Genomic DNA, 53,276 nt, shown 5'->3' on the forward strand with positions numbered 1-53,276 from the left:
ATAGATAGATAGATAGATAGATAGATAGATAGATAGATAGATAGATAAATAGATATGAACTTGCTGCTATGGAGGATAGGAAATCCTTTTAAAGAATTTGGAATTCAAGCTGTCTAGAAGATAGTTAGGAAAGCTAAGAGATAGGGCAGAAAAGGGCAAAAAGTCCATATGTGAAGGACCACCACCGTAAAGAACCAGAATTAAGAGATGGAATAGCATGATGGTATGTTTGAAAAACAACAAGGAGAGCATAATAAGTGATTAGTAAAGTGAATGGAAGGGATTAAATCATGGAAAGGTAAGATCAAGATTGTTAAAGAATTTAAATGTTAAATGGAAGAATTTATATTTGATCTTAGTGGGGAGAATGAGAATTTCTTGCATATGAATCTGTGTGTAGGTGAATGGGGAGTAGGGAAGGGGCTATTTTATCTGATTAGAGGAGCAATTTGGGAAGATTAATTGGGCAACAGAGTGGAGCATGTAGAGCAGTAGGGTCAGATTTCAGACAGGGAAATTAATCAGTAGGCTGTTGTAGTACACCAGGGGAGAAGTAATAAGGACCTGTAGGAAGGTGATGGCTATGGGGGTTTAAAGAAGGAAAAGTATCTGAAAGTGGTCATGAAGGTAGAAGATAAGATATAATAATTGGCAAATTATGTGAAGTAAATTGCAGTGATGAATTCAGGGTGGAAAAAAGGTTGAGAGTTTAGGTGACTGAGGGAATGGGGGGGGGCATCCCTAGAGAGTAACAAGAAAATTGAGATGAGTGGAACATTTCCAAATAAAAAGTAATGTTTTCAGTTTAGTCATGTGGAATAATGAAATTCATAGATGTACCTTTGAAAGTTTCCATTTTTTCATCACCCTGATGGACTTAGCATCAGACAACCTGAATGTGAATCCCAAATTAGGGCTAGCTACTTGTATGATCTTGGGTGAAACTAGTGTCTCTGATCACTTCAGTTTTCTCATCTGTCAAATAATAGGGCTGACCAAGATGACTTGTAAGGGTCGTTTGGTTCCAAATCAAGGATTTTATGCTAAAATGAGCACTGATGCTCTATGACTTCTGGTTAAATAACTATCATATATAGGCAAGGCATCAAAGAAAGAAATAAAGAGAAAAAGAAAGAACTAATGAGGCCATGGAATTATCAGGAAGTTAGAAGAAGACTGACCAAAATGGAGAATAAAAACAATGTAACTGAATTCATCTTGCTAGGTCTTACACAAAGTCCAGAGCTTTGAAAAATTTTCTTTGTCATTTTTTTAATCATATATATTATCACAATTGTGGGAAACATACTCATTGTCATAACCTTGACTGCCAGTCAAACTTTGAGATCACCCATGTACTTTTTTCTAACCTTCTTATCCATCATGGATACTATCTTATCTTCAGTCATTGCTCCTAAGTTGGTTGTGGATTTTCTCTATGAGGAGACAATTATCTCCTTAGAAGGCTGTCTGACTCAGCTCTTTGCAGAGCATTTTTTTGGTGGTGTTGAAATCATCCTCCTTGTGGTCATGGCTTATGATCGCTATGTGGCCATCTTCAAACCCCTGCACTACACAATCATCATGAATCCTGGTGTGTGCTACCTGCTGGTGGCAGCAGCCTGGATGGGGGGCTCCATACCACCATACCACCATGCCACCATACAACTACTCTTCATGACCAATCTTCCCTTCTGTGGCTCTAATGTTATTGATCACTTCATGTGTGATTTATTTCCATTGATAAAACTTGCCTGCATGGACACCCAAGTTCTTGGCCTTTTAGTCATTGCTAACAGTGGAGTAATGTGCCTGTCAATCTTTCTCATGCTAATTGTCTCCTATGTTGTCATACTCTTTTCCCTGAAGGGTGGGAGCTCAGAAGGAAGGAGAAAGTTCCTTTCCACTTGCAGCTCTCACTTCAAAGTGGTGGTCTTGTTTTTTGTTCCCTGTATTTTCTTGTATGTGAGGCCAGTAACCACTTTTCCTATAGATAAAGCTGTATCTGTATGTGCTTCTATGATTACTCCTATTTTAAACCCCTTGATCTATACCCTTAGGAATACAGAGGTTAAAAATGCCATGAAGAAACTCTAAATCAAATGAATGCCTTTGACTCTTCAGGAAAAGTCAACACACTAATTGAAAAGCATTCAAATGGAGCAGAATGATAGAAATGATTTTTTTCTTTAATTTGTATTTTTTTTAAATTTTAAACTGAAATTCAAAATGAAAAATGGAAAAAAAAGAAACAGCCTTAAATATTAAAACAAAAATAACACAAAATAAGAGAAGAAAAAAAAAACATTGCCGTGTGCTCAGCAGAATGTGAGTGAGGATTCAAAATACACAGCAATAAATTTCTATTTCAAGAAAACCTATATGATAAATACTGCAGTTGTGTTGAGAGCTTATTATCTTTTCTTTGCTTCTGTATGAGTTTTCTTTTTTTCTCTGCTATGCACTTTTTGGTTTGTTCATTTTCCCAGTTCCCCACCTCCCCCAGAAGATAAAAATTAATCATGGAGATACATACACACACACACACACACACACACACACACACACACACACATATATATATAGACACACACATATATATACACATATAGACATGTGCACTCTGTTATATATGTGTATATGTATATACATATAGACATACATACACACACATACCTATATATACACACACATACCTATACATATACACACTTATAGATACATATACTTGGATATCAATAATCATAGTCATATACAGACATATAATTCATATACATCAATGTAAGACCATACTATAATTGTTTGTCCTCTATTTATCTGAGGGTGGATAACCTCTTCCTTCATAAGTAAGAGTCTTTCCATATTTTTCTAAGTCCACCAACTCGTCCTTTCCTACACCACAGTAATATCCCCACCTTATTGTGTCTAGTTGTTTTAAATAGTCTAAAACAACACTGATAAGTATGGCTGACAGTGTAATTTCCCCATTTTTTTCTTTTGTTTAAATCTATTTAAGCCTTAACTTTGTCAGAGATCATGATTACCACTTCTTCTTTATTTCTAACAAATTCTACTCCTGATCTTTCTTTTATGTTTGTGCATAAGTCTTGTTTCCTACCCCTCCTGTCTTCTCTACTTTATTTCTACCCACTTCCTTGCCCTTCTATTACCTTCACCTTCCCCCTTCCACAAAGATCCTCCCTTATCTTCACATTAATTTAAACAGTCTTTTAAACCCTCTTTTAACCTAGTTCCTCACCCTCTTCTCTTAAGATCCCTCACTTTTTCTCTCTCACCTCCCTATTTCCTGAGCATTTTATTTCCTTCTGAATTTAGAAGACTTTTATACTCTTCTAGATACATACGGATTGTTCCCTCTGGAACCCATTCCTGACAAAAGTAGGTTTCCAGAACTACCTCCTCCCCCAAATGATTCTTCTGTGTTGGTACAATCTTTCTTACCAAATACCCAATTGCTAATAACAATCTTAGACATATATTTTACATTTTACATACATAAAAGGTAAACAATCTGCCCTTATTGTGTCCCTTGTAGTTAGTCTTTGGTATGTACCTTATATTTCTCTTGGCCATTGTATGTCAAATCTTCTGTTAAGTTCAACTTTTCTTAACAAAATCCTGAAAGTTTGAAAATTCATTAAATGTCCATTTTTTTTACATTCAGGATTATGCTTAGTTTTGCTGGGTATGCTAGAACCCCAGTTCTTTTTCTCTTCAATAGATATAATGTTCTAAGACCTACAGTGTTTTAGTGTCATCATAGCTAGGTCTTGTGTCATTTAATTGTGGTATCACCATATTTTTTTTCTTGTTTATAGTATTTTATCCTGGAGCTGGGGATTTCAGAATTTTACTATGATATTCATGTTTGTTTTCCTTGTAGGATCTCTTTCAGGTGGTGATTGGTGGATTTTTTTTTCCATTTCTACTTTCCCTTCTTGTTCTAATGCTTCAGGACAATTTTCTTTTAATTATTTTTTGTATAATTGTATGAAGGTTATATATTTTTTGATCATAGCTTTCAGGTAGTCCAATTATTCTATTGTTTTCTCTTCTTGATTTGTTCTACAGATCAGTTGTTTTTCTTATGAGATCTTTCATATTCTCTTCTATTTTTGTTATATAAATTCTAAAATAAAAATTATTATTATTATTATTATTAATCTCTTATAATTTTGCTAGCTACCCCTGGCCCAGTTTTGATTTTTAAGGAGTCATTTTCTTCCTTAAGGTTCTGGATCTCCTTTTCTAATTGGTTGACTTTCTTTTCATAATCTTCTTGATTTTCTTGGATTGTACTTTTTTTCAGTTCTTCCATAATCTCTCTCATTTTCTTATTTAATATTTAAAGTGGTTTTTTTTAAGTTCTTCTATGAATTCTTTTTAGGCAAGTGACAATTTGATGTTACTTTTAGGGATAGAAGAGGGTTTCCTTGCTTCAGTATCCTCCTCTGAAGATGAACCCCAGTCTTCTCTATCCCCATAGTAATGCTCTATATTTAGATTGTTTCTCTTTTGTATGTTTTTGTTTTTTTTTTGGTAGTAGCTTACTTTTTGCAATCATTTTTAACCCTGAGGTAAAGGGAATGGTGACTCTGACCTCAGATCCTTCTTTTGTTCTCCTCTCTGGCCTGGAACTGATACCAAGCCCTCCAGCCTCTTAAAAGCACCCACATCAAGTGGCATCCCTGCCCCATTGCTTCTGTACTTATCTGGCATGTGCTGGTTCCTTCTCACCCCCAGATGAGTCTCTGCAGAACACCTGGGTCTATCATACCCAGACAGCAGAAGTTACCTCAATCTTCCCCACCTCAGATGACCACCTCCCCTCACTGTCCAGGGGTAAAGTTCCTGCAGCTGGGGCCAAGAAGCCTCCCAACCCAGCTAACCCCAGGGCCTGCTGCTTGGTGTTTAAGCAGACCTAGCCTGGAGGCCTTTGCTCATTACAGGGACAAAACCTCAAGCTGGGATTTTTTTTTTTTTTTTACAACTTTCTCCAATTGTCCCAGGAGGACAACTGTTCTACCCTTACTCTTAATTACTTTTACTGCTCTATGTTCATCTGAGATGCTATTATTATCTCTTTTGTGGGAGAAATCCAAAGTTAAGGCAGATGTGGTTTGGGACAAAATTTAGATGGTGCTGATAGCACTTACTTTTTTTACATCTGTGTAGAATGCACTCACCTATTTAGCACAAATAATTGGTTAAAGCAGGAAGCTACCAAATTGATAAATTATTTCACCACTCAATCATATTCCCATGGAGCTCCTCCTAAATGGCCACACCAAACCTATATCCCATATCTTAATTCACTTTCGCATAGCATGTATTCACCATACAGCCTTTCTAGAAGTTGCTTGTTGATAATTGTGGACTCTGTCATACTCATCCCTCTCCAGGCTGCTCTGTTATCTACCTCATCTCCATAAGACTTTGTCTGTCATACTCTCTTGCCCAGGTACCTGCCCTCCACTTTTCAGCTCCCTTTTATGTGTCACTTTCTCACATTAGAAGGTAAGATCCTTAATAGTAGGGATTACAATTTTTTTCTCCTTCTATTTGTATTCAGAGAATAGTGACTGGAACAAAAGCTTAATACATGCTTTATGACTGATAGGCTGTTGTGCATGCTGGTATTTTTAGATCTTTGTCACAGACAGTCTAAGTTTAAAGTTTGTATGTAGTCTCTGAAATGTGCTTGGGCCTGATAAATACTTGCCAAGTTATGGTGTGATGTGTCCCCTACTTTAGCAAGCTCAACACATAATGAGAAAGCTTTTATTTCAAACGGTAAGGGAATAGAGGGATGTGTCACCCTTGAACCATTCCATTTACCTATGAGAAAGCTGTAATGGTGAGAATCTGTTGCTCTTGCATTTTCCTGACATAAAACCTACAGTTGTCTACTTGTGACTTCCACCAATTCCTCTGAGAGCAGTCTTCTGGGGCAAAATGAAAAGAAGAAATTGAACCCCTCTTATCTCTCTTCCACTTGACATCCCTTCTAATATTTAAAAAAAGATAATTGTTTCCAATGCTCCCCACTCCACAATACACAGAATCATCAGGTTATTCTCACCTATATTTTATGGAGGCTGTCCCAAATCCTGCTAGGTATTTTAATATTCAGAGAGCAGATAGACATTAGAGCTCTTTTAGATCCACCTCATTCCTGTATTTCTTGGATGATACATTTTTATGGGGTTAATTTTATACATACCTTTTTTTTATAATTTGCTTCCAGCCACTCACAATCTTTGTATTATTTTTCAATTTACTTTGAGTGACTCAACAAGTTTAATTCTTCTGCAGTCAAAATGATCAACTATTTTATTAATGAATATCATCACCAAGAGCACATTTATGTTTATAAGTTGAACTTAGGTCCAGCTGAAGAATTTAAAATCACTGAAATTTCCACATGATATCTAGATCCAAGGACATAATTTGCTTAAGTCAGTGTTCCAAGATATCCATAGTGATTAAACCTGACACTATAATTTACTTAAGGTTTCCTAAGAAGCTCAGCTAAAATTGCAATGCTTTACAATTCCAAATCTTATAGATAGTTCATCCTATGAGTTTGCAATTAAGTCAAAGTTATTTCCTTACAAAAATTCTTTAAATTATTTCTGTAGGTATTTTATACCTGATGCCTTGGATAGTCAGAGATTTGAATTGGTTTGCCAGAAACTCACACAGATTGTAGGGACCCAACATATTGAGACATTCACTTTTATTATTTTTTAATTAAGTCAATATATTAAGATTTAATTGGAGGAGCTAAAAATTTTGATAGAGCACCAAGACTGGAGTCCAGAAGACTTGAGGTCAAATAGATCCTCAAATGCTTCCTAGCTGTGTAACCTTGGGGAATTCATTTAATCTCTTGGTTTCTTTACCAGTAAAATGGGAATAATAACTGTTCCTAAAATCCCCCATGAAGAGTTGTGAGAATCAAATTAGGTGATATTTGTAAAGTACTTTGCACAATGCCTGGAAGGTTGTATATGCTATTTTAATATTGCTATTTTAAATATTAATGATGATGATGATGATGGTGGTGGTGGTGATACAGCACCAACTACTATAGTGAATTCAGTCAGTCTCTATGGTTTTGTATAATATGTTGGAGATGTTCCATTGGGAGAGGAGATGTTTAATGCCCCAACAGAATCTCATCCCTACTAGCAAGTTTATTTGAAACCAAGGAACCACAGATACTGAAGTCCATAGAGATGGTTCTAAAGTTTCCTTTGGTTAATGTGTTCATAACATTATTATCATTATTAATAATTGTTATTATAATTCATAATAATAATAGTAACATTTACTAGGAGGAGTTACAGCCTTTGTGATATGTGGTTGTAGCAGTTGTGTAGGGGTTACAAGGTCTTTTATACCTTTCAATTTAGTCAACAACTCTACCTTCAAGTAAGACTAGTTGAATTGAAAGACAAAGTGCAAAGCTTCTGGTAGCCTAACATTCTAACTACTGATTTAGGAAAAAAGTGATGGAATTTCGTGGAATTTAGACCTACAAGCAGCCTTAGAGATCATCCATCCATTTTAAGCCTTTTCTCTTATTTTATAAGTGAGAATAGTTGAGCCCACAGAGATCAGATGACCAAAGAAAAGTTACAGAGGCTATAAACAGAAGAATTTGGTTTTGTCCCTAGTTTCTCTGACTCTAAATCCGGAAGTATTTGTGATACATTATTGCAAAAGTGAGAAATCTTTAGGGATTGTTATCTGGGTGTTATGAACACAATAACAAAATGTAACTTTAAAATCATCTCTATGGATTTCAGTGTTTGGGGTTCCTTGGTGGCAAACAGACTTCTCCAATGGGGATCAGATTCTGCTAGAGCAGCAAGAATCTCCTCTGCCTTTGGGATGTCTTTAGCATTATGTTCTCCAAAGCCAGTAGGGATTAACTGATTTCATAATTATTTCACGAGTGCCACTACATTTTATTCAACCGTTTTCTTTTTGTTATAACCACCAATTAACTGGTGGAAATTATGAGCTGATTTTTCTCTTACCATTACCAACTTTAACTGACTCAGCTGATGTTCTTCCCTCACCTTACACAGTAAAAAATTAAACTCACTATCATGCTGATTAACTCATCAATCACTGAAGGCTCATCTTCAATGGGATATCATTGCAATAATGAAACGGTATTTAATGCTATTGTTATCCAGAGGTAACTGTTGGATGACCCTGACATTCTACCTTCATCACAAGATCAACATTGTTTTAACTACTTGTCTTTCTGGAAAGAGGTTCCTTATGAAGTTAAACTGTGATTTATTAAGAACTCCACTGAACACTTTCTAATTTTTTAATTGAAACTCTTGGTTTTTTTTCTCTTTTCTTTCCCATCTCAAGTGGTGTATCATAGTTCAAATCCTACTTCACAGAACAAGGTGGTTTTTTACATCAGGTATTTGGGTCTCTATAGCAGCCACTTCAATTATCATTCTTTATCTGGAACAGTGCCAGTTTTATCCAGTCCTACAAAAGGCAAGCTTGTCAGAAGATCATGAGGGGAAAGAAATCTTCCAATTGACTATCCTCTTAGTTAAGAAACTGAAGTTCTGGGACTTCAAGTGTATTGTCCAAAGTCAAAATAATAGGAAGCATAATATGTGGTATTCTGACTTCCAATCCAGTGCAAAACATAATGGCTGATCTTATCCAGAGAGAGGATCTGCAAGCTCTAGAAAGTAACTGCTGCACACTTTCTGGTAGGTTATGTTAAAAAAGAAACAATACTTCTGCATCTGGAAGGAGATGAATTCCTACCTGAGTCTGTAAGTCAAGAGAACTCAATGCTGACCTCTTGGGTACAGAGAGATTAATAACCAAGACTCATGACTATCATGCAATTGACTAGTTCCCTAAATGCAGTGACCCAATCTTTTATTTTATTGATTTTTCTTTATGTTTGTTATTTATAAAAGATTCCTTCCCAATTAAAAATAAAATAATATTTAACAAAGGAAAAACCCCTAATACAAAGGAATTGCTAAGGTGTTGTATTAAAAAACAAACAAACAAGCAAACATGGATCATGGATCTTTCAATGCCTGATTGAAAGTAGCATTTCTTTCCAGATGATATTTCATAGGATTATCAATTTTGTGATGGAAATGTACATAGAGGGCATATTGTGTATATATTACACATGAAAATGTTAAAGCCTAAAGTTACTAAGTGGCTTTATTCAAATACGTAGATTTACTATTTTTAACTTGAAAACAAAGAGTAAAACTTTTGATTACAAATTTGCTTATATACATATGTATGTATATATATGTGTGTGTGTGTATATATATATGTTATATATATATATATATATATATATAGTTCAGAGACTGTCAGAGATGCAAGGCAAGTCAGGCATTCTGTAGTTTAACTTCATGAAAATATGGGGAAAAGTATATTTTCTTACAAGCTGAAAGGAAGCTTAAAGATATAGTTTATTTAGTTCATCTAGATTTTAGCAAAGTTTTAGATAAATTATTTTATATTATCATTGTGGAGAAGATAAATAATTATACAATCAGATGGGCCCATAAATGTTTGGGAGGTGGTAATCAAGACATTTGGTTAATTGCTCAATGTCAACATGGTAGTAGAAACCCAGTGGGCTTCTCCAGGGATCTGTGTTTGGATCTATGCTATTTAGCAGTGTTATCATGATTCAAATAAGATATACATGGTAAGTATATCAAATTTTCAGATTAAATAATGTTCAGAGGAATAGTTAGGACAGTGAGTGGATTACAGAGTTGGGACTCAAAATTATCTAGAGCATCAGGCTGAATTTAAGATCAAATTCAATAGGACAAAATGTAAAGTCATGTCTTAGGGTGATATTAAAGTAAATTCAACTTTAAAAATCTATAAAGAAAAATGTAGGGATTTTAATAAACCGCAAGCTCAAAAAGACAACCATATAACACAGCGATAGCTACAAAAAAGCCAATGGAATGTTGGGATGACTCAAGAGAAATGTGGCTTCCAAGAAGAGGCAAATGATAACTATACTATATTCTGACCTTCTCAGAACTCAGAATTCAGAACTCAGAACTCTGCAGTGTTGTGTTTTATTCTAGACACTATGATTTAAAAATAACTTTCATAAATTGTAATATAATCATAGAAAAGGAGCCAGAATAGTGTTGGGTGGGTGATTAAGGGGGTAGTAGTTGTGGTATGGGAGTAATAGTTAACATAGGCATAGTAGTCATTGTCACTGTCATGGCAATAGCAATGGTGGTCGTGGAGCTGGTGGAAGAAAAGGAAAGGGAGGTGTAAGAGGAGCAGGAGGAAAAAGAGAAGGAAGAAGAGAAGTAGTTCTCATAGTTCTACATGTAGAGATTAGGTATTCCTTTGTCAGGTATGTAATAGTGAGCATTCTTTAAGGATATAGGTTTGACTGCTATTATGTTGAGGTATTTCCTATTCTGAAATTCTGAGATTCTGTGGGTCTGTTGGTGCTTTCCCTCCTTCACCTCTGCCTCTAGGATTCCCTAGTTTTCTTCAAAGCACAGGATAATATATAATCTCCTATATGCTGCCATAGGGCCAGATGGATTTACAAGTGAATTCTATCAAATATTTAAAAAACAACTAATTTTAATACTATATAAACTATTTGGGAAAATAGATGAAGGAGTACTACCAAATTCTTTTTAGGGTACAAATATGGTGCTGATACCTAAACTAGGAAGAGCCAAAACAGAGAAAGAAAATTATAGACCAATTTCCCTAATGAATACAGATGTGAAAATTTTAAATAAAATATTAGAAAGAGATTACAGCAATTTACCTCAAGGATAATGCACTATGACCAGGTAGGATTTGTACCAGGAATGTGTGGCTGGTTCAATATTAGAAAAACCATCAGCATAATTGACCATATCAACAACAAAACTAACAGAAATCATATGATTATCTCAATAGATGCAGGAAAAGTGTTCGACAAAATACAACATCCATTCTTATTAAAAACACTAGAGACCTTGGAATAAATGGAACCTTCCTCAAAATGATAAATAGTATGTATCTAAAACCAAAAGCAAACATTATATGCAATGGGGATAAGCTAGAAGCATTTCCAATAAGATCGGGGGTGAAACAAGGATGTCCATTATTACCACTGTTAGTCAATATGGTACTAGAAATGTTTGTTTTAGCAATAAAAGAAAAAGAAATTGAAGGAATTAGAATAGGAAAAGGAAAAAAAAAACAAAGCTATGACTCTTGGCAGATGATATGATGGTATACTTAGAAAATCCCAGAGAATCAAGTAAAAAAAAAATACTTGAAATAATAAATTTAGCAAAGTTGTGGGATATAAAATAAACCCATACAAATCATTGGCATTTTTATATATTACTAACAATGCCCAACAGCAAGAGGTAGAAAGAGAAATTCCATTTAAAGTCACTACAGACATTAAAAATGTTGGGGAGTCTACTTTCTTTTTTATGGTAATTTTTATTTTTTTTTGTTTTCAACATTTACTTCCACAAGATTTTGATTTCCAAATTTTCACCCTATCTTGCCCCTTCCCCCACCCCAAGATGGCACGCATTCTGAATACTCCTTCCCCTAGTCTTGTCTTCCCTTATATCTCTCCCTCCCTCTTCTCTTATCCCCTTCCTTTTTATTTTCCTGTAGGGCAGGATGGATTTCTGTACTCCATTTCCTGTATTTGTTATGTCCCAGTCGCATGTGAAAACATTTTTTTTAAACTTTGGGTTCCAAATTTTCTCCCTTCCTTCCTCCCCCCCCACCTTCATTGAAAGGGCAAGCAACTAAATATAGGTTATATATGGGCAGTTATACAAAACACTTCCATAGTAGACATGCTGTGAAAAACTAACTCTATTTCCCTTAATCCTACCCCCCCATTTATTCTATTCTTTCTTTTGACCCTGACCCTCCTCAGAAGTACTTGCTCCTGATGACCCCCTTTCCCAATCTGCCGTCCTCTCTATCATCCCCCTGCTCTCTTGTTCCCTTCCACCCCCCATTTTCCTGTAGGGTAAGGCAGATTTCCATACCCAATTGAGTGTGTATGTTTTCCCTCCTTAAATCAAATTCTATGAGAATAAGATTCACTCATTCCCTCTCACCTTCCCCCATTTCCTCTCCACGCTAAGAGCCTTTTCTTTTCTGTTTTTTTTGTGAGAGAATTTACCCTGTTCTCCCTCTCCCTTTCTCCTTCTCCTAGTATAATCCTCTCTCACCCCTTCATTTTATTCTACAGATATGACCCCTTCATTTTCAACTCACCCTGTGCCCTCTATTTATCTATCTATCTATATCTATGTATACGTACATATAATTTTTTCCCCTCCAACTACCCTAATCCTGACAAATGTCTCACGAGTTACAAATATCATCTTTCCATGCAGGAATATAAACAGTTCAACCTTAATAAGTCTCTTATGATTTTCTCTTTCCTGTTTATCTCTTCATATTCCACTTGAGTCTTGTGTTTGAAAATCAAATTTTCTATTCAGCTCTGTTCTTTTCATCAAGAATGCTTGAAAGTCCTCTATTTCACTGAATGACCATTTTTTCCCTTGTAGGATTATACTCAGTTTTGCTGGGTAGGTGATTCTTGGTTGCAATCCTCTCTCTTTTGCCCTCCAGAATATTATATTCCATGCCCTGTGGTCCCTTAATGTAGAAGCTGCTAAATCTTGTGTTATCCTGATTGTGTTTCCACAATACTTGAATTGTTTCTTTCTGGCTGCTTGTAATATTTTCTTCTTGACCTGGGAACTCTGGAATTTGGCTACAATATTCCTAGGAGTTTTCCTTTGGGGATCTCTTTCAGTCGGTGATTGGTCGATTCTTTCAATTTCTATTATGTCCTCTGGTTCTAAAATTTCAGGGCAGTTTTCCTTGATAATTTCTTAAAAGATGATGTTTAGGCTCTTTTTTTGATCATGGCTTTCAGATAGTCCAATAATTTTTAAATTCTGTCTCCTGAATCTATTTTCCAGGTCAGTCGTTTTTCCAATGAGATATTTCACATTGTTTTCTAATTTTTCATTCTTTTGGATTTGTTTTACAGTGTCTTGATTTCTCATAAAGTCACTAGCTTCCAATTGCTCTATACTAATTTTTAAGGAAGTATTTTCTTCAGTAATCTTTTGGACTTCCTTTCCCATTTGTCAAATTTTGCTTTTTAGGGCATTCTTCTCCTCATTGACTTTTTGGACCTCTTTTGCCATTTGGGTTAGGCTATTTTTTAAGGTGTTATTTTCTTCAGTATTTTTTTGGGTCTCCTTTAGCAAGCTGTTGACTTGTTTTTCATGATTTTCTTACATCACTCTCAGTTTTTCCTCTACTTCTTTTACTTGTTTCTCAAAATCCCTTTTGACCTCTTCCAAGGCCTGGGACCAATTCATATTTTTCTTGGAGGCTTTGGATGTAGGAGCTTTGGCTTCATTGTCTTCTTCTGGTTGTATGTTTTGATCTTCTTTGTCACCAAAGTAAGATAATAAAGTCTGACTCTTTTTGTGCTGCTTATTCATGATCTTGGCCAGTTACTTGAGTTTTAAACTCTTTGTTAAGGTAAAAGTCTGCTTCCAATGTGGAGAATGTACTGCCCCAAGCTTCAGAGTTTGTAAAGCTGTTTTCAGAGATACTTCTAGGGAACTGAAAATTTTTAGTTGTTCCAAGGTGCTATGATAAGGGGCGAAGTGTTTTCTCTCCACTGCCACAAGCTCCACCACACCAGAGATCCTCCTCACCCTAGGACCGCCCCTCAGAACTGTGACCCAGATCCAAGCACGGGCAAAGCAAGAGATTCCTGCCTCAGTGCTGCCAAAGAGATCCCTGCAATTCCCCTCTGATCAGCCACTTGATCCCCCCTCCATCTGTGGGCAGCTCTCGCCTTGGGGCTACACTTTGACTGGGGCCAGACAAAGCTCCTCTCTCACTGAGGTCTGACAGACCTTTCCTACTGACCTACTAAGTTGTCTTTGGTGTTTGTGGGTTGAGAAGTTTGGAAACCACCACAGCTTCCCTTGATTCAGTTCCCTGAGGCCTGCTTCAGGTTCACTGAGGCCTGGTCTTTGCCTGCCAGGACCATGCTGAACTGTGCTCCTCTCCCAGCCTGGCCTAACAGACCTTTCCCCATCAACCATCCAGGTTGTCTTGGGCTGGAAATTTGTTTCACTCAGTATTTTTGTAGGTTCTGCTGCTCTAGAATTTGTTTGGAGCCATTTTTATAGGTATTTGGAGGAGTTTGGAGGAGAGCTCAATCAAGTCACTGCTTCTACTATGCCATCGCGGCTCCACCCCTCTATCCTCAATCACTAATGATTAAAGAAATGTGAATTAAAACAACTCCCATCAATGTCCAAGTCTTTGCCACCATAAAAAGAGTTTATATTATATGTATCAACTCTTTTTATGGTGGCAAAGAATATATATATATATATATATGTATATGTATATATATATATATATGTATATGTATATATATATATATGTATATGTATATATATATAGAGAGAGAGAGAGAGAGAGAGAGAGAACATATGGGTACTTTTCCCTTTTCTTTAATCTTTTTGGGATATCAACCTAGTTTTAGTATTGCTGGGTCAAAGAATGTACAATTTTATAACCCTCTGGGCATAATTCCAAATTGTTATCCAAAGTGGTTGAACTATTTACAATCCCACCAATAATGCTTTAGTATCCCTGCTTCTCTATTTTCCTTCCTGCACTTCTCATTTTCTTTTTCTGACATGTTAGCCAATCTGATAGGTGTGATATGGTACCTCAGAGTTACTTTAAATTGCATTTTTCTGGTTAATAATGATTTAGATCATTTTTACATTTATGATAGCTTTAATTTGGTGTTCTGAGAACTGCCTCTTCATGTCCTTTGACCATTTATCAATTAGAGAATAGCTCTTATTTTTTTTTGTTATAAATGATTCAATTCCCTATATATTTGAGAAATTAGACCTTTTACAGAGGAACTAGTTACAAATATTTTCCAGTTACCTGTTTTTCTTCAAAATTTGTATGCATTGGTTTTGTTAGTGCAAAAATATTTTTTTAATTTAATATAATCAAAATTATCTGTTTTATTTCCTGTGATTCTCTATATCTATCGAATAGTCATAAACTCTTCCCTCATCCATAGATCTGACAGCTAATTTTTCAAGCTCCCCCCCCCAGTTTAATTAAGATACTACCTTTTATGTCAAGCTCATGTTCCCCATTCTTACCTTATTTTGGTATTTGATGTGAGATGTTAATCTATACTTTGTTTCTGCCAAACTGATTTCCAGTTTTCCCAGCAGTTTTTGTCAAATGGTGAATTCTTGTCCCCAAAACATGAATCGTTGGATTTATCAAATACCAGATTACTGTGGTAATTTACTATTATCTATTGTGTACTTAATTTATTCCACTGATCCACCACTCTATTTCTTAGATATTACCAGATTGTTTTCATAATTGTCACTTTATAACATAGTTTGAAATCTGGTTACACTAGGCTGCCTTCCTTCACATTGTTCCCTTTGACTTTTTACACACACACACACACACACACACACAGAGTTAATTATTTGTGAATCTTCCTTTTCTTCAGTTGCTCATTCCTGTTTGACTCTAAGTGATTTCATGGACTATACCACTCCATGCCCTTCTATCCTCCACTATCTCTCAAAGCCTGTCCAATTTCATATTCATTGTTTCCATGACAGTATCTATAAATCTCATCCTCTGCTGTCTCCTTTTCCTTTTGCCTTCAAACTTTCCCAACATCAAAGTCTTTCCCAATGAGTCCTGTCTTCTCCTTCTGTGACCAAAGTATTTAGGTTTCATTTCAGTATTTGTCCTTCCAATGAGCAGTTTGAATTAATTTCTTTTAATTACTGACTGATTTAATATACTTGCTGTCCAAAGGAATCTCAAAAGTCTTCTCTAGCACCATAATTTGAAAGTGTTGATTCTGTGGTATTCAGTTTTTCTTATAGTCCAACTCTCACAACCATGCATTGCTACTGGAAAAAACATAGCTTTGGTTATATAGACCTTTGCTGGAAAGGTAATATCTCTGCTTTTTAGTATGCTGTCCAGATTTGCCATAGTTTTTCTTCTAAAGAACAATAGTCTTTTTTTTTTTAATTTCCTGGCTACAGTTAGAAAAAATAATGAAAAAGTTCATCTGGAAGAATAAAAGGGAAATATATGGGTGGGTGTGTGTATGTGTATAAAGAGTCAATGGGGAAAATATGCATTTCTCTGTATTCTCTTCCTCTTTTATTCTCATTCTCTCTGTCTGTCTGTCTGTCTCTCTCTCTCTGCTTTCCACCAAAAATCACTTTGTAAGCTTGACAAATATGCTTGAACTTTTCTCCTTCATTTGGATTCTTATCTGGGTGATATTTTAAAGTTAGTTTTCTCTCTGCCTTTTTTAGTTCTTCCTAGGAGGCATTGGGTTTTACCCCCAAAACATCATAATAAGTAGTTTCCTTCACCATTTTTTTATAGCAATGCTAGTGGTATGCCCAGTGTCAAAATGCCCACTTCTGGGGTGGGGGATTAGAGGGGACTACGTAAGAGTCAGTTGGGACATTAGGGGATCCAGTGGAAGAAAGAGAAATTGGAGGAGGGAGGAGACCATGAGTTCTTGTTCGCAGAGCTCCAGCAGCCCAGCCCACAGCTGCTACTCATCACTCTTACTGAGTTTTCTGCAAAGTTCTACCCATCCATTTTTTTTGAACATCCGAACAAAAAGGACTTACTTCTGTGTCTTCTACCTATGTAGAGTCCTTCTAACTGCCCTAATGATAATATAGTTATTAGGAGTTACATGTGTCATCATCTCATTTAAGTATATAATATCAACAGGCAACCCTAACTTCACAAAACTTACATGAAAACTAGGTTTATTACAAGAGAAATGAACATGCACATGGAACTCCAAATTTGTCAAAGAGTTCACAATCCAAACAGAAGCTTGCATATTTATGAAACGGAGACACAGAAAGGAAGAGAAAGAGAAATTTCTACCTCAATGGGAGTGTCAGGGGAGGAGAAATCATGAATAATTTAGATGGCAAAAGCAACATTCTTTTACCTTGGGAACTCTTAGACTATGAAGATATGATGGTCTATTCATCTATAGCTGCACAAGCACTTTCCCAGTCTAGTGCAATGGACTGAAATCTGTCTTGACTCCCAAGGACAAACAAGGAGTCCAGCTTGGTGGGCAAACAAGTGTCTCTTGCATACTCTAGGCCCAGTGTATCTGGAAATATGACAATTCAAAGGGACAAGCACAGTGTACCCCTTAATAGTAAACAGCTTAATCTTTTTGAATCCTTTATGATTCCTCTTTCACAGTTTACACACACATGAACACACACACACACACACATATGACTCAAGAGAAGTATATATATACTTCTCTTGAGTCTTATATTTGAAAGACACATTTTCTAATCATCTCTGGTCTTCTTGTTCATGTTGCCAATTCTACTTTTTAAGGTATTTTCATCAGTCAAGTTTTGTACCTCTTTTACGATTTGTCCAATTCTATTTTTGAGGTATTCGGTATTTTTTTTTTCTGCATCTCTACCACATTGAATCCCTGTAATCTCTTTCTGACAAATTGTCTGTCTCCCTAATCATCTCTGGGCTGAAACTTCCTGAAATTGCTGCTGCTGCTGTCACTGCCTCCAAGGTCCAGAGCCAGTGTTTCTGCTACATCAACTCTGAACTGGCCCCTACCCCAGAGTCACTGAACTCTCCTTCTGACTTCCTAAGTTGTTCTGGGCTCAATAAAAAAAAAGGACCATAATCTGACCTTTTGTTGACTCTGTCATTCCAGAATTTGAGTTGATTTGTTGCTTTAAAATTGCTCCTAGGGGAATGGTGGGAGAGCTTTGCTATAGTGCTTCCTCTATTCTGTCATCTTGGCTCTGCCTTGTTTATGGATATTTTCATAACTTTGAATAATTGCAAAATGGTTATATTAATCATAGTTTCACCCACAATATCTCAGTGTACCAATCATCTCAAAACCCCATCTACATTGATTATTGCCATTTGTGAGCATATTTCTCAATTTGTAGGGCATGAGATAACACAACAGATTTGTTTTTATTCATATTTTTTTTCTTCCTGTGAGTGGACACATTCTTCTAGTGGTTAATACTTTGGAATTCTTCTTTTAAAAACTTCATATGTTTTAAACACATTTATTGGAGAATGGCAATTACTCAATTGCTCATATGTATGTTTTTATATATATATAAATGTTTGTTTATATATATATATACACATATATATATATGTTTATATATCTTGTATGCCCAACTCTAATTGATATATTTGATAGATTATTTTCCCATTCAATCACTTCCCTTCTTATTCTAAGTGCATTAATTTTGTCTGTGCAGAAGCTTTTCAATTTCATGTCATTAAATTTGTATGTTTTATATTTTGTAATTGCCTCTATGCCTTGTCTAGTTAAAAATACATGTGTTACCCATAGCTTTGTGAGGTACATGAACATTCTTCTTTTGCATTTTTTTTAGTAGCATGATATTTAGTCTTAGGACCTGGTATCCATTTAGAATATATTGTAGAATGTGATGTATGGTGTTGGACTAAGCTCAATTTTTAAAAGACTTTTTTCCAGTTCCTCTAGACGTCTAAATTAGGAAGTTCTTTCCTAGTTTTTTTTTCTTTATTTAGTACTGAGTTATTTGTTTCTATTATTTCTAATTCTCTATCGTCTATTCCTGTTAATTTTTTTTAGTCAAATAATATCATTTTGATGACTGATGCTTTATAATATAGTTTGAGGTCCAGAAGTGTTATTTCCCCTTCATTCTTAACCTTTTCCTTAGTTCCCTTAATATTCTAGATCATTCATTATTCCAAACTAATTTTGTTATTTTATCAAATTTTACAAAATATCCCCCTGGGAGTTAAATTGATATAGCATTAAAAGTATAAATTAACTTTGGTAGTATTGTCATATATATTTTATTGGCATGGCCCAGCCATGAATACTAAATATTCCTCTAACTATTTAAGTTTTTTTTTGAGGAACACTTTGTAATTGAATCTATATTGTGTGTGTGTGTGTGTGTGTCTGTGTGTGTGTTTAATGAAAGATAAGTTTATAGAAGTATGTTATTGGGAGGATGAGATGGAAAACCTTCAAATGGCTACATTATATAAGAAATTCATGTAATGTATAATATGTCTTCCAAAATTTTCTGTCAAGCAGGCTTGAATGAAAATCAGCATATTCAAATGTGGAAAAATGCAAAGTGAATTGAAGAAGTGAATTTTGGTAGTGTAGTTATGAGTGGTAAAATGTTGATTATTGAAATTAGCGAGGGAGATTCTAATTCTTAGATTTAATTTATCTCAGTTTGATACTGTACCTCTTTCTTTCTCAAACCACATTTTTTTTCATCTAGGCTCACTTTTTTCTATCCTACATTCACAAGGCAACAAATGTAGAGATCTAAAAGACTTGAGGCAGGGCAGGCAAGTTCCAGCCTCAAAGCCACATGGGATCCTCCAGGTCCTCAAGTGTGGCTCTTTGATTGAATCCAAACTTCACAGTACAAATCCTCTTAATAAAAGGATTTATTCTATAAAGTTTGGACTCAGTCAAAAATCCATACCCAAGGACTTGTAAGGCCACATGTGGCCTCGAGGCCCCATGTTCTCCATCCCTGTCCTTTAGATTCTATAGTCCAAATCATTTATTTCATTGTTGACAAAACAAACATTCAGAAAATTCGTTCTTCCCCCAAGCCATACAAGAAATTAAAAAGAATGACCAGATTTCATATCCAGCATTCTCTCCACTACACTACAAAAGTTCCCCTCTTTTTATGACTTAATTATCTTTTGTTCACTTGGAAACAAAATAAAGTCCTCATATTAACATTTGTTTTTACTATTTGAAATAATGATAAAACCAAAGTAAATGTCATATTTTAAATTTTTCATGTTAAAATGAGTAACATTTTCAAAAACATAAAGTAAAATACATTGAATTGCAAGGTAAATGAAAATTCTATGGAAATATAGTTATCAAGTACTGTTAAAAGTCCATGGACCCAAGGTTAAGAACTCCCAAATGTTGTCTTTATTATTATTATATAACAATTTTAATTCTTCCAGTTTGAACCAAACATCCTTGAAAAAATAGAAATAAATAATATGTTTGAGCACATTATTTGTCACCTGAAGTCACTTGGGTGCTCCATAGCTTCTTCATGGCATTTTTTACTTCTGCATTCCTTAGGGTATAGATTAAAGGATTGAGAAAGGGAGTTATAATGGTATAGAAGACAGACACCAACTTATCAAGAGGGAATGTGGTTGGGGGACGAGTGTACATGAATATGCAGGGACCCAAGAATATTATGACAACAATGATGTGAGAGCTGCAGGTGGAGAGGGCTTTGAACTTCCCCTCTGCACTATGATTTCTCAGGGAGTGCAGTATAATTGTGTAAGATATCATCAGTAAAACAAAGCTTACTGAGCATATGACTCCACTATTGGAAACTACTAAGAGGTTTAGTACATATGTGTCCATGCATCCAAGCCTCAGCAATGGTTGTAAGTCACAGAAATAGTGGTCAATCACATTGGGACCACAGAAGGGTACACTCATGATGAGGATTATCTGGGCAGTAGAATGCAGAAATGACCCTACCCATGCCAATAGAATCAGGATCCTACACACTCTCTGGTTCATGATGACTGAGTAGTGTAGAGGTTTACAGATGGCCACAAAGCGGTCATAGGCCATTAAAATGAGAACCAATATCTCCATGCAACCAAAGAAATGCATGGCAAATAGCTGGGTCATGCACTCATCAAAGGAAATGGTATTCTTGTGAGAGAGGTTGTCCACAATCAGTTTGGGAGCTGTGGTAGTAGAGAAACAAGAATCTGCAATGGCTAGGTAGGTTAAGAAAAAGTACATAGGGGAACCAAGTGTGGGACTGGTCTTGATTGTCACAATGATTAATAGGTTCCCCAATACAGTGGCAGTGTAGAACACCAAGAAAATGGCAAATACAATTTTCTGCTTCTCTGGGTCCTGAGTCAGTCCAAGCAGAATGAATTCAGTCACATTGTTTCTCATCTCTAGGACTCAAGTGGGAAGGACACAGGTGAAAACTAATTAATATGACAAAGGAATAAAGAAGAATTAATAGAGCAGAATTTAAGAGATCTCCATCAAAGAAACACTGCTTGATTCTTGCTTGAGGTAAACTTCTGTTAGTCCTATTTTCAGTCTTAGATAGGAAAACTTTAAATACAAATTACCCCCATAATCTGCTCCAATTCATCTAACACATTTCTTGCTCATGAGATGTGTATGTGTGAGAGAGAAATTGTTGAACTATCCTCTGTGCAGACATATATATATATATAGATATAGATATATAGATATATACATAGATAGATATATGTACATATATCTATCTATCTATATATAATTATTTATTTATTTTATTTTGCCATTTTACACTCTCTCTGTCTCTCTCTGTCTCTCTCTCTCTTTCTCCCCCTGTCTCTCTCTCTCTCTCTCTCTCTCTCTCTCTCTCTCTCTCTGTCTTTGTGTGTGTGTGTTTGTGTTATTCAAAAACTCAGACTCTAACCATGCCTAGCTTTCCAGGGTTAACATCTTAGGGAGTAATTACTGTAATCTCCCACCATGCACACTAATATGCTGGAAATAATAAGGACCTAGATTGTTCTGATTTGGTAATTCCTTTCCTAGAATCTCAAATTTTGAACAGAACTCATAAGATGTCTTTGTCTACTCTTAACTAAAAAGGAACATGTTTTAGACCTTCCCTGATAAATAATCTTCCAGCCTCCAATTGAATACAACCAATAAAGAACAAAACGTCTTTGCATTTCTATTATACTTTAGAGCAGTTCAAAGTGTTTAAAAGATTATTCCCTGTTTTGAGGTTTATATTTATTTCTCAGTAATATACAAAAATTGTCACTAGTGTTATCCCATGAGATCAAATATTAAAATTTCTGATATTTCTGTCTTTTTTTCCTCTCATGTGACTAATAGCCCTACTAATAATTGATAATGACTCATATTCCATATAAGCTTTCTATTTTCTATAACATGATTTTCAAAAGCTTACCTTCCTGGTTGCTCCTCTCTGAATATGCTAGAGATCATAAACGTCCTTCTCTAAATGTTACCCAAACTTAGCACAGATCAATATGTTAGTCAACAAGGGAAGAATTTATTGGAATCATCACCTTTCTAATTCTGAACACTAGGACTCAAACACAGCCCAAGGTCCCATTAAAATGTTAGGTGCCAGCAGAAGTCACAAAAAGACAGAGTGAAACCAATTTCCAGCCCAAGATAACCTAGATGGTTGATCAGGAATGTGTATCACGCTGGGCAGGGAGAGGAGCGCAGTTCGGTGCGGGCTCACAGGCCGCAGCGAAACTGGAGGAAGCTTCAGAGGACTAAGTTGTCAGCAGCTGTGGCAGATGCCAGACTTCTCAACCCAGGAATGCCAAAGACAACTTGGAAGGTCACTGGGAAAATTCTGTGACTGTGGTGAGAAAGGAGCTAGGCCTCAGCAGCAAGTCTTGGAATATAATAATCCGGAGAGTAAAGGAGATAGGATTACAACCAAGAATCACCTACCCAGCAAAACTTAGTATAATCCTTCAGGGGAAAAAATTGGTCATTCAGTGAAATAGAGGACTTTCAAGCATTCTTGTTGAAAAGACCAGAGCTGAATAGAAAATTTGATTTTCAAATACAAGACTCAAGTGGAACATGAAGAGATAAATAAGAAAGAGAAAATCATAAGAGACTTATTAAGGTTGAACTGTTTACATTCCTGCATGGAAAGATGATATCTGTAACTCATGAGACCTTTGTCAGTATTAGGGTAGTTGGAGGGGAAAAAATTAGATGTGTGTATATATAGATATAGATAGACAGATAAATAGAGAGCACAGGTTGAGTTGAAGATGAAGGGATCATATCTGGAGAATAAAATGAAGGGGTGAGAGAGGATTATACTAGGAGAAGGAGAAAGGGAGAGGTAGAAAGGGGTAAATTATCTCACAAAAAAACAAAAAAAAGTTTCTTACACTGGAGGGGAAATGGGAGAAGGTGAGAGGGAATGAGTGAATTTTATTCTCATAGGATTTGATTTAAGGAGGGAAAACATACACACTCAATTGGGTATGGAAAGCTGTCTTACCCTACAGGAAAGTAGGGGGGAAGGGGCCAAGAGAGTAGGGGGATGATAGAGAGGAGGGCAGATAGAAAGGGGGTAATCAGAAGCAAATACTTCTGAGGAGGGACAGGATCAAAAGAAAGAATAGAATAAATGGGAGGGGGCAGGATAGGATTAAGGGAAATAGAGTTAGTTTTTCACAGCCTGTCTACCATGGAATTGTTTTGCATAACTGCACATATATAACCTACATTTAGTTGCTTGCATTATCAATGAGGGTGGGTGGGGAGGGAGGAAGGGAGAAAATTTGGAACCCAAAGTTTTAAAAACACATGTTTAAAAAAATGTTTTCACATGCAACTGGGAAATAAGAAATATGGGAAATGGGGTACAGAAATCTATCCTGACCTACAGAAAAATTGAGGGGAATGGGGATAAAAGAAGGTGGGGAGAGATAGAAGGGAACGCAGACTAGAGGAAGGGGTATTCAGAATGCATGCTATCTTGGGGTGGGGAGTGGGGCGAGATGGGGTGAAAATTTGGAACTCAAAATCTTGTGGAAATAAATGTTGAAAACAAAAAAAAATTAAAAAAAGAAAAGAATAAAAGAAAAGAAAAAATTAAAAAAAAATGTTTAGTGCCATGTCAGATTGTTGACTTCTGTAAAGCACATAGTTTAATATATCATGGATTAAGTTCTTGTCGAGACATTAAAGGTTATCAAGGCCAATAACCTTATTTTGCAGAGAAGGAAATTGATATCCAGGGAGGCAAATTCACTTGTCCAAAATCATCCAGATTAGATTTGGCCGCTAGATCAGTTTCACATTTTTTTATTGTCTGGCTATGACTCCTTTATCTTCTATTGGTGCTGACAAATGGTTCAAACAAAATATAAGATTTTGTATTCATCCCCATTAAATGATGTGTTATCAAGACCAATGATGATACCCTGTCAAAGTTGATTGGTATACTGACAGTCATCCAATATGTTAGTTATCTCATCCATTTACAAATATGATAAGTCTAACATCTATGGCTTTATCCAAGTCACTCATAAAAAAATGTTGAATATGGAAAAATTATAACATTTCACTAATGATTCAACATTGTTATATGACCCTTAAAATTGTGTGGAGTAGCCTTTCCAGGTTAGATAATTGCCATTTTATTGTTGAGGCAGGGAAAGTTAAAAGAGGTTACATGACTCATTGAAGGTTACAAATATAATAGATATCAGAGGAATGAATGCATGAATGCTATTTCCTCCTCACTCTATGACAACTACTTAATCCACCCCACTGAAATGCCTCTAGGGACTAGGACAGATTCTACTTACTGCAATGTACTCATTAATTATTTTTACTTTCATCCAACATCCCACATTTTTCCCTTTTTCATTTTAAAACAACAAGAGAATACTAGTGTTTCTCTTCCATTATTCTTGCTTATCTTTGAAAATCTCATTTTTATTTCCCCAAAGGACAATATCAAATGTATGTTTAATATTTCATTCAATAATCCTTGGAATGAAAAGTTCTTAAAGAACACTGGCAATATCAATATGATTTTGAAAGGAAAGGGGAAAGATAAGGACAGGAAAGGGAAGGATAGGGGAGGGTGGGAGAGCAGAAGAGAAGAGAGGAGAGGAGATAAAGGGAGAATATAGACACAAACACACATCTATAGACACATACATATAAATGAGACATACCTACATACATAAATATAATGATGTCTCTAGTGTCTACTTTATAGCATTGTTATGAGATTGAAATTAAATAATGCATTTAAATCACTTTGAAAATCATGTTAATATGAATTTAAACTCTTTCCAGTCCAAACATTTCTGGACGCAGGGGTAACAGCAATTGACAAGTAAGTTTACCAAATTGGGAACAGAAATAAGTGTGAGGAGAAGATTTTGGTCTAGAAAATTTTCCTCTTTACTTTATTACAAGATGGCAAAACTTGAGTTTGAGTCAGATGATCATAAATTAAGAATCAGACAATAACTTAGAGTTCACCTAATCCAAACCAATCATTTTATGAATGAAAAAAAAAATAGTACAAGAAAAGAAGACTTACAGTCCCAAGTTTACTCAAGTAGCTAAGCTGGGGTTCCAACTCACATTGCCTAACACCAAGGTCAGCACTTCATCAGCACCGGAAATTCCAGCATGCCAACTGCCCTTTAAATGATTCAGTTTCTTGTCCTATAAATTAAAGAGAAAAAAGAAAATAAACATCCGTTAGCCACCAGAAATTTAAATTATTGTCTCATTTGATCCCCACAACAACCCTAGAATGCAGTGGTATTATTATCCCCATTTTGCAGTTGTGCAAACTAAGGCAGATAGAGGATAAGTGATTTTCACAGGGACTCACAGTAATTAAGTACCACAGACTTCATTGGAGCTTGAGTCTTCTTGACTTTAGGCTTATAGCTCTCTCTACTGTGTCACCCAGCTAGGTACTAATCAAATAATCACATTTGCCTTTTAAATAGCACTTTAAGGAATGGCCAATTTTTTAGTTACAAAATTTTATAAAGAATCAACAAGAAGATATAATTTCCAGGATTTAAGTGCTACAAGTGTTATACTTAGTTTACAAACAAGGAAATTGAAGAACATGGTAGATATTTGATTTGTACAGTATCACAAATTAGTACATGGTATGAGATTGGAACTCAAGATTTCTAAGACATAAAAGAAGTTCAGCCTGGGAGCCACTACATTGCATTTGCTTACTAATAGGATACTATGAGGATGAAAACATTTTAGTCAATACTTTATAACCATAAATCAGTATGATATATAGGAACCAATATTACTGATCTGAAAATAGTAGGGAATGTGAAAAGGAGTGAATGCATGATAAAAGTAAATTTATTTAAATTTATGGTTGATGAGCCAGAGAGGTATTTTTGAGACCTTCTACATGTTCAGCAAACTAAATAGTAAAAAATATTAACTAACATTTACATAGTGCTTTAAGGTTTTCAAAGTATTTTTTCATTTATTTCATTTCATGTCCTGAAAGATAGGTAATATTATTATCACTATTTTACAGATAAAGAAAGTGATGTTAGTAGAAGTTAAGTGAGTTTCTCAGGGTCACATATCTGATTAGTGTCTGAGGCTGGATTTGAATTCAGGTCTTCTAGATTCCCTGTCCAGCCCTCTGACTACTTCAACAACTAATTACCCAACTATAAACACATCTAAACCACTATGTTTGCACAAAGTGCAAGTCCTGGAGGAAACTCTTCCCTTTTCATGTTTCTTTTCCTTCTCTTCCTTTCCATTTCCTTCCCTTCCCTCCTGTTCTTTCTTTCTTTTCTTTTATTTTTTGATTTGAGGGGTTTCTCTCTCGACACATCCCCTAACTACATTCTATTAAATGAAGAACATTTTTTTCAAGAAATTATGGATAAATACATCCACATTAACAATAAATGACTAGTAACAGGTACAATCTGATTCCCTCTCAGCTCTTAAAAGAATAAAAATGCATGATGCAATCAGTTATGGATTGTTAAACTCTCAGATTGCTGCCCCAATGATGTACCTGGTAATGTGGGAAAACAGGGAAGGATATTGGAAGACCTTCCTGGACAAACTGAAATTAGACCATTTCAGCAAAATCCTACACATTATATCAGCCCTGCTTTCTATATTTTCTATATTCTCTCTGTCTCAATCTCTGTCTCTCTGTCTCTCTGTCTCTCTGTCCCTCTCTCTCTCTTTCTCTTTCTCCACCCCACCCCCAATCATTTCATATAAAGAAAGGCTATCTGAGTAGGAGGTGACTAGGGATGATTTTGAACATGAAGATAATGATTTTTTTAATTCAATAAACAATATTTTAAGAAGAAAATAAAATGCAGAAATAAATCATTGCATTTGAGGGATCTATGAAGGACACTGTAATGGCTACCACTTATCTGAGATAAGCATCTCATCAGAGGACCTCAAGTATATCCTTGCATTAAACTGTTAGAGCACTAAGTGTATTCTACCTATCACACTCTGACTTTCACACTCTACAGCCTGATATTCTCTGCTATCAGAAGATCATCAAGTCAGTACAATTGATTTTTGGTACCTATATTGGCACCTACAGACTTGTCAGTCAGACTCAGACTATGTTCTATTCAATCAAAATTCTGTCCCACACAAAGGCACCAACCTATAGGTTGTAGCATATCACAATAATTATTTAAAATACCATTAAAATTAAGGTTACTACAAATTGACTTTTGTAGACCTTTAGTCCTTGATTCATTCCCACCTTCCTTCTCTATTTCTAAAGATAATTAGCCCTGATGGGAAAACACAGTGCTTTAAATCAATCATTTTTTTTTCAGCAATGATTTATTGAGTATTTACAAATGAAAGTTAAATAAAATTGGGGAAGAGTCCTAGACTAGTCAACATCTTTTGTGTGACCGTAAGCACACATGTGTAAATGACCTTATGAATGATATAACCCCTCAGAAACTACTTTCTTATCCATGAAATGAGAGATTCAGACTAGAGTACCTCTAATTTTTCTACCTATGAAATGCTATGACTCTTCTACAACTGATGCATACAAAGTATTACTAACTTTAGCATTGACTTTATGTGCTTAGGTTCTAGTTGAGGAAATAAAACATGTGTGAAGGCCCCAGCATAAATGAGAGAAAAATAATTCAAGAGATTTACTACTTATTATCTGAGTAATAAATAATCTTTGATTACTAGACTTCAGTATTAAGTTATTTGATGCTATCTTTTTCTAAAATGAATAATCTATTTTTATCTATTTGAGATGATCTTAATGCAATATATCTTAATATAATTCCACATAAAATACATATACAAGTAAATAAAAGTCCAATTGAAAACCTTGAAGTACTTGGGAAATGCTGATTAGACAATAACTGGCAATGATGATAATCACAATTGGACCACCAAGTCAAATAATCCTTATCTTTCCCTCAGACCTTGTTTATCTCACATTAGGTTTTGTTCCGTCTTTCCTTTTTCCATTTCTTTCCTTTTTCCCTTTTCTGGTAAAATCACAAAACTAGGAGTATTTTTATTATCTTGTGTATATGTTTATATTTACTTAATAAAAATGTATTATTTTTAGTATTAGTTTTGCAAGACAATCAGGGTTAAGTGACTTGCTCAGGCTCACGCAGGTAGTGAGTATGATGTGTCTGAGGCTGGATTTGAACTCAGGTGCTCCTGACTCCAGGACCAGTGGTCTATCCACTGTGCTATCTAGCTGCCCCTTCATGTTGTTTATAAATGGCAATGATTTCGGAATATTTCCTTACACTTTCAGGAAAACAAAATAAATCAATACAGTTTATTTGTTTCCCTGTGGCCTTTGATTTTCTTTTCCTTCTGGCTCTGTGGTCTTAGGAAAAATAAAAGATTTTAATCTCTGATCAACCATTAGCCACATTATTATCTTCTTTTGAGAATTGACAATGTATTATGTTTTCATTAAAAAAAAAAAGTAAAAACACTGAAACTTGATAGTCTGGTTTTGTCTCTGTAGTCTGTTTCAGTAATTCTCTCTCAAAGATCAAGCCTTAAACCCAATTCACTCTAGAACTCATTGACAATAAAAGGTCCCCTACCCACGCATCACTTAATGGTTACTTTTTGGACCCTCCAGGCTCAGAGTGAATGTAAATTGTAACTCTTTCTCTTTTGGTCAGCAGCCCTCCAGGTCTTTCAATCCCAGAATGATCTTTTTTGGGTTTGTTTGATTATTTTTGTTTTTGTTTAAATGGCAATTCCTTGACTCTCTTCTTAAAGAGGCCTATTCACTGAATGAGTATTGCCTCACCCAAAGTGAGAACCTGAAAAGACTTTAGCTTAAAAGGGCCTGGGTCTCCCACTGCATCCTGAGCTATCTCCAGTCATCCTGATGAATATCTGGCCACTGGACCCAGATGGCTCTAGAGGAGAAAGTGAGCCTGGTGACCTTGTACAGCCCTCCATCACTCAAAACAAAGTCAATTGCAAGTTATGTCATGATCTCCCTGACATCATGATCATCTTCTAGAATGAAGGACAAACACAATGACAACATCAACAGCAGCAGCAACTTTGAGGATGGTAGTGATCTATCTATCTGTTTAATTGCCATGTTTTGTAGTTAAAAGGACAGTGGAACAGAGAGGAACTATGGGGATTCCTAGTTCCATGGCTAACTCCTTGCCTAACACACATAGGTTTGTTTTTCCTTGAAGAATTTTTAACAAAATTTTTAATTTTTTAATCTTAGTATAAAATGGCAATAATTAGATGTAACCTACTTACCTTGTAAGACTCGTGAGTAGCCAGTGACTTGTGTGAAAGTAGAGAATGTTACCATATCTGCATATGGAGTAGAAATTAAATGAATACAGGAAGAAATAATTATTACATCTAGTCAAACAACTCAGAAATATGGAAGAAGTTTCCAGTAACTGCTTGGGCCTTTTCCTGTCCATGATCAAATAGACACAATGCTCCTTGTTTTCATTTGGTGCCGAACTATCCTAAACCCCTTAGGCTGGTATTAAAAGTCCCTGCAGACCATGAATTCAGCCTATCCTTGCAAATGATGCCCAATACCTTGTCTTCAAATCATCATCCTATCCAGAGTGTTTGGAGAATGGTAAGCTAACCATAGAGAGAGTGATGGGGGCTGGGATATAGAGGAGATTATGGTGCTTGCTTTGTGCGTAGAGTGTTTGGCTTGGAGTCAGGAAGACATAAGTTCAAAGTCCACCTCTGACAATTTTTAGTTGTGTGACTGTGATAAAGTCACTCAGTCTTCCTTGCCTTAACAGTATAATGGAGGTAATAATAGCAACTACCTCCCAGAGTTGTTTTGAAGATTAAGAAAGGTAACATGCAAATTACTCTACAATATTTAAATCTATAAATGCTATGTATTATTATTATAATTATTATTATTATAAAAGAATAGTCATGAGAATGTGGAACTTGGATATCGATAGAGGACCAGAGTAAATGAACTGAGGGAGAATTGGAGTGGGTTAGGGAATACAGAGTGAATCAGAATTAGAATGAAAAGAGAAATAGATCATAGGACAATATTCATTGCTTCATCATCTCCCCCTGTGGGTTTGTTTTTTGCTTTGTCTCCACAAAGGACAATATGAGTGTTGATAGAATTACCCTATCAGGAATTTACAAATGAACACTAGGTCATCTTATCCAAATGCCTCATTTTACCTAAGAGGAAAGTTAGGCATAGAAAAGCTAAGTGGATCTCCCAAGGCCATACAGGTGTCAGAGGTTAAGAGGTTGGACTGATCCTGTGGCCTATGACTCCAAATCCATTATTCCTTGAACATACTACACTTTGACTACCAGATAGTCTTTACCTCATATTTATATCCCATGTATTGTTCCCACTTCCTTAAGGACTAAAACAAAGGCCAAAGTAAGAATAAAAGCTCCAAAGTTTATAGAAATCATTGGGTATCACTCACCTTTCTTCATCTTTCTTAACTGGAACCTGAAGACCTCTTCATGTTTTTATAACTGAGAGTTCTGAAGGTTTGGGGAGGCTTCTGCAAATGCAACATTTACAACCTGTGTTTGATTTTACTTGTTCCTTCTGGAAGATCCAGCATGCCATGAAGAGCAGAGGAGACAGCGAGCCTAGAAACAGGTATTCAGAACTTGAGGTGGAAAATGTATCACAAAGGTCATACACCTTAAATTGAACTTGCTACTTATTACCTTAAGAATGTCATTTGTCTTCAGATACAATCGATTCCATAAACATTTAAGTTCCCCTCATGTTGTAGCAACATGCCTACTGTCACATCTGAATGAGCTTGTTGTAACATGAGCTCAAAGTACACTGTGGTTTAATGGTTAGAGATCTGCCTGTGGATTCAGTTTTGCTACCTGCTAGCATGATCCTAGAAAGCCAAGTCACTTTGTGCCTTAGGTCCAGATGAAATTCTTTAAGATTATAAATTACAAACAAGTTTGTGGTCTGTACTGCAGCACACAATCTCCTCAAAAATATTCACTATTCCAATAAAAGAAAATAGAAACAAAAGTTTAAACAAAATCCATGACTATTATTTTAATAAGTGGGAAATTGATGATATTCCTTGGATTACCATCGCATTATGCCTCTTTCCTAAAGTGCCAAAGGGGATACTAGATGAGGTACTTAGCCTTTGACATAAGAAATGAGATGTTCTTAAAATTTCATAAAGAAAAGAACATTTTTCCTTTTACTGTTACAATAAAGGTCAGAACTCACCACTCTCTGACCTATACTCTGATCCACAATAAGCACTTAAAATTCAAAGCCTTTCTTAAACACACACATACTTATAGAAATTACATTAAAATTAAGACACTGAGAGAAATGACTCAGTCATGAAGGGAATAAGAGGCCATCCTCTATGGGATGGTTGGTGCCTTTAGCTCCTCTGACTTTGGTCAGTAAAGGAACAAATTTCCCTAGCCAATTAGCCCCAGTTTGCCCATATGACAGGCTTTGGCTGAATTAGCAGCTAAGTGAATTGTGTAGTCAATGTGCTTTTTCTGCCCTCTTCATTTATGACATCATTAACTTCATTTATGACATCATTTCTGAGATAAATGTCTCATTTACTAATGTCCTGAAAGGTCTCTTTTGAATAACCCAAGATGTTTAGAGGTACATGTCACAGGACTTTATGCAATTTAATCAATGTTTAAAAACATTTATTAGAGGCAGCTAGGTGGGGCAGTGAATAGAGCACAGGAGTCAATAGGTCCTGGAGTCAAGAGGAGCTGAGTTCAATTTTGGCCTCAGACACATGATCCTCACTAGCTGTGTGACCCTGGGCAATTCACAGGGATTGCTTTGCCAAAAAAAAAAAAAATTAAAAACAGTGTTCCAGGCAATGTATTACACCATGGGAAACAAAACAAACAAAAAAGAAAGCAGCCCCTCCCTTTTTTACCAGAGGTATAAAGCATATATAGAGATAAGTAAATGTAATATACATATATATGTATATATATATATACATACATATATATGTATATATATATACATATATACGCAGATAGAAAGATTGAGATAGAAAGAGAGAGATATAAATATAGATAGATATAATGAATATATAGGAAATAAGGAAGGAGGGGAATACTAATAACTAGAGAGAAGTGATCAGGGACTTCTTATGAATAGAGTATCACATGAGCTTTTCTTGAATGCCTAAGGTTTCTAAACGACCAATCGAACCATAAGCATTTATTCATCACCTCCTATTGGTCAGGCACTGTGTGGGCCACAGGAAATATAAAGCCAAAAATGTAACAGTATATGCTTCATATGCTCTTTTGGGAGAGAAACATGTACATGACTGTGCCTATATCACCCTCCAAATAAAGTCCATGAGTCCAGTCCTGACCTCTAGAAGCAAGACTATTAAATCAATGGCAATCTCTTATATGACAGCTTTTCAAATATTTGACAGAATAGTGCCCCATACTCAGTTATATCTTTTTTTTTTCAGTTTAAATACCTCTTATTCCCTCACTAATTATTACTCTTGCCTTGTTTTCAATCTTCTTACCTTTTACCTTCTCTAGACTTTCACCACTTTTGAAAACATATTTCCTAGAATGTGGGTGTCAATATGGAGCTTAATGACTCAGTTATGGTCTGAATAGGGAAGCAGGAGAGTGGTACTGTTCTATCTCTCTTCTCAGCATTGATAAATAAAGGTTAGACAAAAATAGGTAGGTAGGTAGGTAGGTAGGTAGATGAAAGGTGATAGATGGTAGGATAGACAGACTGATAGATGGTAGGTAGACATGAAGAAGGTAAATGGTAGAAAGATAAATTGTAGAAATTGTAGATATGCAGAAAGATGTAGATGTTTAATTCACAGAAAGATAGATGAAGATAGTTGGTAGACAGACAGAAACTTAGACATAAATAGTAGATGGTAGATAGATAAATGAATATATAGTAAATAGTAGATAGATTGATAGATCTGAACATTAGTTGCTCTTTAGTAAATAATAGCCAGCCAAAAAAACATTGTTGAGTGCCTACTATGTTCCAGGCTTTGTAACAATGAGGATGGAAAACTATAGATCCTGCCTTCAAGGAGCTACCAATCTAAAAGGCGAGAGTTGATACTCTTAAAACAAGATGCCTGGGACACCAAAAGGTAGAAGCTTCTCTGCCTTCTGCCATATTTGGCTGCCTTCATGTTCTCACTGAATTCCTTTCTCCCCAAGAAGCCTTTCCTGCTCCTCTGCAGTGCTAGTACCTTGCATCTACTGATTTTCTCTGATTTCTGCAGCACATATCCTGTTTGTGCATAGTTGTTTGTATGATGTCTCCTTCATTAGGCTATGAGCTCCAAACAGAGCTCAAGGTCTGTCTTTTGCCTTTCTTTGATTTTCCAGTGCATAGCCAGTACTTGCATATAGTAGGCCCTTAATACATGCTTATTGACTGACCAAGAGAGAAACCTGTTAAAACTTACATGAATTGATGGAGCATGGAGTAATTCATGAGAAAAATCTATAGAATAAGAACAAAGTATAAATTGTTTGAAAGACTTAAAAAAAAAAACAATCAACACAAAGACCTACCATGATTTTAGAGAATTGATATCCATGCACACTATCTACCTTTCAACAAAGAGAAGAGCTGGGGGCAGCTAGGTGGCGCAGCGGATAGAGCATGAGACCTGAGTTCAAATACAACTTCAGACCAAATACTTGACACTTACTAGCTGTGTGACCCTGGGCAAGTCACTTAACCTCAATTGCCAAAAAAATAAAAAAAAAAGAATTAAAAAAAAACAGAGAAAAGCTTCAGAAGGAGATGTACAACTGAATATAATGCCAATAGAGAATAGTTTTTTTCTTTGATTATATATATTTGTACAAAGTCATTTTTCTTTGTTTTTTAGTAAAGAAAGTAAATGTTTTTTTTACAATTAAAAATAATATGTTCCTGGAGGCAGCTAGGTGGCTCAGTGAATAGAGCTCTGGCCTTGGAGTCAGGAGAACCTGAGTTCAAATCCAACCTCAGACATTTGACACTTACTAGCTGTGTGACCCTGGGCAAGTAATTTCACCCAGATTACCTCACCAAAAAAGCAAATAATAATAATAATTTTCTTTTACATTGTTGTGTTAATATGTGATTGTCTACCTTCTTCTATTTTACTCTGCATGGGTTCATATAAGTCATAATGAAATTCTCTGAAAAGATAATATTTGTCATTTCTTGCAGTATGACAATATTCTATCATATTCATATACAGTAATTTGTTACCTTATTCCCCAAGTGAAAAGTACCCACTATGTTTCAGTTTCATTAATACAATCGTGTTGCTATCAATATTTTGGTACATATAATTACCTTGAGATCATTCAGGAATTTGACTGGAAGTGATTTTTACTGGTGTGTGATTAAGGAAGAAAAATGTGGATCAGATCAGCTCCTACAATAAGACACACTCCTAGAGAGAGAAATGAAGATAGCTTTAATTAAGATTATAATACAGGTATAGAAAAGCTAGATTTACAGCAACATACAATTACAGATATGACTGTGATTAGGCTACTACTACAAAGGATAGCAATAATATAAGAAAACATCACCAATTTGGGGAAGTACCAACACCTGAAGTCCAAGCTGGGGATTCCTGGGATACAGTTTTCAGGGTCCGGATTGGGAAAGTCCCAGGCAGAGCAGCCTCTTCATGGGTTAGAATCCAAACATGGCTTTCCCAATTAGGATTTAAATAGGGCCTCTAACAAAGAAGGCCCCCTGCCAGAGGTGTCCATGATTCTAGTAGATGTTTTCATTCTGTCCAGCAACTGGCCAAGCTCCTGGAGCAAGCAAAACATTTTAGAATATTAATTAACTTGATATGTTCCGATGAACTGGCCAGATTCCCAGAGCACATCTTTTCCTGAGAACTGACTAAATTCTCAGGTCAACATAGATAACCACCCTCTGGCTTATAGCTCATTGTTTAGAGTCATACAGGGGACATAGAAGATCTTTCCTTCTAAGATTTATCAATACACTGGGTTATGAAGTTTGTAAATTTTCGTGACTATTATGATATAGCAACCACAGCACTACTAAGAATTTCTATAGCCAATTAAAGATTGCAAAGAATTTTACATGCCTCATCTCATTCAGTCCAAATACTTTTCCAGAATGAGACAATTCACATCTCTGCCAAGAATACACTATTGTCCTCCCACTACCAAAAACTGTCATTATGAAGTATCACATTCCTTAAAATTTCTCTCAATCGATTTTATTTTTTTTTAAGTTAATTACCGAAAATGTGCCGGGGAATTTGTTAGGCCCTGTGTACATAAATACAAACTACAAAAGAACCATTTCACTCACAAAGTATACATTCTACTTGAAAAAAAAAATGTACACACAGACACATCTATCTGTGTGTATGTATGAAGAATGTGTGTGTGTGTGTGTGTGTTTATGTGTGTGTGTATTTAGAGCACTAATAACTAGGTTTACCATGGAAGCTCTCCTGTAAGAGGTTGTATTTTAGAAATGCACCAGCTATATCACTCTGCTCAAATCACTTTACTTCTCTGTACCTCAGTTTTGTGATTTGTAAAATTGGGGTGATAATAACATCTGTCTCTGTGTGTTGTTGTGATCCTCAAATTATGTAATATATGTAAAGGACTTTGAAAATTTTACAGTCCTGTATGAATGTTATATATTATTTTAATGATTTCTTAACTGTGATGCCCAGAAAAGGAAATAATGTTGTTTTACTTCTCCATAAATGTGAATCTATGAACTCCTTTAGATATTATTTTCATAATTATGTTTAAATATAATTAGTTTCTTTGGTAAATTTATGATTTTATTTATTTGATGCATATGCAACATTATTCAGTGAAAGGTTTGATCTCAGACACTTGAAAAGAATTTGATATGTTTTACCAGATGACCAAAGGGATCTATCATATGCCTGCCTCTCTCTCTGTCTCTGTCTCTTTTTCTGTCTCTCTATCTTTTTTTGTTTCTGCCTCTATCTCTGTCTCTCTGTCTCTGTCTGCCTGTCTCTATATCTCTATCTCTCTCAACTTCTCACCAATTAATTTGAATGACATTTATTTTCAGTGCCCCATTAAAATACATTGATTTAATTCACCCTTACCTTACTTTATTCCCCATCTAATTTAAAATCTAATTCACTGTTAAATTATGAGACCAAATTATTTTGAATGAATGAACGTTTTCCTCATTCTTTCTGTACCTTTCATATAGGACAGAAATTCACATAATATTCCCATTCCAAATAACTATGCTCTCTTCCTAATCTCTCAGAGAAGCTAAGAAATGAGGAAAGATTAACAACAGAAACAAAAATAACAACAAAATCCATCTCTTGTTTTGAGTCTTAGAAGGTGGTAGTGTTTCCCGATGATACGCAATATCATCTGATCTAAGTGATGTTTTCTTATTTATATCTCATTTCATTATCTCATCCCTCAGAATAGTAATTAATCTGTTCTTTTTTTTTTTTTACTACATTGTTTTAACCAGAGTTGAATTTTTTTTATGGTCACTGAATGCATTTGATTTTCTGATGTGTGTTTTTTTTTGTTCTTGTTGTTATGGTTGTTGTTGTTGTTTATGTGTTTAAATAACGACCTTATAGTGCACTGGGAAAGCTGATTCAGGTTTGATAAGAATATCAGTGCCCAAATGCGCTCAAGCAGGGCTTTATTGTCATAAAAGCAAATGGAACCAAGCAGCTCAGGATACTGTTTGTTTGGGTGAAAGAGGAATGGGGACTTGCTTATATCAGAGCTGAAGGGGGAGTAATTTAGGGCAGTTGGCTATGGCATAATCTTTGTGCTGTGCAAGCAAAAAAAAAAAAAAAGACTTGCACCTTGGCTGTACTGGGTATTCAGGGTTGGCTATCTTGAAATAGTTTTATTTTCACTCCAGAGAGTCCCTTCATTACCATCTTCTTAAGATATAAATGGAAACTTTGACATGACCTAAGTCACTCTTGGGCATTGAGCAGTCTTATTGCACTTCTGTAGTTTTGGGAAAGTCTCTTGAGCACAAAGTCGCTGGTGATAGGGTGGGCTGAGGGTCCCTAGACCACAAGGTTGCAACAGAGTGGTCAAGTTGCCTATTCAGCATATGGGGGAAGTAGTTGTCTGTGCAGCATGTGGGGGAGAGGGCTAAGAATATAGGAAAAAGTGTTGCCTAATCAACATATAGGGAAAGGATGGGCCTCACTGCTATGGGGGAAACAGGACTTTACTGCTCTTTCTCCAATAGCCTGTCTTGATCACATAAGGAGTCTTTTTAAAAAATGATTAAAATACTTCCCTTTTTTAAAAATCTTTTTGTTGTTAATAGTTAAATTCTACATTGCATGATGTTATGTGTATGTCAAAACCCACCTTTAAAAAACTATTATAGAATAATATATTGTAAGTATTTAATTTCTTATAAATGAATAGTAACCTTTATATTTTTCTTGGCTGAATGAATTCCCTTGATTTGAAAAGTTTGTTGTCTTTCTATCACTGTAATATTTGTTTTTATTTTTTTAAGTTACATCTGTGAAGTGTGAACCAAATGCTTCTTGATAACTTAAAATTAGGATTTATCTCTATCAGTGTTCTATGCATTAATGCAGTATGGCTGTGCCTTTTGCTGCCTATACTGGTAAACATATCTTCAGTGTAAATTATGAAAAAATAGCCTTAAAAATATTGTCTCCACAGGACATATAATCCTTATGTTATCTTCTTTGACTTTGTTTTGAGGTGGTGCTGAAAAGTCAAGATGAGACATGTAATTTATCTTTTAAAAGACTACTTAAATTATTTATTTTTCAACATTAATCACTGTTTTGCTCCACAGTTTCTTCCAAGTATTTTTCATTTCTGTATTTCTAAATGTTTGGATCAATGGACTTAATAAAGGAGTTAAAAAACTATAAAATATTGCCACCATTTTATCAAAAGAGAAAGTAGTGGGAGGCCTTGTATATTCAAATATACATGGTACAAAAAATAAGACAACTGTGATGAGGGAGCCACAAGTAGAAAGAGCTTTGCGACATGCTGCTGTGCTATGCATCCTTACAGAGAGCAGCATAATGCATAAGAGACAAGCAAGAGCGAAAAGTTGATGATACAGATTAAGCCACTGTTGGCCATTACCATCAGACCAAGCATATGGGTGTCAGTACAGGCAAGTTCCAGCAAAAGGTACAAGTCACACATAAAGTGATCGATTACACTGGGGCCACAAAAGGGTAAGGGAAGCATGAAGAAAATCTGAATCATGGAATGCAATAAGTCCCCAGCCCAGGCTACTTCCACCAGCAACAAACACAGGGACTGACTCATGATTGTCACATAATTCAGAGGCTTACAGATAGCCACATACCTGTCCAAAGCCATGGATGTGAGGACAATTACCCCAACACCAGCCAAGAAATGTTCTGCAAAAATCTGACCCGTACAGTTTTGGAAGGATGTGGTTTTTCTTTCCTAGAGAGAGTCTCTGATAACTTTAGGAACAATGACAGAGGAGAAGCAGGCATCCAGGAAAGACAGAAAGGGTAGGAAGAAGTACACAGTGGAACCCAAAAGAGAAATGGTGCAGATGATGGTCACAGCAATAAACAAATTCTCCCCAACAGTTGCAAGGTAGAAAACTAAGAGTATAACAAATGTCATTTTCTGAATATTTGGATTCGGTGAAAGTCCCAGGAGAATGAACTCAGTCACATGACTTTGATTTTCCATTTTTTTAATTAATAAATTTATTTATTTTTAGTTTTCAACATTTACTTCCACAACATTTTTAGTTGCAAATTTTCACCGCTTCTCACCCCTACCCCAACCCCAAGATGGCATACACTCTTAATACCCCTTCCCCTAGTCTGCTTTCCCTGCTATCACTTTCCCCCTTCCCCTTCTATTTTCCTGTAGGGCAGGATAGATTTCTGTACCCCATTTCCTGTATTTCTTATTTCCCAGTTGCATGTGAAAACATTTTTTTAAACATGTGTTTTTTAAACTCTGGTTTCCAAATTTTCTCCCTTCCTCCCTCCCCACCCACCCTCATTGAAAAGGCGAGCAGCTCAATATAGGCTATACATGTGCAGTTATACAAAACACTTCCATAGTAGACATGGTGTGAAAAACTAACTCTATTTCCCTTAATTCTATCCCACTCCCCCATTTATTATGTTCTTTCTTTTGACCCTGTCCCTCTTCAGAAGTATTTGCTTCTGATTACCCCTTTCCCAATCTGCCCTCCTCTCTATCATCCCCCTACTCTCTTGTCCCCTTACTCCCCCCATTACCTGTAGGGTAAGACAGATTTCTATACCCAATTGAGTGTGTGTTATTCCCTCCTTAAGTCAAATCCTATGAGAATGAGATTCATTCATTCCCTCTCACCTTCCCCTGATTCTCCTCCATTGTAAGAACCTTTTCTTTTCAGTTTTTTTTGGTGAGATAATTTACCCCATTCTGCCTTTACCTTTCTCCTTCTCCTCTCTCACCCCTTAATTTTATTCTCTAGATATCACCCCTACATCTTCAACTCACCCTGTGCCCTCTATCTATCTATCTATCTATCTACCTATCTATCTATCTATCTATCTATCAATATACACACATACATACATATAATTTTATCCCTCCAACTACCCTAATACTGACAGAGGTCTCATGAGTTACATATATCATCTTTCCATGCAGGAATGTAAACAGTTCAACCATAATAAGTCTCTTATATTTCTCTTTCCTGTTTACCTCTTCATGTTCCACTTGAGTCTTGTATTGGAAAGTCAAATTTTCTATTCAGTTCTGGTCTTTTCATCAAAAATGCTTGAAAGTCCTCTATTTCACTGAATGACCATTTTTTCCCCTGAAGAATTATACTCAGTTTTGCTGGGTAGGTGATTCTTGGTTGTAATTCTATCTCCTTTGCCCTCTGGAATATTGTATTCCATGCCCTGCGGTCCCTTAATGTAGAAGCTGCTAAATCTTGTTATCCTGACTGTGTTTCCACAATATTTGAATTGTTTCTTTCTGGCTGCTTGTAATATTTTCTCCTTGACCTGGGAACTCTGGAATTTGGCTACAATATTCCTAGGAGTTTTCCTTTGGGGATATCTTTCAGGAGGAGATCTGTGGATTCTTTCAATTACTATTTTGCCCTCTGGTTCTAAAATTTCAGGGCAGTTTTCCTTGATGGTTTCTTGAAAGATGATGTCTAGGCTCTTTTTTTGATCATGGCTTTAAGATAGTCCAATAATTTTTAAATTCTGTCTCCTGGATCTATTTTCCAGGTCAGTTGTTTTTCCAATGAGATATTTCACGTTGTTTTCTAATTTTTCATTCTTTTGGATTTGTTTTACAGTGTCTTGATTTCTCATAATGTCACCAGCTTCTAATTGCTCTATTCTAATTTTTAAGGAAGTATTTTCTTCAGTAATCTTTTGGACTTCCTTTTCCATTTGGCCAATTTTGCTGTTTAGGGCATTCTTCTGTTCATTGACTTTTTGGATCTCTTTTGCCATTTGGGTTAGGCTATTTTTTAAGGTGGTATTTTCTTCAGTATTTTTTTGGGTCTCCTTTAGCAAGCTGTTAACTTGCTTTTCATGATTTTCTTGCATCACTCTCATTTCTCTTCCCAGTTTTTCCTCTACTTCTCTTACTTGCTTGTCAAAATTTCTTTTGAGCTCTTCCAAAGCCTGGGACTGATTCATATTTTTCTTGGAGGCTTTGGATGTAGGAGTTTTGACTTTGTTTTCTTCTTTTAGTTGTATGTTTTGATCTTCTTTGTCACCAAAGTAAGATAATATAGTCTGACTCTTTTTGTGCTGCTTGCTCATGATCCCAACCAATTACTTGAGTTTTAAACTCTTTGTTAAGGTAAGAGTCTGTTACCAATGTGGAGAATGTACTGTCCCAAGCTTCGGGGGTTTGTACGGCTCTTTTCAGAGATGCTTCTAGGGACCTGAAAATTTTCACTTCTTCCAAGGTGCTATGATAACGGGTGAGGTGCTTCCTCTCCACAACCACAACAAGCTCCACCACGCCAATGCTCCTTCTTACCCCAGGACCACCCCTCAGAACTGTGACCCAGATTTAAGCACGGGCAGAGCAAGAGATTCCTGCCTTAGCGCTGGCAAAGAGATCCTTGCAATCCCCCCCGATCAGCCACTCAATTTCCCCCTCAGTCTGTGTGCCAGAAGCTCAGTAGGCAGCTGCTGCCCTCGTGGTGGCTGAGACCTATCTTCTTCTCTCACCACAGTCACAGACTTTTCCCACTGACCTTCTAAGTTGTCTTTGGTGTTCATGGGTTGAGAAGTCTGGAAACCACCACTGTTGCCCGTGATTCAGCCCTCTGAGGCCTGCTCCAGGTCTCTGAGGCCTGCGCGCCCATGCTGAACTGTGCTTCTCTCCCAGCCCAGTGCGATAAAACTTCCTGATCAGCCATCCAGGTTTTTTTGGGCTAGAAATATGTTTTACTCTGTTTTTTTGTGGGTTCTGCTGCTTTAGAATTTGTTTAGAACCATTTTTTATAGGTATTTGGAGGGGTTTGAGGGAGAGCTCAAGAAAGTCACTACTTTCCCTCTGTCATCTTGGCTCCGCCCCCCGATTTTCCATTTTTAAAAGGCCTAAGTGCCCTATTAATCATTGAGTGTCTGAAGAAAAGAGAAAGAAGAATCTTTTATCATTAATATTAAAGAACATGTTCCAAAGCATATTAAAATATGTCAACATTAATGATGTTTACATACAATGTGACATTATTGATTATGAGATGCTCTTCAATACATCTTCAGATCATATGAACAACAGGAGGCCCTTTATGATTCAGATTTCCCTATTACACCAGTTTCCCAATGCCCTTCTTAAAATAATATTTGCAGAAATAAATGTGATATTCTCAACAATGTACAGTTGGTATAGCAATTCATTGTCCAACATGTCTTGCAATGTAGCTTAAAATCCTATGATTCTTTCTGAATATGTTATAGTTTGCTCTCACATGACCTTTTATTTCTTATCTATCATCAGTGTCTTTTTCCCCCATTACTATTGCTCTTTTTTTCTTATCTCTCTTATTTTACTTGCAAGGTGATTTTTTTTTGAATACAGATAAAGTTTTCCATTTGTCCTTATTCAATATGGATGAATGTTCCAGACTACATGAATTTTTACCCCCTGAATACTAGCTAGTATCTAATAGTTTAGCAGTCCTTGTTCGATTTTTGTCACTGGAATATTTAATAAATGTTCCATTTATGCCTTCTTCAAGAAATATATTTTCACGTGTATATAAATATACATTTATTTATACATAGATGTATTTCTACAAATATAAGTGCATCTGTGCATACACACACATGCATAAATATATATATACATGCATACATATAAATGCACAAGAAAATTCTGAAATATTCTTTTAGGAACTTAGTTTAAAGATGGTATTAAACCATTAATAACTTTCTTCTTCTCTCTCTCCCTGTCTCTCCCTCTCTGTCTCTCTGTCTTTCTCTCTCTCTCTTTTTGTCTCTCTCTCTCTCTCTCTCTGTGTCTCTCCTTCAGTTCCCTTGGGTTTAGTTTATATTTCTATGCAAATGAATCCTTAATCCATGTGTCCACCTAAGTCTCTCCCTTGAGTTTCAGTCGCATATAACCAATTACCTATTAGAAATTTCAAAGTAAAAGTCCCAGAAACATCTTAACGTCAATGTCTCCCAAATCATTTCCTTGAAGACCTCTTTTAAAGAAGAGGCTATCATTACAGAGTTAGGCCTATGTTTCTGCCACTGAACTTCTGGTTTATGTCTGTTTTAGAGTCACAGTGCCCCTCCCGAGAGAGAAAAAGGCAAGTAATTTTATCCACAAAATACGAGGTTAAATGTTCATATTTATGTAACACCCATCTCACAAGAAGAAGAAAGTAGACCCTCCTCTTCTCTACCCACCAAAAAAAAATAATAATAAAATGTTTAATCCCATGGATTTGAATGAGGACAGGAGATGACTAACTATATCTGTTCCCTGTCTTCTTTTGCCCCCTCATAAAAGTTATTCTCTTTCAAAATTATCTCTCCTCAGTTTTTACTTCATAAATGTCTTCATAGTGAAATTTATCAGTAATTCACATAGCCTGTGCCATCTATGAGACCAATTGCCCTCTGAAGTATCTGGTTCAGATGTGCCCTGAACTCTCCCCCCCCACACATGAATTTCTTTTTTATATAAAGAACTACCTAATCCATCAATTGGCTCCATTAGTAAAATCAACAACTGTTTTGCAGTTTTAAAATTGCCTAGAGGCACTGGAAAGCTTGTCCCAGTTAGACTATATCAAGGGTAGTATTTCAGTTCTTCCAGAACATAATACCACACTCCCTTTCTTCTCAGATCTGCCCATTAAAGACACACTCCGTTTCCTGAGGTTTTCCCCTGCTGCTGCTTCTCCTCCTCCTTCTGTACTTTTACTATATATTTATCTCACAGTTTCTATTTTTCTGTCCCCAAAACATTCCTTCCTAGGAACTGATCAGTATAGAAAAAAAATTGACATGCACAAGATCTGAAGGTAAGTTGAATTATTATACCTTTCTTTCTTTGATTTTGAATCCTCATCTCCTACCCTGGCATGTAACAGGAAGCTGATAAATGTCTTTTTTTTTTTGATAGACTGGTTGATTGGTGTGCATAATCCTAGAATGCATTGTTTTCCTCAGTTGCTGAACAGTTTATAAACTTGTGAGCATTTTTCTTATGATGAAGTTCCCCCAACTCATTAGTGTGGATCTTCTGACAATCAGAACTCCTTAGCTCAGCTCCAAGCTTCTTCAACTTCACAGAACATGCCAGAACTGCTAATGTTCTGGCCAGAAATCAAGATTACTTGTGTGCCCCTAAAGAGGAAGGAGAAAGGGGTAGTGAAAGTACTGTGCAAATAAAAAACATCTGTAGGTTGTATGTCGAAATGTATTTGGTTTGATTCAAATTTCTTAAAAAGAAATGCTTATTAGATGGTTTTAAGAAAAAGAAGATCAAGAAATGGTATATGTATGTGTATTAGTGCAATTTATGATAACTTTTGAAGAAAGTTTGGACAATGATGTTAGGAGAGAAATAAATGACAGTAGTAACAGAGGATATACACCAGAAGCCAAATGATGCTCTCTCTGTCTCTCTGTCTCTGCCTCTCCCTGTCTCTCATTCTCCTCTTTCTCTTCCCCTTTCTCTCTCCCCCTCACTTCCCAGTCTCTCACATTCTTTGGATCTCTTTTTCCCCTCTGTCTCCTATATTTTTCTTTGCTCTTCTTCTCTCTCTCTACCTCCCTTCTTTCTCTCCCTCTCTCCCCCTTTTTTCTCTCTCTTCCTCTCCCTGTCTCCCACTCACCCCTTTCTCCATATCACATTCTTTCCCTTCTCACTTCATATGGCAAAATGCAAAATTACAACCTGTTTTATTCATTACTTATATTCAACAGATATAATATGATGCTTCAAGTTCTATTCAAGAAGATTAGTTTTATTTTGTTTTGCTTATTTGTTTTAATATTTCTTATTTACATATTCCAGAAAAATAAAACAAAATAATATTAATATTATGATTTTTATTTCTGTCTAGCCCTTGATTAATTCTACACCCCCAAGTGGGACAATGTTCTTGGAAAAAATAAAAAAATATATATTCTGTATCTTCATAAATATATAGGTCCTTAAATGTATCCTGGGAGTAAAAGTATAATCTATTGGTGAGATTTTAATAAAACAGAAAAAAAAACTGTTACACCTTATTTCTTCTGAATAGTCAATCTTTGTAGTCTAAGACCTGTAAAAGGCAAGGACTTTGTATTTGAGGCAGCAGTGAGTTATGGTGAACAGACCATCAGAACATTTCTCAGGTTCTGGTGAAGCCCTATTGCTAAGTCATTATATGACTTGTGAAGGCTTACTTAATTTTTTTTATGTCTATGTTTCTACATATGCACATAAATCAGAATAATGAGACATCTTACCAATGTCACAAGTGTCATGTTGAGTGAAACCAATTAAATATGAGAATAGTCATAACTATAGACATATGCATGGGTTTGAATCCAAGGAATACCAGCTATTTTTATTCCAAAAGCTAAGAGATGAGTTATTTATATGGTTCCTGGTTAATATTCATTAAGTAACACATCTTTCATATCCTGCTTTCATTAATTAGCTTCCATAGTTCTTCACCTCCTAGAGAATAAAGGCTGAAATACTTACTCAAACATTTAAAGACCCAAAGAATTTAGCCCTCAATATTTTTTTGTTAATTTTTTTCCACTTTTGTCCATGGTGACTGGCCTTCAATTTCCGTTAAGTTTAAAAAAAAAAAAAGAAAAAAGTTATGGAATGGGTGTTGAATAGAAAAATAAAGACATGAAGTTACGAGATTTTGGTCATTAGGTGGAGTTGAAGGGCTTGAATAAGAAGACTGAGGAATAGGAAGAGTGGAGACAGAGTGGGGAATGGTCAAAAGGAGAAAGAACAGGAATTGCAGCAGAGTTGGATGGAGCAAAGGGGAGAAAGAAATTACAGAAAGAATATATCTTCATGAGTTTATTATCTTACCGTCACTTTACTTACTCCAGGAATGAGGTATTCTTAGAAGATGTTGGGTCTTGGCCACCTAATATTTTGGGAACTCATAATTTTAATTCTTTGTTGCAAATGCCTTTAAAGGCCACAAGAAAGGTAGACACAGTGACTGTTACAATAGTAATTCTCCTTATTTCTGCACGGTGCAGATCTCTCTGCCTGGTAAACTTAAAGCCTAATGTTTTTCTTCAATAATTATTTATTGTAATTCCATCAAATTTTAGAAACTTGGAGAACTGACATCCTCTAAGGAAATGAGGGATGTTCTTTTTGAGGAAATTGTCTCCATAAGCTTTGTTGACTTGAAGGTCAATAAATGAAGAAATGTGCCAGTCCAATTTGGTCTAACCTGATCTGGACCCCATTCTTGGCAAAAGCAGAAAACAGGTGAACTGGGTCTTCATTGCAGCTTTCTTATCCAGCCTAGTATTTAGCACTCTCTCCATAAATGTTGTTACCTCTGAAGCCAAGAGAAGCATTTGTATAGGGTTGACTGTGGCCTTTTGAATATCCCATCATCTTATCCCTGAAAAAAAGTATTTACTTAAAATCATCAAATATTAGAGAAAAAAAGATCATTTTGTATAATATACTCAATGTAGTAAAGGTGGAATCAGGTCTAGAGAAGTTTAGTGAGTATCTTTTGTAACATTATAATATTTATGGTAGATATATTCAGTAGTAAATTGAGTGTTTCAGTTTAGCCTAATCCATTTTAAGTCACATTCTTTACATTTTTTTGCATGCAGAATCATGAGTATATAGTTTATTAACAAATACTGCCATCCGATAGTGGATAATTTATTGAATGGATTAGGTAAGATTTTGTTTGATGCTTTTTTCTACTTTTTTTTGTAATCTATCTACTATTCTGTAAACTGCATGTGACTTAAGACTCCATCTTTTCTAAAATCTAGCATCTGCCCCGATTATACTTTTATTTTCTCTGCACAAAGCAAAGTTTTAAAATAAATATCAAAAAATGTTATAACAGTTTATCCTTCCCAAAGACTTCTTGCACCCAATTATAGGATTTAGTTTCCCCTCTTACCTGTGGCTACTCTAGAAAGCTCTCCAAGGTTCATACTATGGCTCCTGAGATTCTATTAATATGTGATTTTTTTTGACTGTATGTGATTGACTATTAATCTGTTTCAACCAAAGCACACAGATATTTCAAGGAAAGTCATATTAGAAATTAGCATAGTAAGAAATAGCACAAGAACATTTCCCTAGTAAAAGTGAACACATTCTCCTTTCATATCATGAAGATCTACCTGCATACCTCAGAAGTGAAAAAGGTTCTGGAACAAGAATAGAAAAGGAGAAAATGGATTAGGCTGCAGCATATTATAGTGAAAATAGGACTAGGAATGGACTAAAATCCTCGATTTCTCTGTCATTTACTATTTATATCAACGTAAGTGAAATGTTTAACTTCTGTATTCCTCAGTTTATTCATGGATGAAGTGAAAGGGTTATATTAGATGATCGCTAAACTCCCTCCTCACCTGAAAGTTATGAAGTCATAGATTTTCCTCCCTAGTCAATAGAAACTATATACATATAGTTGTACCAATAGGGGGTATACAGGCACCAGTCCTAATCAAAAACTGGAACCATTCATAGTGCTCTCATTATTTTGATATTTTGGGCTGAATATAATAGAATTAGACATTCTGTATTTAACAGCCTGCATATTATGCTCATAATGTCAGGGGTCGGGGACAAGTGCAAGCAGATAGTATCTCTTCTTCATATTGGTCCAAATCTTCTTTGAAGTGGAAGAAGGTCATAATCATTTATTAAACATCAACTATGTTTTAGGGTTTGTGCTAAGCACTTTACAAATATCATGTGAATTGATCCTCACAACAAACCAGTGAGGTAGATGTTTTTATTTTTATTCTCATTTTGCAGTTCAGAAAACTGAGGTAGACAGTTGTGAAGTGACATGATAGTAACTGGGGGGGGGGTATTTATTTTATTTGCTATGTGAATTTACTATGTGGCTCCATAGATTCCCCATAGCATTTTTTACTTCTGCATTCCTCAGTGTATAGATCAAGGGGTTGAGCAAAGGAGTTCCAACGGTATAAAATACAGACACCAACTTATCTACAGGAAAAATAATTGGGGGCCTAGTATATATAAAAATACAAGGGACAAAGAACATAATGACCACGATTATATGGGAGGTACAGGTGGACAAGGCTTTACACTTCCCTTCTGCGCTATGATTTCTTAGTGAATAAAGGATGAAAATGTAGGAGGTCATTAGAATTGCAAAGCTCATCATGCATATGATCCCGCTATTGGAAATAATCAATAAGTTTATCACATAGGCGTCAGTGCAGGCCAATCTCAGCAAAGGCTGCAAGTCACACAAATAGTGATCAATCACATTGGGACCACAGAAGGGTAAACTCAAGGCAAGGAAGATCTGGGTGATGGAATGTAGAAAAGACCCCATCCAGGCCAATATTACTAAAATCCCACACATCTTCTGGTTCATGATGACTGTGTAGTGCAGAGGCTTACAGATGGCCACATAGCGGTCATAGGCCATGAGGATCAGGTCAAAGACTTCCATACATCCAAAGAAATGCATTCCAAATACTTGAGTCATGCACTCATCAAAGGAAATAGTCTGTTTTTTAGAGAGATTGTCTACAATCAGTTTGGGGGCTATAGTACTAGAGAAACAGGAGTCTGCAAAGGACAAGTAGGTTAGAAAGAAATACATGGGGGATTCAAGTGTGGGACTGGTCTTGATGGTCAAAATGATGAGCAGGTTTCCTACCACAGTTGCGGTGTATAAAACCAAGAAGATGGCAAATACTATCTTCTGTTTCACTGGGTCTTGTGTCAGTCCAAGAAGAATGAATTCAGTCACGTTGTTTTTCATTTCTATGTCTTCAGTGAAAATGGTAAAGATATATGTGAAAACTAATCATTGCCTAAACAGAAGAAAGTAGCATTAGGAAAACAGAACAAGGGTATCTGTGTCTTAATGAATTATTGTCTGTTCTCAAGTATTTCAATGTTACTTGTACCTTTAAAAATCTTACATGGACAATTACTAAGAACATGCACTTTCCATAATCTATTATGATCCACCCTCCACATTTCTTGAGCTTGTTTATGAAAGAATAAGTTTCTATGTCAGTAAAAGGACAGAGTATGACTTGCTAAATTATGGAAGTTAATACTGAGACCTGACATTATCCTTGCCTATTTCCTATTGTCCTGCTGGAGTCGATCTTATTTTTTCTGTTATTAAAATATTTGATAGGTTTAATTGATAAGAAATTTTCCTTTTCCTTAAACCTAAATATATATCTTCATAACTTATAACCATTTTTTCTAATTCTGATCTCTGGAATAAATTGGAGGGGGAGTCCCACTTTCCATATGGCAATTCTTCAAATACTTCAACATGTTATCATGCCCTCCTTAAATGTTTTATTTTAATAAAAAGCATTCCCAGTCATTTAAACCATTAAATGGCACATAATCTTCAGTATACTCAACTTCCTCATTGTCATTCTATGGACATCTTACAGCTTCTAAATATCCTTTCTCAAATGTAGGGCATTGAACTGAGCAGAATACCCCAGATATGGTCCAATAAGGTCAAAGCACAGTGTGAGTAATAAAATCCTCATTTTGGAAAGTACAGCTCTTGCAATTCTGCAAACATTTTCAAATATGTAGGTATGTGTGTATGCATATATATATATATATATATATATGTCTATGTGTATGTATATGTCTATTTATAAGTGTATGTGTATATACATATACACATGTGTAGCAAATGCTATGACTGAACATACACGCAGGTCTAAGCATGCAAACATATGTATATACAAATATATGTGTGTATATATATAACATTGATTCACACATAAATTAATTTATATTATGTCATCATTATCATTCTGTTTATCTATCACGGTAGTGACCATATCAAAAAAGGAAAGAAGATTAGTCTTATATGAATTATCCATGCTGACATTCATTGGCTCTTTTTGATTAATACTTGTTTTGAGAATGATCACAAATCATCCTTTAACAATATATGTTCTATGTTCTCCAATAATTCAAGTCAACCTTATTAGTTACATTTCAAGAAACTACTATCATTTCCTTTTGAGAGACTCATTGTTTATATCATCCAAAAGGAAAGAGAACAATATTAATGGTTCCTGTTCAGAAGGAGTTTCCCCTTTATTAAGAGAGGGAAAAACTCATAAATCTAGATCTGGAACTGAACATACAGAATATCTGGTTCAAATTTCTCATTTTACAGGTGAGAAAACTGAGTATAAAGAGATTATCAGTAATTTTCCAAGGTCACATAAGCAGCAAGTGAAAGAACTAAGAATCATATTTGTGATCTCTAACTCTAAATTCAGCCCTCTTACCAATTTACTATAGGGTCTTCCAACTAAAAACATTAGTAAACACAATCGATAAATGATCAAAGGATATGAATAGACAGTTTTCCAAGGAAGAAAACAAAACATTTTTTTAGTTATGTGAACAATGCTCCAAATAATTGTTGTATAGAGATATCCAATTTAAAACAACCTTGAGATATCATTTTACACCTACCAGATTAACTAAAATGATTGAAAGGGAAAGTGATAAATATTGGAGGGGATGTGGAAAAATTGGGACATTAATTCATTGTTGTTGGAATTGTGAACTGATCCAAACATCATAAAGAGCAATCTGGAATTATGCCCAAAGAATTATTAAATTGTCTATACCCGTTGACCCAGCAATAAAGATGATTAAAGAAAAAGAAAAAAATGACCTGTATGTTCTAAAATGGTTATAACAGGTCTCTTTGCGATGAGAAAAACTGGAAATTTGGGGGATGCCTGTTAATTGGGGAATGGCTGAACTAGTTGTGGTATATGATTTTGACAGAATACTACTCTGCTATAAGAAATGATGAACTCAATGATTTTAGAAAAACACAGAATGACTTGTATAAAATAATGAATAGTAAAATTATCAGAACCAAGAAGACATTGTATACAATTATAGTAATATTGTTTTAAGTAAGTCTTCGAGCACGTGTCATTTTGACTATTACAAATACCCAAATTAATTATAAAGGACGTGTGAAGAAAGATTCTATATGCCTCCAGAGGAAGAACTAGAAATGTGCATAGTATGTGTGTATGTGTATGTATGTATATGTATACATATATGTGTATACACATGCATATACAGACACATATGCTTACATATATAAATGTGTACATATATGTGGATGTATATATGCACATACACAAACATACATGTGTGTGTATGGATATATATATATATACTATACATACATGAATACATACATATATAGTCAAATGGTAGTCATCTCTAGGTCAGAAGAGAGGGAAGAAAAATAAAAAGAAAAAAATTCGCATGATAAATTTATTGTATATTTGAACAGAATAGCAAGTTGTACATAATAGATTTGCAGTGTCATGTGCAATTATCTTTTTTATTATACTGTTATGGAAATCCTTGTTTTATTCCATAAATTAAAAGAATAAAATATTTTTAAATATACCATGTAAAACATTGAGAATGATCATAATGCCTATCAGCTGTCCACATGATTATAGTCACACTGATTAGATCCATTGAATATCACTGAGGCTATAGATACTGGGTAAAAGGATTGTTAATGAAACTGATACAAGAGAAGATATTAGTTAACTTCTGATATCTAATTACAGGGACAGCCGGATGGTACAATGGAGAAACAGCAGTCCTGAAGTCAGAAAGACTCATCTTCCTGAGTTCTAATCTGGTATCAGACACTTACTAGTTGTTTGACCCTGTTCAAGTCACTTGACCTTGTTTGGCTCAGTTTCCTCATCTATAAAACGATCTGGAGAAGGAATGGCAAATCACTCCAGTATATTTGCCAAGAAAATGCCAGATAGGAACACTAAGGGTCAGACACAACTGGAAAAAAATGACAATAAAAGCAAATTATTAATGCAACACCTTTCCTGCCTTTTCTATATTAGTGTGTGATACTGATTAGCAAATAAGACAAAAAAAAGTAGAATTACAAAATTTCAAATTTAAAAGGAACTTTATTTAATCCACCTCCCTTTCCTTCTAATAATCCCATCAACAAATAACCAACAAGTATTTGTCCAAGATTTTTTTTTTATGATTCTCTCTAATGAGGTTGAGGGTTGGGGTAGAGGCAGACTTCGTTTTATACTCCAACTTTGAATAACTGCAATTGTTAGGCATCATTTTTTCTACTTATCTTCTCCTTTCCTCCCTTCCTCCTTGTCTACCCCATCCCTCTTTTCTCCCTCCTTTTTCTCTCCCTCCCTCTCTCCCTTCCTTGCTTGCTTAGATTGTGTATAGGTTCCAGACAACAAATATTTCAAAATTAAAGAGAATAGATAATTACCACGAGATGAAAAAGCAAGAGAAGGTTCTGGAGAAAGAGTAAAAATTATTGTGGCCTCAATTAATAGACAGGCTAAAGGTAAATGGAAAGTGACCCACTCAGGAGATATTTGAGATACATAATAAATCTCTTGTATTAGAAGCATTGTATAGCTCCTTAAAAGATTTCCCGAGGAAAAACAATGATGTAGCCTAGGAGGATTTTGAATAATGTCCAAGGAAAAAATACAAAGATTTCCATGACCACATGTCTGCACCAAGGAGCATGAGACTGCAATTTTGAAAGGATAGGTGACTGAGGCAATGTGCAAACTTCCCATGCACTATAGGACTGCCACTACTGTACAGTTATTAGGGTCTCATCTCCAGCCTTCAATCTCATTCCATCTGTTGCACTGCGTTGAAGCAGTGGTTTCCCCACATTACACCATCCTGGCTTCACTACTTTGCCATGTCTTCCTGTCATGAGAACATTGGGCTGTTTCCATTGCTCTACATGTGCCCTTACTTCCTAAGGTTTTGCCATATAATGCAGATTATATCTCACTCAGACCAACCTAGGATTTACTATCTTGTAACTATTTAATATTATGTGGGGTTGTGGGAGAATTACACACCCCAGTCTTGCCAAAATAACAAAATACGGGCACAAATAGCCACAACAATAATTTCAATAATAACAATAATTATAAAGATAATGTGAAAGAAGGGGGAGGAGTAGAAGGAGGGGAAGGGGGAGAAGGAGAAGAAGAAGAAGAAGAAGAAGAAGAAGAAGAAGAAGAAGAAGAAG

At 35.6% G+C, this 53,276-nt stretch overlaps 2 protein-coding genes and 2 pseudogenes across 2 annotated transcripts; 1 reads left to right on the top strand and 3 right to left on the bottom strand.

The window, feature by feature from the left end:
• The first annotated feature begins 1,185 nt into the window (after positions 1-1,185).
• Positions 1,186-2,097, top strand: LOC114051792 (annotated as a pseudogene).
• Positions 2,098-20,290: 18,193 nt separating this feature from the next.
• On the bottom strand, positions 20,291-21,214 carry LOC114051863 (olfactory receptor 4C11-like). Its single transcript, XM_027874254.1, has one exon. It carries the CDS (start codon positions 21,212-21,214, stop codon positions 20,291-20,293), a length of 924 nt encoding a protein of 307 aa, XP_027730055.1.
• A 17,005-nt stretch (positions 21,215-38,219) lies between these two features.
• LOC114051786 lies at positions 38,220-39,148 on the bottom strand (annotated as a pseudogene).
• An 8,869-nt stretch (positions 39,149-48,017) lies between these two features.
• On the bottom strand, positions 48,018-48,941 carry LOC114051867 (olfactory receptor 4C11-like). Its single transcript, XM_027874260.1, has one exon. It carries the CDS (start codon positions 48,939-48,941, stop codon positions 48,018-48,020), a length of 924 nt encoding a protein of 307 aa, XP_027730061.1.
• Positions 48,942-53,276: the final 4,335 nt, after the last annotated feature.

The sequence above is a fragment of the Vombatus ursinus genome, unplaced genomic scaffold (assembly GCF_900497805.2).
Source record: "Vombatus ursinus unplaced genomic scaffold, bare-nosed wombat genome assembly UNPS02014806.1, whole genome shotgun sequence".
Classification (NCBI taxonomy): Eukaryota; Metazoa; Chordata; class Mammalia; order Diprotodontia; family Vombatidae; genus Vombatus; species Vombatus ursinus.

Coding starts and splice junctions, on each gene's coding strand:
- LOC114051863 (XM_027874254.1), bottom strand. CDS start 21,214: ATGAGAAACAATGTGACTGAATTCATTCTGCTTGGACTGACTCAGGAC.
- LOC114051867 (XM_027874260.1), bottom strand. CDS start 48,941: ATGAAAAACAACGTGACTGAATTCATTCTTCTTGGACTGACACAAGAC.